Raw genomic sequence first — 72,089 nt, 5'->3', positions numbered from 1 at the left:
ACGCTGTCGCCCCAAAATTCGTCCATGAATGTGAAAACACTGTCGGTCCAAATGGGTCGGCTCGACGCGATGGAATTCCAACTGCACCGAGCCAATTGGCGTGGCGCGCTCGTGAATACAGAAAACCAACGGTCCGGTCGGTCTGAGCCATCGTGACATACGGCTCGCTCGTGAATGGTGATACTCGCGAGCTAAAGACGCCATTTTGATTTAAATATGCGTTTAGAACACGTCAGGTGCTGTCGACACCTACAATCAAAATGATCAAATGGAACGGCTCGCTGGCGTGTTCGTGAATGCCATGATAGGCTCGGAGCGACATCGAGTATTGAGCCAATGACGCGAGAGCCATAATATGGATCGCTCGTGAATGCCTACCTTTATTATCCTAATCACAAATATCTAGAAGATTATTATAGTTCGACCAGTTTTATTTAGAAAATCTTTTATTTTTGCTGCTCCGTCGCGGGCAAATTCCATGAACACTGTACTTGTTTGGACAAAAAATATCGTAAGTGTAAATTAATATACAGCCTGAACTATGTTATGCTTAATTTGATCAAAATTCGTTCAGTAGTTTATCAGTGCGAGCGAAGCGAGCCCTACTATATCCTACAACCTGGCTCTTTTTTGGTTCACTTTACGGAAAAACTATTGCGCCTTTTGCTGTGTGCAATAACTTATTAATATGAAAATGTGTTATCATCAGTCAGTCAAGGTTTGATTTATATTAAAAAAACTGCCTTAAAGATGATAAAACAACCCGAGCTCTCACAAGGCTTGACTTTTAGCTAGTGTGTAAAGAGCGACAAATAAACATACACAAACAACTTTCACCTATATTAGTGTAATGTAAATAAGTATTATAGCAACCACTTCTATTTACTCGAAAGGAATAACGTAATTGAGTGTAGACGTGAGTGGAAATATAATTAGGGTACCGCATTTATTTACCTTTTATCCGGAACCCAGACCCGTGGAATTCGATTACAAGTGTATAACAGTTATAATAGACACATCCGTACATTTAACACAATAAGCGACAACCCTAACAGGTAAAGGGATGGTGTGTCGATTTCATAACAAAAGAATTATTTTTTAAACTGAGTAGTTACTTATGTACGTTAATTAATATTATATTAAATTAGATGACATCCGCGACTCCTTTGCACCAAAATTCATGTATAGCGTGGGAGCCGTAAATTTTACGGGACAAAAAGTATTTTAATATTATGTCCTTCCTCGGAACAGTATCTCCATACCCACCAAAATCGGTTTAGTGGTTTGGACGTGAAGAGGAACTAGACAGACACACAGATTACAGTTTATAATTTTAAATAAATGAAATCAAAAACAACCCTCGATTCAAAACTAATAAAAGTCAGGAATTCAAAAATATTTATTGAACCGATCAAATCACTTATGAATCAGATAAACCCAAATTTAAATTTAGTTTGTTATTATTTTTAGCAATATTCCGCGAAAAACAATTTCCACCTTTAAGTAAATGAGTGAGTGTACGCATAGGCATGCGTACAGCACCTCCCTCCTAAGTACTTAACGGACGTTGTTCGTAGAGTCCACATCCTGAGGATGCTCCGGTGTTGGGGCGAAACGCGCGTCGAGGTTTTCAACCTGCATGGTGGTGAGGGGCCTTGCACGGATTTGCCAACATTATTGCTTGTGTGGTGGTGGTGTTTGCAAGTTCTTGCATGCGAATGTACGCATAGGCAGTGTGGGAGGAGGGAGATACTGTACGCATGCCTATGCGTATACTCACTCATTTACTTAAAGGTGGAAGTTGTTTTTCGCGGAATATTGCTAAAAATAATAACAAACTAAATTTAAACTATGGATTTCCGCAAAGTAACGCCTGATTCCATTAACTATTTAAACCCAAATTTTCTAGCCGAACTCCGAAAAGTTTTAAAAATTGTCCAACTGCAATAAAAACTTACCTAAACAGTAAACACATAAAATATATGTTTTTATTCTTTCTAGGTAATAACGTAATAACATTAATATAGAAATTTATTTCCATAAGCATTTTCGATCTCACTTAAGTCCTGCACATGCTTTTAATGAGTATTGCAACAAAATGTAAAAGGCGCTTATGATATTAAGTGCAAAAGCTCGGATGCGAGTATAGAGGAGCTTTCAGTAGGTTGACCAGCTTTTCCTATCCATTAACCCTCTTACTAATAAACAGACACTAATAATTATGATACAGACGTTATAATTATACATATTACGCCTCCGTGGTCCAGTGGCTTAGAGCATGGATCTTAAACCGGAGGTCGTGGGTTCGATTCCCCAGTTGGTAACATGTTATTTCCAAGTTTGATTAAGACAATGCAGGCAGACCTGATTGTCTGACAAGTAAGATGATCCATGCGTCGGATGGGCATGTTAAAAGTCGGTCCTGTACTAAAATCTGGCCAAACGGTTAAGGCAGATAATATCTTTTGTCAGCAACTGCAAACCATGATGGAAGAACTAGCTGCTAAACAACCAAAGCAGCGGCTGGTCAATCGCTCTAGGCCACTGCTGCTTCAGGACAACGCTAGACCACACACTGCACAACTTTTTTTTATGAAATAAGGGGGCAAACGCGCATGGTACATAATACTATGATTGTACACAAGTTTCGTGATAAATGATACAAAGTCTCTGTATAATTATTATTATTTTGTTTTTGCTGTCACTACCAGCTCAAAATATTGATTCATTTATCATATTCAAAAGTAATATCTAAATAATGTAATTTTGTAAAAAATTTGTAAACCTTCAAACAAAGTGCATATAAAAAGTCACTAAACGTATTAAAAGATTATTGCAAAGATAAAGTTTAAGTAATTAATGTCAGTCATCAAACTCATCAACGGCATACACTTTTTATTTGCCACAGTGTATTTTGCGTCAGCATCGGAGTTGAAACAATGGACACGTTTGAAACGACTAAACAGCTCAATGCAGTGCTAAGATTCGTGGGTCTCAGCTGTATTTATCGCGATGGAACTGTCTTGAAGCAGTCTTCGTCTTTGTGCAGAATCCTCTTTTTCATTATTACACTCACCTTTGGAAATATTTTGAGCCTCTACATTAAATTTTACATGAACGGTGGCCTAACTTCTTTCAGCTTCAAAGATGCGATTCATTTCGTCTACTTGCTTGGCTACTTCTTGTATGTCTGTGATATGTTTTTCGTGTATAAATACAGACATACATATTTGGAATATATCACCATGTATGATAACATCGACAGAATCCTCGGTGTCAACAATAACAGATTAATTAAATCTAAAGTCACCAAAATCAGTTTGTTGTTTGTTACCATCGACTTGTTTAGCAGTCTCTTTGAGTACTTTTCCTGGGTTTATTTCTACGGTTGGAGCCTTTCCACTATCTACTCTATCGAATTCGTTTACTACATTTTCAAGTCTTTGAGCTTAGCTGATATGACTGCGAGTCTCATTCATTTTGAGTACAGACTACGGGTGATTGGAGATTTGCTTGAGAATACTGGAAAAAATATCACTTTAATTAAGCCAATAAAACAAAAATTAACAGACATGCCTTTGGATAATGAAGTTTATAAAATAGATATGGCTGCTGCAAATCATGATAGATCAGAAACTATAAAGTTGATCACGAAATGTTACCTTTTCATTCTAGATCAAGCAGATGATATAAATACTATGTACGGTTTTAGGGTAAGTGCTAAGTGGTAGAATGGAAATTTTGCTTTACTATTTTAGTTTTTAATTTCATAAAATCATAATTAAAAAATGTGATATTTATTCATTGGACGAGATTTAATTTTATTTATAACCTTATTAAAAAAAAAACGCTTTTTAGATTCTGCTGACCAGTGTTGTAATATTAAAAACGTTAGTGATGTTGCTAAACATTTTAATACGTCTGTTTTTGGGCTCTTTGGTAAGTATATATGAAAGGAAACGAAATGAAAATATTTTACTTCCAAATTGTTTATTGACACTTTCAAAATATTCTGCGTGGTCCCCACCACCGAAAAGGAAAGTTGTTTTTTACAAAAAGTTAGTCTTCTGATGTAACCTGGAAAACCTTAAATAACCTTAAAATAAATTATATATTTGTGGTATTATAATCCTTGACTTTTTTAGTATACGGATAGTCAAGAACTGAAGTACTTCTTTATTACTTCTACCATGATTCGTGTGATTATCAGAAACTTTGTGGCCTTCAGCTCCACACACCGCATCGAGATGAGCTACAGACAGAATGAGAGAATCATAAAAATCATCGATCGCACCCTCATTCTTAGAAATGTTTGTAAGTACACTTCAAGTAATTAATATTATATCATAATATACCAATCAGTAACTATTAATCAATTAATCAATTATTATTAGTGATTAATGCAAACAAATCTGATGATAATAACATGGATTACAAAACTCCTAACATTTTTTTTCATTTGGTGTTTTACTTGCAAGCATTCTTGTAAGGTTATTTTGTACATTGCATTTATCTCTACTTGTCCCGTTTAACCCTCTATATAATCTTCTACTTACAGCACCACCTACGGCTCGTGCGCTCCGCGGTCTTCGGAAGCTGATCATCTCTAGGCCTCTGAGTTTTCACGCTTACAACTTCTTCCGATTGGACTACACCTTCCTAGTATCTCTCTACTCCACCACCGTCACTTACACGATCATACTGCTGCAGAATGTTCAGTGATATTATTTTAAGCCGCAACAACGATCTTGTCGAATTTTATTTTTTCTATAAGTATTTAATAATTAAACTATTTGCCGGTATTTGTTAACTTGGTCACCAACAAAACCTAATAACCTGTGTATGAGTTTTTTTGGTTCTTTTTTTTTAGTTGAAAAAAAAGTTGTATAAAACATATTTCCGTATATTTCATGTAAATATTATTTGTTAAGTAAGTAATTAGTAAATAGTTTTATTTTTTTACGTTTATACTACTGTAAAGGAAAAATTCGTTCTAAAGTCTTATGAATGGTTGGAAAACCTGTGTATTTTAAATTATCGGGTTTCATAAAGAGATTCATTTTAACAAGAATAATACCTCAATAGAGGAGCTCGGCATTGTGTCCAGACATCCAGTTCAGACGCTATTAGGAACTCATTATCTATTATTCTTATGCATCATGGTACCTGTTTTTTTAATGGACGCTTCACACCTCTTCATCAGCTGCTAAGGACCTGAATGAAATAGATAATTAAGAAAGAAGTATAATTTATATAATATGAAAATATAAAATGTTTCTAAATATATTATTATGGATGTCTCTGGAATATTGAAAACCTTTACTACTTTGGCGGGATTGAAGCTTGAAACCTTCTAGCTTTATGAGTTGTAAAACTGTGAAAGCCGCCTCTGCCTTAAATGTCAATGGTGTAATTTTTGTCTACTTTGCCTCTGCAGATGTACTATAAAGTAATATATTATACAGTGTGTGACAAAAGTAAGTGATAATACTTTAGGGTGTGTACGACGTACGTGTTCCTTGTAGAGAGTTCACTGGGAAAGTAGCAGCGCTGAAAGACGGATTTTTTTTTCACTTTTGTATGGGCAAGGGCCCGAGCGTCACGAGTTTCCCCATACAAAAGTGAAAAAAAATGGGTCTTTCAGTGCTGCTACTATCACAGTGAACTCTCTACAAGGAACACGTACACACCCTAAAGTATTATCACTTATTTTTGTTACACACTGTATAAGTTAACTTTAAATATAAATAAAAAGCGTGCAATACAATAGTATTGCACGCTTTTTAAGCTATTGCAAAGCTTTTATCGTGGGCTTTGAGTGCGGTGACTGAATCAAGTTTTAAAAAAAAATCCGTAACAAAAACTTAACAAACCCCCGCACACAAACACGTTGCCAGACTTCAGCACAGTGTTTGTGCGCGTGTGACTAGAGGTATGCGAATTAAAATTGTGTAAGTTGTTAAAAATCAGCCAAGTGCGAGTTGGACTCGTGCACGAAGGGTTCCGTACCATTGTTTGATATGTACCAAATGTATTTTTTGTATGGGAGCGCCCCCTTAATTATTAATTTTATTTAAATTTTATTAAAACATCAATTTAACTAAGTATTTTGTGAAAACTTCAAGTACCTCTATTGCCATTATTGATATCGAGCAAAAAATAGCAAAAAAATTACGCTTGTTGTATGGAAAAACAACATAAATGAAATATTTAAGGGGGGCCCCTTTTATTTAATTTATGTTGTTTTTAGTATTTGTTGTTATAGGGGCAACAGATATAGAAGGACAGACAGACATCGAAGTCTTAGTAATTTTGGGTACGGAACCCTAAAAATGCTATGCATTATAATTGTTACTAATAATTTGGGCCTTAGTAGCTCTCAATAAAGAATTTATTTATTTATTTATTATTATGCAAAATAGATTTACCAGGGCAGTCCCCGAGTGTTACACTATTTTTTTATTTCATTTACTAATGTAGTTGTAATAAATATTTATGTATTTATGTATTTGTGTAGTTATCATAATTCAATTTGCACTTCCAGGAAAAGTTTGCCTCAATAAGTCCAAATCACGCAAACTATAGGCCGTACTCGGGAAAGTTTAAGCGAATTGTTTAGGGGAACTGAGGAAAAACTCCTTAATAATTGGCCCCATTGTTGTAAGAATCTTTTTATTAATTACAAACATAAAAATGATTAATGTCCGGTATCTGGGAACAATGGGGGATCTCATATTTATTGGCGGGCCCCGGCATTTGTCATCTGGAAAAATAACATCGTGTTGCCCCTCTGACGGAGTGTTTATCATTGTATGGTTCTGTGGAATGAAACTGTAGATGTGTCCTGCCCCCGTAGACAAGTGGCAAAACGCTTACGCTAACGTTAACGCTAGCGCTACAAAATGTATGGATTTGACATTAGTATTCGCTAGCGAAGCGATGACTTATGTCAAATCGCATACATTTTGTAGCGCTAGCGTTAGCGTTAGCGCTTTGCCACTTGTCTACAGGCCCTGGTCAGAATTTGGCAGATAGCACGCGATTGCGAGCATTTGTGGATTCGACCACATTCTGTCCGATTTTGGTATGGAGATACTTTTCTAGCTAAAAGCCGAGCTTTGTGAGGGCTCGCGTCGTCATACCTTGACTGACTACACAAACACATCTACATGGAAATAAAAATTACTATGTTAAAGCACAAATCAATAGGTGTGATAGTTTTTCCGTAAAGTGTACCACAAAATGTTCAGATTGTGAGATAAATGGAAGGATAAAAGATATATTTTATAAAAGATGTAATAAACGAATTCCAATTTAACAATTTTGCCGGCAACATATGTCATAAAAAAAAAGTGTTTATTATTTTTATAACCGTTCCCCGTGAAAATAGAGCTCTAAAGCAGCCTCTACACGTTGGCCGTGTTTGCCGAACAGAAGGGGACGGCGCTATACCAGAAAGAAAGACGCAAATAATTCAATCTCTTTTTTTAGTATGGCGCCGTCCTATTCTGTTCGGCAAACACGGCCAACGTGTAGAGGCTGCTTTAGGTTCAGATCAGACCACAACGCGACGCGCAGGTTCAGTACTGAATTGATAGATTTTAATTACGTAAGACGAATCTTGCAAATCTGTCAAATCAACAAATTTAGAAATGCGATGCGTAGTGGGCTGAATTGACCTTAAGGGTCGGGATACATAAACACGACACGACGTCGTGTATTACCGCGACGCGGCGTATGACGTCGTACCGTGTTTATGTGTCCCGGCCCTTAGGGGCGATTTAACCAAAGAAATGGAACGCGTTCAATGCACACTGAACCGGTTCAAAACGTATAAACGCGATTATGACATCGAATTGCATTTCAACAACATATTTTATTAAACTGAACGCGTTCACAGCAAATCGGAGTTTTATCTTCTGAACGCCCAAAGTCCGAAGTTTAACGTCTTAAAACCTGTTCAAGCCCTGTAATGGCGGAACGAGAAACAAGACAAAAGAAATGTCAAGATGACAGTTTTGACACATGCGTTTAGTTAGTTTATGTATTGTTTCTTGCTACTTTGTAGTTAAATTAACGTGAAAAGGCTTCAAAATTACAAAAACATGTAAAATAATCGCATGACGTCACGTACACTTAGATTTATTAATCATGGTCAAAAGAAGTTTGTGAAATCCATTTAGAACGAGATTTACGTCGCCGCATGAATGCGTTCAATGGGAACTTATAGTTTTATAATACGAAGTTTTATGTGTGTTTGGTGAAATCCCACCTTAGTCGGTTTTTTGTATTAGGCGTATCTACAATTAAGAGGTCTATGGCAGAAACAAGAACGTATTTCTAATAATTATGACATTGCCTTTCTGTTAATGATTTCGGTCATTACGTATTTATTATTACTTTATCTACATAGCCATGTATTAATCAGATATGTGCTTAATCATACGTGTGTGTAAGTAGACTATTATAATAGCTTGAACACCTATCTGGGGGCACGGCAGTGCCCCCGCCAAGTCGAGCAAAAAAGCGGCGCGGCCGTACCATCCTTTTCTCGAACCAATTCAGGCTCTTTTTGATCCCCTATAACTTCATTGTGGATAAACCAACAAGCCTGAATTTTTAGTTAATACGGTATATTTAAAATTATATTCAATTTGTACCAGTAGTTTAAGAACTGTAACTTGTTAAAGTTTCTTAATTTCTTCTATTTCTTCACTCCTATTAGTATTAGTGTGATAAAATATAGCCTTCCTCGATAAATGGGCTATCTAACACTGAAGAATTTTTCAAATCGGACCAGTAGTTCCTGAGATTAGCGCGTTCAAACAAACAAACAAACAAACTCTTCCCAATTATAATATTAGTTTAGACTAAAGTGTACATTTCAATGCCTATAATAGCCAACATAATATCATTTTAATAACAAATTTTGACCATAAACGCGCCATTCTAACTATAAATTAGCCTTAAAATTAGAATATATAGGTTACACATATTATTTTGTGCCATTTCATAGTTAAATAAACGAATAGAATCAATTTCGGAACGTGAAAATTACTGGTCATTACTAAGAGTATATTTGAGTGTATTTAATGCGAAATTAGTATTTTGTATTACTGGAACTGGGTCTAATAACTAAATTTTAGTTTAGAATTTGTTGAAAATGTTCTATTATATGATTTCAAATAAATTTTGACAGTAATAAAACGAACGAACAGCAGTATTTCCGGACCTATACGACCTGCAAACCTTCAAGAAGAGAGCGTCCATGGGAGACGGTAGTTGCTTCCCATCAGGTGACCCGTTTACTCGTTTGCTCCCTTATTTCATAAAAAAAATTGTAGGTTTAACATAAATTCAATATCACACTTGTGCCATTGCCTACCTAGTAAAATATTTAATTTTTAAGGAGTGTACTTACAAAAGGTTTTATTTTTTCACTTCAACGTATTTTCACAAATATAAGCAAGTACATGAAAAATGTGCAAAGTAAAATTATTGCAACCTAAAAATTATTTATGAATTGTTATTATTATAATATTATTATTAATTATGGTTATAGGATATTTAATTGATTTGCTGATATATTTAATGTAATTATTATTGTTTTTAGTTTTTTTTTGGTAGAAAATATTGTAGAAAAAATTGTACTGAATGGTAGAAAAATTTTGTGATGCTGACAACCCATTTTTTGTTTAAATTTTTTTTTTTTAATTTAAAATTACCTGCAATACACCTGATGATGATTTTTTCGAAACCAGTCGTGTATTTAACAATTTTGTAATAAATATCTTAAAATTAAATTGGAATAAGTGCAAGGAAAGTGTATAATTATTAATTACCTAAAAATTAAAAATAATTACCTAAATTACGATTTAAGTGATTTTATATTTTGTTGTACTACTCGTATGTATTGTTCAACTTAAGGAATACTTCATTTCCTCAAAATCAGTTCAGAAGTTTTTAGATAGGGAATTTAAATTATTATTTACGTATAAATTTTTAAGTAGGTATCTTTTTAAAATACTATCATAGTGTATTAAATTTAATTCATTATTATCTGTACCATCATGTTCACTAGTTTTGGAACAAACAAATCTAACCTATATATAGATATCTAAATGATACAGGTTTGGAACGTAAATAAAAGATGAGGCTGAAATCTGACTCCTTAATATGCTATTCATCGACACCAGGGACGGGAGGTGTTTTCTTACGGCATTTGTTCCCTTCCAGAAGATGTATTTCAAATGCGAGAGTTTATCTTGAGAGGTTTGTGACACACGTCTGTGTAGAACATCAAGCAGATAGGTATATTTAAATTTCGAATCATTCAGCAATTCCTCTCAATCAATTGTTGGAATAGAGTTTTTGTAAGGCGTAAATAATTAATGCTTTGAATGTGGAATTCGTTATCCATAATATATTATTATAAATGCGAGAGTGTATCTGTGTGTCCTTCTGTCTCTCTGTCCGTCCGTTTGTCTGTCTGTCCGTCTTTCTGTCTGTATGTCTATTATCTCTTCACGATTATCCGCGAAACGATTTAGCTGAAATTGAGTATGGAGATAGTCCCGGAAATGGATATAAAATTAAAAATTTTATACCTCTAAAGAGGTTAACAAAGTTAACACTTTTAGAACGTCGCGTCTACATGAGGCGTACAAAATAAAACTTGTAAAAATGTACGGTTCCCGCGTGATAAACTAATTTTGGCGCAACGCGGGCGTTATCTAATCCATTTGTAATTTTCTACTTGCATATGCAAGTACCTAATTTCTATATCTATATATATAAAACTCAAAGGTGACTGACTGATTGACATAGTGATCTATCAACGCACAGCCCAAACCACTGGACGGATCGGGCTGAAATTTGGCATGCGGGTAGATGTTATGACGCATCCGCTAAGAAAGGATTTTGATAAATTGCAATCCCAAGGGGTTCAAATAGTGGATGAAAGTTTGTATATAATAATACTTTTTAACGCGAGCGAAGCCGCGGGCAAAAGCTCGTAAGTATATAAAACTCAAAGGTGACTGACTGACTGATTGACATAGTGATCTATCAACGCACAGCCCAAACCACTGGACGGATCGGGCTGAAATTTGCCATGCAGGTAGATGTTATGATGTAGGCATCCGCTAAGAAAGGATTTTGATAAATTACAACCCCAAGGGGTTCAAATAGGGGATGAAAGTTTGTATATAATAATACTTCTTAACGCGAGCGAAGCCGCGGGCAAAAGTTCGTATTATTATATTTCTTTCCAAATACGATTTTCCCAAAATCACTTTACATATTTAAAACACTTAATCTTAAAACATTATCAGAACATCCTTAAAACCTTTATGATCCAATGAATTATGAATATCCAGTAAAATTACTTAAATTCCATTCGAGAAAATGTATTCTTAAGTTGAATATGATAATAACATTTTATCCAGTACTAGTCTGAATAATCATTAATTTCGTCTGTTTTCAAAATACAATTTTCGTATTTACTGCCTATGATTCGGTATAATAATATTATTGCATCTTGTCGATACATAATTTCTTTCTTCTTACCTTAACCTTTTAACCTTACTTTTTTCGAAAGGTCGACAACGTACCTGTCGCTCTTCCGATGTTGTGAGTGTCTATGGGCGATGGTGGTTGTTTTCTATGAAAAAACCTTTGAAAACAACGTATAAAATCTATAATGTGATATAATTGTTCTGTTTATCCGTTGCCTCCGGCGTATATAGAGCTTTGATATGGGGGGGGGGGGGGGGGGGGGGGCTTTGATATCTCCCTAACGTAAGAAAGCGGCCAAGTGCAAGTTGGACTCGCCCACGAAAGGTTCTGCTGCAGCCAAAATACTTACTGTGCCTACGGACACGCTCCACAGTATAATAATTATTATTATATTGTAAATAGAAATAAAACATGTACCTTGCCGATGGAAATCGGTGGGTACATAATATTATATTGCCGATTGAACAAGTAAGATGGATAGTAATGGGGGGGGGGGGGGTCCGGACCCTTATATACGCCCATGTCCGTTGCTGTTGTTTCATTGTTCCTCTGCAGTTTGGTCAGGTATTAAAGTACGCTCTTTCTATCAATGTACCTACTTACTCTGCTAATTATAAAAAATATTAATATAATATGATCTATTCTATAGTACTTAAGTCTACGAATAATAAAAACTAAGGAAACGTAAACTCCCATACTTCACCCGTTTTGAATTTGGTTCCTTATCGTCGCACAGTAAAATATGGCAATAGCAACGAAACACACTGAAATTTACGAAATAAAGCCGTTGACATTAATTGTCACTTCTATATTTACACAAAATTGTGTACCGAATACATGCATAGAGTATGCATGTATTCGGGTCACATTTTGTAGACTCATGGACAATTTTTTTTGAAACAATTACTCTTCCTTAGGTTTTATTATTTGTAGACTTAAGTATACAATAATTGAAAAGCTGGTTTAATTGCGTGCGTCCGACCAAGTGGTTTAGCGGTTACATCGCGAGAATACAAGCAAATTTCTTGTGATCTCGCGGTATAGAGGCCAAACCGCTCGTTTGTGCGGACGCATATACGAGTATATGAAGCATTAAGGTACCGTTCCGATCTTTGCCGCGTCTAACCGCGAACGACAAAAATTCAAATAAATTGCCACTTAATGACAAAGGCTAAATTATAGGTTTAATTTTACTCTACGCCACTAGCTTTTACGCTACATGCGATTAGTCTCCACCCAAATGTCAGTAGAAAATTATACCTATAGTCTACGTGAAGTGGCATTTTATTTGATTTTTTGTCGGTCGCGGCTAGCGGCAAAGGTCGGAACAGTAGGTTTTTATGAAATAAGGGGGCAAACGAGCAAGCGTGTCACCTAATGTACAGCAACTTCCGTCGCCCATGGACACTCGCAGCATCAGAACAGCTGCAGATGCGTTGCCGGTTGAATAGGGTTTTAAGCCTCCGGTAAACTCACTCACTCGGCGGAACACAGCGCAAGCGCTGTTTAACGCCGCCGCCGAGCCGGCCATTCGTGCCGAAGCATGGCTCTCCCACGTACACTCATATTTCTCTTTACTTTGCTCGCCATCCCTCGCAGCCGTGTGTTCCATTTATGAATTGATGTCAGGCCCGGTAGTAATCTGTTTTTACTGTCGCTACACTAATGGCGTCATTTTTAAGCTGTATTATTATGTTTCTAATGAATATTAAACGTAATGACGTCATGTGTTTCGGAGAAATAAGGTGTGAAATGTCAAATTAAAATAAAGTCATGAACTTCGAAGGCAGCTTTTCAGTACATTTTCTCGTGACAAAAAGTTCCCTTTTTCCATCACCGTTGTTCAGTTTATAGTCAAGATAGTTAAACGTGGCACCTGCGTTCATTGAATTGAATTGATATTTTTAGTCTAGGAGCTTTGTGAAAAATGCTCGCACTGTATTCTGTTAACATAAGAAACATTTTTAACTCCTACACAAACTATTAAAGATTCATCGGAAAACCTCTTGGTAACGCCTAAAATGATAATCTTCAACTATTTATGACTTCGAACTGATTGCTTTATACTCAGTTCACATCGAGTATGCAAAATACGATATTGCTCTTACACTAGAATATAAACATTTCTGTCACTTCATTTGTAATCGCGGTTTGTATAGAAAATGATGAAAAATGAGTTTTTTGACAGGGGCAGGTAGGGTCTAGCAATTTGAGAATATGTGTATGCTAAAAAGAATTTAGAAGTTTTTGAGATAGGGAATTTTTAATTCGGTTCTATTTTTATATGTCTTGTAGTATTAGCATTGCACACATTTGAAGTCGAAGCAAGTTCCTAGTGCTTTTAAGGTACGTGTACGGTGTACATTATAAAGGTTAGCGGCTGCGTAGGCCACACTTTCTACCTAAGACAATATTGTGGACTGTATGATTTTTGTTGTTGTTTTGATGACTTTAAATTAAATAACTGTTACTCGTCACTTTGATTTATTAAATTGTAATTAAAATAAACTATGTGCACTGTACCAAGGCAACGGGCAGACTGATTAAACTCGTTACACCCGTAATTTGACCTATCGGAGCAATTTCTATCCCTCCGATAAGAGTGGTCTTCTCTGACCAAGATCTGTCAGATTTCCTAGAGTCGTAGTTGCCGTATAAGCCCGGGTGCGTACTAGCGGTCAAGCCGCGGCGGCCATTGAGATAGATACGAGTACCTTCGTATGAAACCGCCATAGACGACGTGCACCTGGCCGCAATGCGACCTGCGGCCACACCATTCTTTTGATGGCCGCCGCGGCCTGGCCGCTAGTGCCCGCCCGAGCTAAATCCTATTATAAACTTCTTGTTATAATGTTTGTGCGCAAACTCCTCCAAAACGGCTCAACCGATTTTAATGAAATTTTGTATGTCCATTCTGTAGGCCTGAGAATAGGTTTTTATCTATTTTTTATATTGATACTAGAAATAGTATAAACGGCAAAACAACGTTGCCGGGTCAGCTGGTACTTTATAAATGAGTGTGCGATAGGCCATGAAAAAGTATGGAAATGCACCCCAGCCTATAATAATTGCGCACCTTTGTAACATGAACGTACTCCTACGCCTCACTGATTTTAATAATTCTTTTGATTAGGATCATAACAATGATGGAATAAAACAAACACATGCCCGTCATAAAAACCATCGATTTATTTACATTATTTACAAACTATTTACATAATACAAATAATGGTTACATTTATAATTGATTTCCTATTTACAATTCAACTCGAAACACTTAAAAAAAGATATGTTAACTACTTTCGAAGCATTAAGCTAGAAATAAATACATTTTAGGCCTATTTAGTTATTACGAGTTAAAAAATGACAACATTAAATCAGCGTTTAAAATTCCAAATATAAAGGTTATTAATGTAACACACAGAGTAAGGAGCAATCTTCGCGGCAAGTAACCGCGACCGACAAAAATCAAATAAAAGGCAACTTTATGAAATAGGCTATAGGTTGCATTTTGCTATACGCCACTACAAAGCTGCGGCAACATGGATCGCTAGACCAATGTCGGTAGAAAATGAAACCTAAAACCTACATCATAAAGTGGCAGTAGAGGATCGGAAGGCCTCCATAAGAGTCATGTAACAAGTCAGAACGAGACCGATACTAATAAAAACACACGCGGTAGTGGCGTCATGCGTTTGAATCTTATATTACTTTCTGCATCGTCTCGTTGTATCCCGTTTCGGCTTAAAACGACCCTAAGCCCTTATGTCAAGCAAATACCGCAATCGTTCAATCGCTACAAACAAAGAAAATGTCATTCAACACCGGTTTTCCACGCGACCGCAGTACCTTCATTCGTGTCAAACCGCAATTAAGAAATTATTATTAAACTTTTTTATTAAACGGTTAATATCTTGTTTACGACTCGTTTTAATGATATCACGATTAAGTTCTATTATGTAATTTAGCGTAATGCTAAAAAATAAGTTTCAGCGACATTACCGGTATACCAGTATTACATCAATTATACATAGCGTGAGTACAATCGCTACGTCCATTCTCATTTAAACATTTTGAAATATTGCCCAGCGGTTGGATTGAATTGTACAAAATGTGGAAATTTAAAATCACGCAAGATTTATACTATTGTGAAACTAGTAATAAAAAATACTAAATGATGCATAGTTTCTAAGGCGTTTTGATTGGTGTTTAGTATTTATCTTTTCATTAGTGTTGTTGAATGATGAAATGTGATGTCAGACAATCAAAAGCAAGTCAAGAGCATAAAGTTAATATACTTAGCGGAATAGAGCAACAATATCGAGCTGTCAAACGAAACCGAAATTGGTTTCATCTTTGTGTAAAAATATGTGTACGTATACGTATACACAAGCATGATTGAACATGATTTCTATTAAATTAAATTGACAACGTGCGTCACGTGCCGACTGGACGTCAAAAAAAGAGTGCTGCTATCATGTATCACACGTCTCTTTTTACCACGCAGTGTTACTGATAGTGACATCTCTCTTGCTCAGGCCTTTGTTTCTCTATTCCGCTAGGTATATTAACTTTATGGTCAAGAGATAAAATTCTGTCAAAAAAACCTCTGAAACCAGTCACAAGTCATTCAACATTGTTCACTCATTTTATTTTTAATCTTCACATTATATTAATAGTAAATAATATTTCACTTAATAATAAATAGCTATTTGACCGAGCTTTGCTCGGTGTTAGATGAAACACGAATAAAATGACATTTTCTAAAAATGATTCCTAGCTAGATCGATTTATCGCCCCCGAAATCCCCTATATACTAAATTTCATGAATATCGTTGGAGCCGATTCCGAGATTCCAATTATATATTTATATATATACAAGCATTGCTCGTTTAAAGATATAAGATTACTAATTACAACTTATAAAGTGAAATGAGCGTTTATTTTTTTAAGTTCATAATATTATGAAATATTTAATGAGCTTGCACTACTAAAGAAACAGCTGTTTACACCACAGACATAGATAAAGATAGATACCGCATGTCCCTTCATTTGCATGAAAACGAGCGTGCCACTTTTTTCCTACCTACTGTGACGTATCGATAATAAGAAACGTGTCCATTATCTATAGGCCAACGTTTCTATTCGAATTTCTACTGCTCAATTCGGCACAATAAGCATTTAGGCATTTTTTAAATTCCGTCCGTCCGATTCCGATAGCAGACTTTCGAAAGACGAGCATTGCTCGTCGTTTGGGAACGCGTTATGGCACGCGAAGTACTATCAGAGAAGTTGATTCCTATGCAAATCGGGGACCTAAGTAGTTTGGTTGCGTTACGTCAAACCCAGCTGACAGACCACAATTAACATTGAATTGACATATTCGACCAAATAACGTTGGTCTGTCAATTGCATAGAAATCAACTTCCTCGATGGTACATACACATGCGGTATGTATCTTGATCTATATCTGTGGCTTACACCCATGTCCTGTATGTCATTCAAGAATCAAGTATCAATTTTCATACGGCCAAAACCCAAGTTCTCATGGCCGGAGACATTTTTACTGTCATATGCATCCCCGTCACCAATTTATCTACACAAAAACATCCTCGCAGGTCTGTGTGTATCATCAAACTCAATTACAATATTTATGATCACATTCAGGGTGACATATCAATAAAATCTTGATATTCTAGTGCCTTCATATTCAATTCTCAAGTCTGTTAGACTACGAACCTATGCCATATTGAATGGTTAATAAAATATAAGCAATGGATCGCTTCATATCATCGATAACAAAAAGTATTATTGACTATTACACACAGAAATATACCATGTAAAAGATACGCTATAATTGAATTAAACTACAGCAAAAATATATATTAATATCCCTAAATAGTTGTATTACAATAATATCAAACAATATTTAGTAGTCAGTACAATTCAAACATTCTTCAAATTAAGTGGCTTTCAATCGCCTAGGTATAGCTCAAACAATTAGTTTATAATTCTTGGTATTAATTATTCTATAAAAGAAGAGAAACAAATTCTCATAAGTCATTAACATTTTAGTCAAACTGCAGTTAATTTTTTCGAGTCTGCTTTTATAGCAAAGCCTTAAAAATATTGATAGAAAAGGAAATTGATTTATTGTATACACTTACATATTACCATGGCAACTAACCATGGTTACGATAAAGTATCCAAAACCTCTAAAAAGTTAAATAAATTGACAACGCAATGCAGAATAATTAATGGCGATTCCTTAAAACTGCGTAGAATGACTTGAAGTGCTCTAAACGCGAGTTTCATATTAAAAAACATCAGGTTTTTGTTTTTTTTTTTAATCTCCAATGAATATTTGAAGGCGAATTCAAATAATTTTGATTATACAGATTATCGAGATAATGAAATCGACAAGTCAAACGAAGCAAAATGCGACGTGGCAAAGTTATTGTTTCAACACCTCAAGCGTGAAATTCATTTATGATGAAAATTGCTACGATGAATAATGATTAATAAGGACGATAATCTTTTATCCAAAAAGCTCTTTGATTACAGACGTCATTACGACGAGTATATTAATATAATCAAAGGCAAAGTTGATTGGTTGACAGACGCCTAGAGCTAGAAATTTTGGAACACATGTATTTTTAAATGAGCGCTTCGCCCAAATAAATCATTTTTAAAACTCGACCTCTAAAGGGATGAAAAAGTGGTTTGAAATATGTGTATCGTTTCTTTTTTTTCATTCATACATAAAATAAACGTATGGTAATATCATACTTTTTAAAAACACTTAGACAATAGATTCATGTAAATCCAAAACGGAAGTATAGCAACTTTTACTATATAATTTTTTGAGCGATGGGAAAATCACAGTATTTAAAAATAAACATGCAGTTAGCTACCAAAAAGTCAAAGGAATTTTAATAAAAACATCCGTCTCATAAAGTGAGAACTATTAAGGAAAATTAAAGAGTACGAAAGCAGCGTAAAGTACTAAAGAGGTTAATCTTTGAAGTTTTTATTTTAATAAAAATTTACTGCCTCGTTTGCAGCCGTCTCGCGAAATTATTAAAACTTAATGGAAACGCTCTGGTTACTTTTACATAAATGGTAATTTACTATTTTGCTTGTAATATACTTTGCTTACTTCTTTATATAATAAGGGGGCAAACGAGCCGACGGGTCACCTGATAGAAAGCAACTACCGTCGCCCATGGACACTCGCAAGACTAGAAGAGCTGCAGGTGCATTGCCAGCCTTTTAAGCGGGAATATGCTCTATCTTTGGAGATTGGCAGGTTGGTCTGAAAATACTGCTGGTGACAGTTCGTTCCAGAGTTGCTTACTGTGTCTTATGTACTTACGTATTAAAAATAATTATACTATATCCACTATTAGTTACAAAAGTTTTGGATACTTTTTTCGTATTGTTATGTCACATACAACAATAAATTATGTATTTATTTAAAAAAATGTTATAAACAATTTTTATTAGCTAAAGTTTTAAAAAATTAAGTTAAAGTTCTAAAGAAAATCTGAACTTGAAGCTCCTAAAACAACTTTAATATCTACCTGGTTCATAGTGTACATTTTCTATATTATATAAATATTAGGAGTAACTTTTTAAATAACTTAAGTAACACGAGAAACTAAACAATATAATACAAATACATACAGTAGAGTAACTCAGCCGTGTAGTTGAATCAAATCCGCTCAGTGCGTAAGATTTACGCGCACAAAAGTGCATCATTTTGCTCTTTTACGTCCTCACTTACAGAAATAATAATATTTAATAACTTTAAATTAATGAAGAGCTTAGAAATAAAAAAGATTAAGTATGTCAAAATCTTCAATTAAAGTAAGTAATCATTAACACCTCCATCGTAGCTTTCGCAGACACAATAGATTTTCAATTGTTATGCGGCAGGCGGCTGCCGCTTGTGGATTGGTGCGTTAAGAGGAGTCCACACCGCCGTTTTTCCATTCAAACGTTGTCCCCTGTTTCCTCCCTGGATAATGCCGGTAGAGTTGTGATTTTTTTCCTGAATATCTATGGCCACTATTAACATGTCCCTATGTTTTCTTTTTTTTCATAATTTTATTATTAAAAAAGATAAGAACATCCAAAAACCCAAAAAAATGGCCAGATTTTCCTCTGTGTTCAAACACCCAGAAAATAAAAGCGGCTAGAATATATAAAAAAAAATAAAACATAGGAACACAGCTCAAGTCTTGCTTTAATTCGTAATGAAAAAAGTACTTAAATCGGTTAAGTTTTGGAGAAGGAATCAGCGGACAACGAATCAAAGATTTTCTGTTCTTTTATTAGAACTTTTGTCCTGTTGTCTCTATCGCGCTCTGCGGTGGGAGACTTGAGATCGGTAAGACAGCAATACATTTTCAAATACCTATTTCCAATTTCTCTCGCCCTTGGTGTATCCTCTTAAATAGCTCTGAGTGCAACCATTACTCACGTTTGGATATCTGATATCACGCTTATGTTAGCGTGCGCCGATTTAGTTGGTCTAATATGAAGTTGATCTACTGTATATATTTCTATTAGAGCAAGTTTATCAAAGCAATACTTAGGCCAATTTATCGTCAAAATAATAATGGCCTTTAAAAAACCATTATCTATTTACATAGGGCCTTTCAGACTGCTGATCCCAAAGCCGATGGAAAATTTGACCTTTTCTAACAACTTATACAGATGGTCTCGTGTTTATAAAGTTAATGGATGAGTGATAGAACTACAAATTTGCAAATCAATTCGTTTTGATCAGTATGAAACTTAGCTTAGCTTATAGTGATGAAAATGATGGTAAATAAATAACTTATTTATTAAACTTACCATTTTCCGTTTGAATACTAAGAAGACAAAAATACGACTTCCTCCTTTTTGGAAGTCGGTTATTTACTCTCAATAGTTCTTTTTTAATTTTATATCGAGCATTATTTAATAATATATCAAATAATAGTCAGGTAATGAAATAATAACAGCCCTTTGGCTGAATGGATGTAGCGTCAATTCATACCCCTAAGGTATCTTCTGTAACTACCGAAGCGAAGAAAATACATACATTTTTTACTGTCGCGTCGTCACTGATGCTATAGAACAGTGTTTCCCAACATTTTTCTGCCACGGACCACTACAAAATCATGTACAGTTTTTAGGGACCCCCTTAATATAATAAACAGCAAAAAAAAATCTGATTATGTATGGTCCAGATGACACCGCGGACCCCCATACGTATACTCGCGGACCCCCAGGGGTCCGCGGACCACAGGTTGGGAATCACTGCTATAGAAGCTCGCTTCGAAAGTTCACCTTTAATTGGCTTATCTGAGCTTTATGTAGCTATTAAATAAATATGTAATTTACATCGCCAAGCGATTGACTAGTATAACTAGTATTTACAAGACTAGTGCCCGGTTTTGAGGTTTAATAGGAGTTTATCTATTCAACTGTGTTGTTAAATGGTTTATATTTTGACTGATAAAGTGACGAAGGAATTGTGAAGGACTAAGGGTCATACCTCACCGGGACGCCATAGCGACGTGGCCAGCGGCGGCGTCGCTAACTAGTTCTATTGAGATGTATGACGGGTAACTCACCTCGCGACTGACTGGCGACGTTGTCAAGTAGCCAGCGTAGCCAGAGTCGACCGCTCCAGATGCGGCGACTGTTGACTTTGCCAGTTGTTTGCACGTCTTTGTGTGCTCCGTCACTCAATCAGTCGCTGATTTTAGTAGTATCCTCATTCCTCAGATAATTCAATATTTTTTCAAGGTATTTTCTTAAATATTCATAGAATTTAAGAAAAACACCGCTTTGCGGTGACGTAGAGACGCCAGACGTTGCCATGATCACGTCACTGGCCACGTCACCATGGCGTCTCTGTGACGTATGGTTTTAATGGATAGATATACTGTTAAAAACCTCAGGAATTGGGCCAAGATCCCTATAACACTTAAATATATTACCTGAAAATATATTTTGGACCTACATTTGGACATCCTAGACCCGGGATGAAACAGGGTCATAATTCGATTAGCAGAGGGACCAACAGTTTAAAAGCTAAAACTATATTGAAACACCTATATCAGTCTGCAGTGTAAATTAAATCTAGTTGTATCGACTTAAGGTTCAAATTGCTAGGTTGGTTCCTCGAGTTTATTAGAATTTAACGTGTCGCAGGGTATCGCTTTCAAAGACGTAACGGAGGACGTGAGAGCCCCGGTCAAGTCTTCCTCGAAAGAGGTCAGCTGTGAGTACACGGTCTTCGGGTACAAAGTGATATTACGCCTCTTTGTTCGGACCTGAAAGAGGAGGAGTTGGTTAATTTTAAAGACTTGATAAGGTATGCTTAAAAACCAATACAGATATTCGGGGAACATAATAGTATTTACTTATAGCCAGCTTACATTACCCAATCCAGCTTACTTTGCAAAATTGCATTCCAGTGCATTCCAGTGCCCGTTTACCAATAGTCTTTATCCAGCTCTAGATTAGATAACTGGATTGGAATAATGTTAACCTGCTATTATATTGTGTAGGCGCTACAAAAAAAAAATTGTCACACCCAAAGTTAAACATGATCTTGTGTGGGTTTCTCCGCTCAACCACAGAAAAGATAATAGTACCAAACTCGTCTAAAAATATATATATATATATATATATATTAAGATTTTCTTTCAAGTATTACACTTATATTTTTGGCTAAACATCTACAGTTTTAAGCAGTATATAGGTATATCTTGCCTAAAATGTCCGCATTTGATTTTACCACACCTTAAAATTTTTACCTGTGTTAAACACTGTGTGCTCGGTACATACAACATTAATACTTATAAAAGTATCTCAAATACTACTTTATATATATCAATCAATCAATTGATGTTTTATCAATTGATTGATTGATATTTTATAAAGGAAAATCAATCAATATTATACAGTACAGATAACTCTTTATAATCAAATTCATTTAACACAGAGTCTTACGCGCTACGTACCTAACTGTTTTTCTACTTTTTTGAAAGTCTTTTTGTATAGGTCCTATACTGCCTATGAAGATTGAAGATAGTCTACTATAATATATTATTGTTAATTGTGTTAATACCCACCAAATACGTGTAGTATTTGGTTTTATTTATATAGGTCACAGGGTAATTTTGTTTATTGTCCACGCAATGCAAATAAATGTTGTATTAATTAATAACAAGTAATACTTTTCACGGTGGTTTTGGCTACAAAATTCCATTGATCTGTGTGAATTAATGAAATACCGTAATTAATCAGATGTTAATGTGCTATAAAACTAGGCCTTTACATCCGTTGTGGATGATTTATACAGTATTTTTCAGAGCGAAGTAACCACTCCTCAAATATTGTAGTGCCTGGGACAAGATTTTTAAATGTCCGTATGGTTGCCCAAGCGCATACGGCATTCTCGCATCATAGTCGGCCTAGTCCAGAGGAAAGAACTAGTCAATACGTCTGGGACCAACTATGTGCGGGTTTCCTCACAATGTTTTTCCTTCACCGTACGAGCGTCCGTATTATGTACTTGAGATCAGAAAATATCTCATAGGTACACGCCTCCAACCGGGTTCGAACCTGCACTCTCTAGGAGTGCGAACCGAAGGTCTACCCATTAGGCCACGGACGCTCACTTGTATTACATGATTCGAGTGTGCTATAAGTATCAATAGTATCGTATGATACTAGGCGTAGTACTAGGCTAATCACGAAAGTTACAAATTGTCTAAACATATTATGATATCGGTAATTCTTTCTTTGTTGTGTTTTTATAATGTAGGAGATTTCCTAATAACCTTTTATTAGGAAAGCATATTACATGGAAGGAAATTCAATGATACTACTCCTTTGTGAAGAATTATTTTTATGACGTACCCTTATAGTCAGGGAGCCCTGGAACAATTTTTTTTTTATTACTATCAAGCTAATTTTTTGTGAGTAGCTTCATTTTGATAAGACAAACAACATTTTTATTTGCGAAAAATCTTGAAAGTGTTGCTAACAGAGATGTAAAGATTTCATACATTGATTTGATGGTCCTAAAATATGGATTGTTCTATATGTAGGACAATGTCACTCTTAAATTATATAACTAATAACCTACCAATACCTACACAAAAACTCGACTGGTTAGGGTTCCGTTTTAGGGTTCTGAAATCAACAAAATTTGGTTGCTTACGTTACCCTAAAACCGAACCCTAACCTGCTGATTTTTTGTATATTGGTAGGTTGATAGTTATATAATTTAAGAGTGACATTGTCCTACAACTAGAACAATCAATATTTTAGGACCATCAAATCAAAGTATGAAATCCTTTCTATCTCTGTTAGCTAACACTTTCAAGATTTTTCGCAAATAAAAATGTTGTTTGTCCTATCAAAATGAAGCTTTTTTTTTTGAATACTTTAACTTTAACTTTATTTAACTTACATAACATCATAAGTACAAGAGTTCATAATATTTAGGTTGCTTACAATACATTACATGATTCGAGTGTACACTTATTTAAAATTATGTTAGAAATTGCAATATTATTATTTAACCAGGGGACCCCAAACTAGGCAAAGCCTGTATCTTGGTGGTCCGTCCGTCCGTCCGTACTCACAAAAAATTAGCTTGATAGTAATAAAAAAAAATGTTCTAGGGCTCCCTGACTATTATTGCTCTTTACAATTCAAGCTTCGTAGTTCATATTTTGACAACGTCGGTCGGACCCGCTAATTTAAAATCAAGTTTTGCAACTCACTTACTCAGATACTTACTTACTTACTCCTGGCTTAGAAAGTAACCCATTTCTTTTATTGTAAAAGTGAAGTAATCATAAAATGTAAACTTTTTTTTTAATGACAATAATATGTACTTAGTCATAAATTTTTATCACTTAAAAAGATTTTTAAGGCTTACCCTCACAAAAACTGCTATCCCCACTATCAGGACTCCTGCCCCGGCTCCGGACCAGATTAATAAATCATGGTCAAAAAAACTCGGAGGGTCCTTGGAGCCGTCGACAAAAAAGGATGCAGTCACGTGGGCACTGACATTTTCCGCAATGCGTCGCTTGCCCGCTGATGAGCCGTTTAAGCAGCCACCTAAAATAATTACGCTCTTTAGAACAATAGCCTTCAGGGTTCCGTAGCCAAATGGCAAAAAACGGGGTAAAAAAACATTGCCCATTTATTCCTTGATGTCAATAAAAGGTATGGGACCATTCGTGCGAGAGTCCGCGCGCTTTGTCGATTATTTGTTTGAAAGTGTTGAGGGATGTCTTTCGTGTAAGAACTTGCTTTTTAGAGATAAAGGAAGATCTTCCGACCCAGCGAGGTGGTATACTAGGCTAGGCCAAAGCCCATTAGCTGGATTTCAGCTGCCGTCATACTCGTATACAAAACAAAGCGTTCATATTTTAGTGTGTGTATGTGTAACGGCGCTAAATTAGTTTTTTTTTAATTCTTGTTAACGTTGGAGCATTTCTTCAATTTTGATACTGCTACTTTCACAATTAACTCTATATAAAGGACACATACAAACAATAAAGTATTATAAGTGTTTTGTTACAATCTACCACGTAAGCGTAAAATATGTAATTTTTTAAGAATCTAAATATATAAAACTCAAAGGTGACTGACTGACATGGTGATCTATCAACGCACAGCCCAAACCACTGGACGGATCGGGCTGAAATTTGGCATGCAGGTAGCTGTTAAGACGTAGGCATCCGCTAAGAAAGGATTTTGATCAATTCTACCCCAAGAGGTTAAAATAGGGGATGAAAGTTTGTATATAATAATACTGCTTAACGCGAGCGAAGCCGCGGGCAAAAGCTCGTTCTTAATAAGATTAGGGAAACATAATTCGCTTGGATGCATTCCACATTAAACTCGTGCGGATAAACCAAGTAATTAAAATTTACACTCACCCACATCTTTGTCACAATGGCAACAGTCATTCGTTTCGTTAACGTTCAAATAAAAAGATACGCTATTCTCTGTACAACAAGGCAGACATTTGTAATTCACTCTGCAAAAAGAAATAAACTTTATAAAGAAACCTTTGTGGACTTACATATAAAATTAAAAACTTTCCTTTATAAGTAGGGAACTCTTAATTTGTTGGCTGCAAAAGTACGTGATGATGTTTTTGTCGGAAAGAACTTGGAAGGAAAATTCCTTTACTCGATGATAAACAAATTATTTTCTGTCCCTAAAATAGGCTAAAGACCGCACAGAGACATTTAATGATTTTTTAAACTTTAATTTAATGATATTTTGACACATTTTCTACTAAAGTGCTAATTAAATTTTAGTTAAATATAATCTTTGAATGTCTATGAGCGCGACCGTAAGAGCAGACATGGAAACGTTTCGAGTAACTTACCTATCTAGACGGAGAGGATGAGCACACGTTACGCAACTAGTAGGACCAGGTCCCGAGCAGGACCTGCAGGAATCGTGGCACGGACGGCAGGACCGTGTTCTCGGCTCGTAGTACTGGGAGCTAAGGCACTCGACGCACAGTCCACTCTCCAGCGAGAAGTGAGGCGGGCAAGACGTGCACCGCTGCGGTCCAGCGCCATGGCAGTCCTGGCAGTAGTGGTGGCAGCGCTTGCAACTGTCCCTCCACGGGAAGAAGTTCTGGGGACACTCCGGTCTACACTCGCCCGCCGCGAGCCTCCAATCCGGAGGACAGGACGCGCACTGATCGCGCCTCGGACCCGTGCACGTTTGGCACGATAAGTAACATTTGGAGCAGGTGCCCTCGTCCGGGTAGTAACCAGGCGCGCAGGTGGCTCTACAGGTCCCCGATTGCAATCGCAAGGCGCCGACACACGAAGTGCAGTTGAGGCGCGACACGCAAGTCTTACAGTTATGTGGACACTGCGAGCAGCTGCCCGTCGTCTGATAATATCCCTGTCCGCACTCCGCGATACACCTACAAAGGAATATCCGCTAGTTAAACACCCGACAAGGGTTAAGGAAGGTCTAGCGTAATAAAGAGGCCTCACCTCGATCCCTGTAATAATAATGGGCTGGAACACGATAAACAGTCCCACTCGTTCGGTCCGCTACATTTCTCGCAAGTGGAATGACAATTTTTACACCGCCCTCCCTCGTAATATTCATCTGTAAATAAAAATATTTTTCAACAAAGGGCCCTCTCGGAATTGTGTAGACGCTTCAGTATTTGTTAAATTGACATTTTTCAGCTCTCGTCAGTGTAAGCATACAAATGCTTCGGAGTTTATGTGTGACGTTTTGTTTATGACAAAGCGAAAAGATGTAAAAATATACAGCGGTAAAACACAACACATCAGAGGCGTAATAAAATCGTATACAATGAGGACATGATGTTAAAATTGTAATTTTATGAATATAGGCAATAAAATGAGTACAATGAGGCTTTACTAACTTTTCTATTACAAAATTTGTGATGGGCAAAATTAATTACTTACTGATATCACATTTATTGTTGCCTTCCGGTTGACAAGTCCCCTCTTTTGTGAGAAACCATTTAGTCTGACAAACGGAACAAACAGAGTGAGTACACTTCCAACAGCCGATCGGACACCTAAAATAACATTGAGCGTTGATTTAAACGGGCACGGTTACAAAAATAACAGGAGTAAACTATTCGCAATCACACTTACGGAATACATTCTCTCCTTTGAATGTCTGCGTAATTTTCGATAGGACATTTAGTGACACATCGACCTTTGTAAGCGAATTCTCCGATTCGACACGAAATACATTCGGTTTCGCTCGGTCCGGTGCAAGATTCGCACGATTCGTGACATTCCACGCAGCCGAAGTCATCTTTTCTGAACGTGCCTGACGGGCAGGAGGCTAGACATGAGCCATTGTATAGTACATAGCTGTGGGCACAAGAAGAGCACATATCCGCCTTTTCTGAGCAAGTATCGCAATGTTCCGCACATGGAAAACAAGCATTCGCATCGGGGTCTTCATAGTAGCCATCGGGGCATTGCTGCAAGCAAACCGCTAAATCTACAACTAACAAGTGAGCCGGAGCGCAAGTCAAACAGGAATCCTGCCCGGCACCGGCGCAAGTTTCGCAAGATTCATGACACGGCCAACACACTCCACCTTGATTAACAAAACTCCTCGGCGGACATCTTGACACGCACGAGTTATCTAAACGATAATGTTTACACGCGACACATTGAGTTGGCCCCTTGCCATAGCATCCCTGGGAATCGCACTCCGGATCGCACATTCTCTGAACTTGTTTATCGTTCGCGTCCGCTAATACGTTTTTTCTCTGAGCCGACGGAATATTTTTCTGGTAGTTACGCCGATCCGACATGCCTAATTCGATCTCGTTAAGAAACTGGGAGTACTCGGATATATCGTAAACATCGTTTATATGATAAGTTTTTTCTTCTTGTTGAACGTTATCGGAGTTGAAATAACTTTTATTTCGTAATCGTATCGGATTGGAGGCGGTGCCGTAAAATATTATTTGCCATTTTTTCAGTATTCCCGGTTGGGTGACGTGGTTATTGCCGGCGTTTATTATTTGCAGAGTCCAACGACCCTCGGCGTTCTCGCCCCAAAAGTGCACACTAAGAAACGGCCAATCGTCGAAGTTGGAACTCGTCGAGTCGTGCGTCCTCTCGAACAATAAGGTGGACGTAGTCCCCATTGGTGACGTAAGCAGAATCCGTAAATTTCCTCTTGGAAAAAAGCTTAGCGAAATTTTACATTGAACGTGTTCCAAAAACCTAACTTCATTCATTGTGCCGCTACAGCCATTTACGTCCATGTGAACTGAAATCGTGTAGCCAAAAGACGTTTCGATTGACCTATCTTCGTTTATTTCCTGCGACTTACAGATATGTTGGGGCGGGACGTTCACCCATTGTTCCGCTAATGATACTATTTGACCGGCGTCCATGAGACCGTATCCGAATTTATGGCTTACTTTTCTCTTTACCCCATTAACTATCCACCCCTCTTCCCGTTCTAGTGGCTGCGATCTCGAGGTCATAACTATCAAGTGTTGGACGTCCCTCCAGGTGAGGAGCGTGTTAGCTTCGAGTGCTAGGGCGCATATACCTGCCGCTAAAGGCGCGGAAGCCGACGTGCCCGTATGATCAACTGTACACAAATGGTCAGGCCGAAGTTGGACATCCATGTCTACTGTAGCGACACTCTTGTCCCTGCCAGGTGTTCCTGAACTATACGTGGAAGCTAAAGTCGACGAGCATTCCTCGAGATACCAGGGCTTAAAGCCACCCTGGGTCGCGCTAGAAATGGATATTGTGAAAATACTATTCGCGTAGCCGTCGCAATTACACGAATCGGTGTGCCTCCCCCCGTTGCCGGAGGCCCATATAAAAATGGATCCTTTTCCTCCTCTACCGTTAGTGACACCGTTTATGAACGCTCTGAAACAAATATAACGTTTTTAATGAGCTCGCCGCCAGCTATCTCCTTGCAATTACATTAGACAATACCTTCTCGCTAGGGGGCCGGGTCCGTCGACGGTTTTTCCGTCGTCCTCGGGTCCCCAGGACGCGCTATAGATGTCTATGTGGTGGCTATTGAAGCCGAGCGCTTTGGCTTCCACAGCATCGTTAACTAAGCCGTCTAGCATTCTCACTCCTCCGATGCTCGCATTGTAAGCTATCCCGACGCCGCAGTATCTATTGTAGGCGACCGCGGCGACTTCGCCCGCGCATCTGGTGCCATGTTTATTGTCGCCGTTATCCTGCGGCGTAGGATCGGTGTCGTTTCCATTAATGTCTGTGGACGCAGCCGGATCCTGAACATTTAATTAAATTTAAGATTGAGTCCTAAGATCGTTATCCTATTAAAACTAAATCCAATAAAATATAGCAAAATTAACTTCAGGCGCACAAAGATATTATCAGCATTATTTTAATTTCTAATTTTATATTAAACGGTTATTTGTTCCTAAGAAATCTAAAGCACTTAACGTAATAATAAATAACACACAAAACTTATAGCTATTCAAACTTACATAGTTCTGCAGCAAATCCGGATGATTGGGTTGTATGCCGTCATCAAGTATGGTAATTACTATCCCTTTACCTGTATACCCCTTTTGCCAGGCGTACCCAACATTCATATCCAAGCCATCTGCCGCCCCGCCATTCTGGGAAATGACATCAGTTTGAGTTCCATTTTCGAATACAAGTTGATTACATTTTAGTACCCAAATGTTCCACAGTAACACATAAACATAATTTATAAATTTTAATTCATGTTTCTGTTCTTGGTATACACTATACATCCTACATCTATACCAAGAACAGAAATACATTATATTTTCTAGTATACTCAAAATTAGGTTTGACTACGTCTATCGTACAACAAAGGGAACTTTGTTGTACGATTTCAAGGAAAATGATTTCAATGAATTAAGCGTCCTTGTACAATAAATAGAAAATTACTGTCAGTTATTACTAACAGGTAAATAGCTTGATTAAGTCTCAAATCCATTCCATTCAAATCCCAAATACTTTAAGTTTATTGAATATAAAATTATATAACATGAATTCTATTCAATGATCATAATATTTTGTCATATAACGGTGGTATAAACTTTCTACATTAGGTATTAGCGGAAACATTTTATACGTTGACTATAAAATATCAAAAGCGAAAATAAAACAGCACGAATATATGACTTCTCATCGCAATATCTTTACTTTTCCACGCAAAATCTTCGGCTAGTCGCCAGGATTTTATGAGCCTCAAGCATAAGTGTAGGAATCAGCTTTATTTCAACTAAATTGTGGCAATGCTTGAAATCCGTTCTCATTTTATGATAACTAGAACTTCACGCGGCTTCACCTGCGTAAATAAAGCCACAGGAACCTAAGGTTTTCCCGCAAAAATGTAGTCTTTATCGTTCGACGTGGTTTGCTTTGTATACATTTGTGACAAATTACATAAAAGTCGGTCCAGTATTTTGCGAGATTGCGTTCAAACAAATGAAATTTTTGGCCTTACAATATTATTAAACTTAAAAGTTCTAAAAGCTATTATTCGTTTTAATTTATTTACATCATCAGGGTTAGATATATTTTTAAAAGCGTAAGCCAATATATTTTTAAAGTGGTTTTCGTGTAATCTAAGCTGGGTCAAAACTCAAAAGGAAATAAAATCCGAAACCCTCTCGTATCCTTTGTTTTCTTAAATAAACTTTCTAGAAGTTGGCTTAGCAACCCTTTTAGATAAATAAATTATTAGACCAAGAGATTTTCCAGAATCGAACGAATAAACAGTTGATTATTACAGTTGACTAGCTTTTCAAGCTAGGTAAAACACAATATTGTATCTGGTGAAGGAGCATTATTATTTGCTTTAACCTAAATTGAAAACCCAGGAAAACCCGTGTCCCGTACAGACTTTAGGATAATATTAGGTATCAACATTCAACAGGTTATTAAAACATAATAATATTGTTAAAGTGCTTTTTAAAAATGTAGGCTGTACAAGGTTCGCGCTACAAAAATTTTATATAAGTTTCATGATGATAATACTGAAACTCAATTTTAAATAAAAACAATGTAAAATTGGTAAACGTAATTAATTATCGAATAATCTAAATATAATCCTACCTGGACGTAACATACAAAGGCTTTTAATTTTCTTGTACAAAACCTCTGAATACTTAACTAAGGGACATGAATAGCTCAGAAAAGGCCGACAGTTCGAATGACAAACGAATTGAGCGCCTTTCAATAGATTTTATGCCGTGAATTGGGTCGAGAAATCTTTACCCTGACATTTTCTTTGAAGAAACATTCGTAAGTTCGGCAAAAGGAAAACAATTTAGTATTAATCCCCCTCAAATCTATATTAAAATGGTAAATAAGGTTTTCAGACAAATTAATTATTAATCCTAGTTTGTCTATCGTAATCATAATTATTAGTAAAAGATGGCTGACGAGTTTTTTGCGCTGATTCTCTCCGGGGAGTTCTCAAACCATGCATCATTCTAAATTCGACTTTCAAAGAGTGTATTTTGAAACAGCTATTTAGAATTAATAATTTAAATTTCGAATTATGTTCACTACTAGCTTAAAAACAAACCAAAGCCAGCAATGTAAGTAAGGTAAAAGCACTAATGGTAGACTCGGAACTAATAGATGACACTTACGACAAAAATACCATAAAAATAAGAATTAGTCTAATTTTTTCTCAACACTATATAAGCTTCTCAAGCTATCTGTTGACGTGAAAAAATATATTAGGGACGCCTTCGGGAACAAAATTTTAAAATGGGATCAGTTTTCGTTTGTGACCGCGTCAACACGCGCTCGGCAGTTTCTTAGCAAATAGGTTAAGGAAGGCGAAATTTTGCACGTAAGTTTTCAATACATTTATTTGATTTTTTGTAATTTCTATTGATTTCATTGGATTAAGGTTATGTTGTTTACACCAATTAATGTTTATTTATGATTTTTTATCCATTTTCCCTAACAATATAAAGGGTGTCTACTATTAGTTCTTGAAAATGTAAAAAACCTAATAGATGACATGGAACTCATATCATCATTTTGCAATACATACTAAAGTTATTTTGTAGTTTATTCTACTGCAAATATCATCAATATTCTCTGAAAATATAATTCTATTAACAAGCTAACAAATTAGAAGTACTGTACCTAAGAATTGACATATTAGACCTTGTCTGATCTAAAAATCGATTGCTTTAGTTTTTTAGCAGTAAAAAGAAGAAAAAGGAGAGCTGAGAAAAGAAAGAAGAAAAAAGAAGAGGCAAGAGAAGCATGGAGACTAAAGACATACGTGGGAGAGCCATGCTTCGGCACAAATGGGCTGGCTCGACCGGAGAAATACCACGTTCTCACAAAAAACCGGCGTGAAACAGCGCTTGCGCTGTGTTTCGCCGAGTGAGTGAGTTTACCGGAGGCCCAATCCCCTACCCCATTCCCTTCCCTACCCTCCCCTATTCCCTTTCCTTCCCTACCCTCCTCTACCTATTCCCTCTTAAAAGGCCGGCAACGCACTTGCAACTCTTCTGATGCTGCGAGTGTCCATGGGCGACGGAAGTTGCTTTCCATCAGGTGACCCGTTTGCTCGTTTGGCCCCTTATTTCATAAAAAAAAAGACTGAAAATAAATTTACTAGGAAAAATATATGAAAAATAAAAATAAAAGGAAAGATAGTTTTAGCATGGAAGAAGAGAGACAACGTGGATAATATTTCATATGCATGTAGTTACTATGATGAGGTAAATGAAATCTTTTGAAAAAACGGCAAATAAAGACCTAATAAAAATGTTAAATGTAATGTAATGTTCTATGTCAACTATTAGTTCATATTGGTGTCTACTATTAGTGATGTTCGTTTACTGTGATGTCATCTATTAGTTGTTATGACTAAGTTTACAAAAAGACCAATAATTTATTTTTTTATTGATTTGTCAGTGAATAATCATAATAGTTTTATTTTGTAAGAGTTACTGAAGACATGGAAGAAGTTATCAATCCTTTATTTTAATAAATATATATTTTACAACATTCAAATGTTCCATGTTTCCTTAAAGCGTCTGCCATTAGTGCTTTTACCTTAAATACATTTATAACGTTGATTGTAAATACTGCAAAATCTTATTTTCATTTTATTTGGAATAAGTGCACAGCAATATAGACGTTATTGCGAATGTAATAAATTCTATACATACCAGGTACCATTGCTCCTTGAACAGTGGATCGGGGAAGGACGGTGCGGACTGCCTCATCACATGCCGCTGCTGGTAGTCCCTTTTCGTCCTCTTCAGCTCTCTCTGTTGCATCACCCATCTCACCTAAAAAAAAATTCTATATTACTCATAATATAATTTACGGCATCATCGGCATTAAAATCATCAGCATCAAACATATTATCATCATAATCATCATCATCATCATCATAAACATAAAAATTATCATCATAACCATCATCAGCATTATCAAAATAATTATCAAATATTTCGTACATAGGTCTTATTAAGGTTACCTTTAGTACAGATGTTTAGTATAGGACCGTCAATTTTATAGCTATTTATTACAAACATGTAGGTGTCTGGTGTCGTCATGTCGTTTTCTGATACTATATTACCGTTCATAATTATTTAATAGAACCAGTTAACACATAAGATATTAAATTTCTTGAATTCAATTGAAATTCTTGTCTACAATAATAATAATTTATTATTTGACGACAAAGCAATGAACATCTGATTTCTTCGTTTGCCTCGCATATTCTTCAGAACTTTGTGTCAAAACAGATTTGTTTGTTTAACAGACTACTTTAGAAAGCTTTAGTAATAGCGGTAAAAAATATTTATTTCCAAAAAAATTACATCAATAATGTCATATTAACTAATTTAAAATCAGCTCCTATACAAAATTCTAAAATTATTATGGCTTGTCAAGAATCAGAATTCAAAATATCGAACCAATCAAATCACTAAAGTTGATAAATATAATTAATATTTTGTAGATTTTAACAAACACTCTCGATCAAGTTCATAAAACTAAATCGATGCCACACACACAAAATATACAGACAGACAGACATGTCAAACTTATAAACACCCCTCATTTTTCGTCGGGAATTAAAAATATACCAGAATGTTTAACCCGTTTAGGTTCTTTATAGGGAATTAATGTAACACTCGTACCACCCCTTGGCAAATATAATAATGTGGGTTCTATAATTAATAATTGTATTCCGGGAAAATACTTGTTACAAGTAAACTGATGGCATAATGATGTGTAATCCTAAAATATACATCAATGATATTAATAATACATTGTTACATTATTATGTTATGTTATATTTTACGGGAGTTGAATGGAGTTACAGGTAAAAGCTAGTATAGCTTTTACCCGTAACTGGAATAAAACCTATACAGTGTTCCCTCCTAGGATACAATTACCTTAAGTAAGCGTGAAGATATAACAGACAGACAAACTTTGGCACTTATAATAATACTAGATGACGCCCGTTTATCGGGAACCGTACATTTTTCTGGGACAAAAAGTACCCTATATCCTTTTCCGGAACTCAAAGTATCTCCATGCCAAATTTCAGTGAAATCGGTTCAGCCGCTTAAGCGTGAAGAGGTAACAGACAGATAGGCACACTTTCGCATTTATAGTATCGAAGTATGGATAGTATAGATTAGTATAAAATAATTAAACAATACTCTTGTGATATAAATAAAACCCTTTTTCTATTCAGTAAAGCGCAAGCTATGTAAAAACGCGACGATCCATAAACAATTTGAAAAATATACTACCGCAATATTCCAAATGAAAAAGAAACGTGCATAGTTGATACTTAATGCAGAATAAATTCAGCACGAATATACAGAACTAGTTTCTGGAGCGTTCCACATAAATATTCGATAGGTATTGAATCAATAAACATAAAGTTGGAAGTTGCGCCACTTGCGATTCGCAAATCCGACGGTTTATCTTGTTTATTAAAATTAATATATTGCTACTGGAATCTGGAAAACTATGGAACTTTAAACTAACTTGGAATATCAAGTATAGTTTCGATTCGATAGAATCGATTGTTACAATATAAGACTACTCTAGTTATATTATGCCTTTTTCTTTATCATAGTATTGTCTTAATTTCAAGTAAGATGGTGGTTTTTCTTCTTTTATCAAAATTAATAATATATTGCTTTTGAAATCTAGAATAAAACTTTATACTTACTGTATAATGGAACTTGAAACCACGGACAAAGGAAACCAACTTGAAATATCGACAACACAAGTTATTAAGATTAAGGTCGGCAATGCACTTGCAGCTCTTCTGATGCTGCGAGTGTCCATGGGCGACGGAAGTTGCTTTCCATCAGGTGATCCGTTTGCTCGTTTGAACCCTTATTTCATAAAAAAAAAATTATATATATATATATATATATATATATATATATATATATATATATATATATATATATATATATATATATATATATATATATATATATATATATATATATATATATATATATAAATTTTTTAATATACAAGAATTGCTCGTTTAAAGATATAAGATAAACCTTTATTTTTTGAAAATTTTAAATGTTCCTACAAGCTTACCGTACCCTTAAATCATATGTGCTTTATGTGTTAGCTTCTTTAGGATATACTTAACATCCCCTATCTTAATCTGACAGATCTGATGACATTTTAATGCTTAAGAATAACTTTTTTTGGGCCCTCCAACCATGAATCAAGGAATCTGATTTTCTTATCGTGATAACTAGAGACATGTGAGAAACCTATACTAGCCTTATCTGACATGCTCGATCATGTCACAAAATCCCCTTTTGGGCTTCCCTATAACTATTATCTGGTACTGCAATTTGGAATAGACAATGGAACTTTAATCCAACTTGGAATATCCTTGGTTCTTAAGATTGTTAATTAAGTATTTCTCTAAATTCTATGCAATTTGCTTTATATGCTAAATAGTAACTATTATCATCATCTTTTGCAATAAGATGGTTAATCTAGTTTATTAAAATAAATATATTGTGTATGCCTGCCTGGACCTCAAAGCTCCTGAACGGATGAAGCAGCTTCAATATAGTCTCTTCATCACATTTTTTTTATCTTCATTATGAAGATTATCTAGTATATCAAGAAAGTCATCGTCAGGCAATCTAAATAAATGGATTCATATTTCTTAGCAAGTAGTCTGTTCTGAATAAAAAATATGCAGCGTCTTAGCCTTATTATCTTTAAAACTATTATAAAAAGAAAGAAATCTGATTGAAAGCTTTTGTAATTAATTGAAAGTGAAACAGACGAAGACTGGAAAAGAGCTCTTTTATTCCACAATTATTTAACCGAAGCTAAACCCTTGTTTATTTTTATGCTGGCATTATCGAGTGCAGACTCAATATCTTAAAAGCATCGCAATTCCTCCAGTATTAGCCCTGATAGTTCAACTTTGTTATTTATAGCGTATGTCTATAAAAATATTATTCAGGTTTGGTTAATAGCTTACATTCTGTAACTACGAGTACCTCAAAAATCACAATTATCCGTTCTAATCACATAAACGAATACCTAGGTCATTTAATGACAAACTCAGCAAACTTATCAACCTGATGTTACCCGACGAAATAATGTAGATCAGTTAACAAAATAATAAATTAATTATTTGATGATACATTATCGTATGCATTTTTTACGTAACTTTCTGCCGCGCACTGTAAAAGCTGGAACGAACTGTCGCCAGCAGTATGTCTGGACCTATACGACCTGTAAACCTTCAAGAAGAGAGCGTATTCCCTCTTAAATGGCCGACACCTGCAGCTTTTCTGATGTTGCGAGTGTCCATGGGCGACGGTAGTTGCTTTCCTTCAGGTAACCCGTTTGCTTGTTGGCCTCGTATTAAAGAAAAACGAGCTTCTCATCACTTGAATATCAACAAAGCAACATCGAAGTCGTCAATTCCTCATTCGTACAATGTAATATATATATTTCCCGTACACAAAAAGGTGGATTCCAATCGAATGCGATCAAAGATTACTGTCATGAATGTTAGCGGAGATGAGTGGAGCCGTGTCCCATTGAATTACACGCACAATTTTTCGCGAGGCCTTTACGAGCTCTTTATAAGAAGTTCCTTGGTTGTTGGTTGTTTGGTTGGTTGGTTGGTTGGTTGGTTGAATGAAAGTAAACAGTACTAAATAATGCAGTGATGGTTGAGATAGCTTTGATAGCTACTGTTATAGATTTTTTTATTATTTAGAAACGAGAAGCAGCAGTTTTAAATTTGAAAGCGTCATAGGCAACCAAGTTTAATAATACCAGATGCATATTAAGCAGTAAGTAAGTTTTGTAAGTTTCAATAATAAAAATGGTGACCAAAAAGGAAATTCTTACATCACCTTAACTCTACACAAAGACTTATAAAGAACTAGCTGACGCCCGCAACTCCGTTGCGCCACAATTCGTTTATCGCGCGGGAACCGTACATTTTTCTGGGATAAAAAGTCCTTTCCCGGGGCTCAAAGTATCTCCGTGCCTAACAAAATCGGTTCAGCGGTTTGGTGAAGAGGTCACAGACAGACAGACAGACAGGCAGACGGACAGACAGACAGAAACACTTTTATAATATGGCTGGCATTTATAACATGGCTGGCCTCACACAGCCGGAATTTCATAATCGGAAATTCATATTCTTACAAATCGATCTATGAAGTTCATAATCTGAAAAAATCTGAATGTGTGTCGAGCGTAATGATATTGTATGGTATTCCGGTCTTTCTGAATTAATAATATGAATTTCCGATTATGAAATTCTGGCTGTGTGAGGCCAGCCTATTAAGTATTAGTATGAATTTGAGCTTATTTAATGCAAACATACAAAGGTATTTTAACAAAGGTATTTTAATAAACTTTTTTGACAATCATAAGAAGGACTATACAAAATTACCTGAGGATCATTTTTTAGCCGGTGCATGTACTCCTTACTCGCGTTAACTGATCGCTTACTCAAGTGCGGGTGCGAGAACAGGTAAAAATGTTTCAGGTCCCCAATCTGGAAAAGAAGAAAAAATATTAAATAGGAGTTAAATTTTCTATTGAACATTGCTTCATTCAAAAGGTTTAAATAAAATAGACATATATTAGCGTAAATCAGTTTAAACTATTATTGTTATTTTCCACCTTTTTGGTAAAACGGTGGAAAATAACAACGGCGCCACCGTGCGAGTTTCTTACACCGGTTCTTCTCGGCGGTGTAGCTCCCGAACCGGTGGTAGGCCTCATGTTGACACGACGTTCTAAAAGTGTTAACTTTGTTAACCTATTTGGAAATAAATATTTTTTTAATTTGTTTTTTTTTATAAATTGGTGGTAGTTCTATATATTATATAACATGCGTGTAATCTACTTGTGATATTATTCCTTAGGTCGTTGACAGCTGTTTACTGGCTCTCCATAATATGAGTCATTAGTAATAATAATATAATAATATCTATGGACGCTTCACACCACGCCAGTCTGGCCCCGTGCTAAGTACCTAAAGGACTTGTGTTACAGGTACCAGACAACGGAAATATATTTAATACTTTTATACCATACATATATTTAAGATTTTTATTATATCATACACATATTTAATAGGTACACATCCAGACCCGGGAACATTGAAAACTCTTTGTTCCGTCGGCGGGATTCGAACCCGCGACCCCCGGCTTGAGCTACCAACGCGCTCACCACTGAGCCACAGAGGTCGTCAATAATCACGAGATAAGCCCATTCAAATAATTTCCCCCGTTTTTTCCACACTTTCCTCTATTTCTTCGCTCTTATTAGTCTTAGCGTGATAAAATATAGCCTATAGCCTTTCTCGATAAATTGGCTATCTAACATTGAAAGAATTTTTCAAATCGGACCAATAGTTTCTGAGATTAGCGCGTTCAAACAAACAAACAAACAAACTAACAAACTCTTCCGCTTGCACGGATTTGTCAACATTATTGCTTGTGTGGTGGTGGTGTTTGCAGGTTCTTGCATGCGAGTGTACGCATAGGCAGTGTGGGAGGAGGGAGGTGCTGTACGCATGCCTTTAATTTAATTTCATGGAAGTTTATTTCGCGGAATATTGCTAAAAATAATAACAAACTAAATTTCAAACATTTATAACTGTAATTGTAGTACTAACGTAACTGTTGTTACTTAAAATTATACAACGTCATGTCTGTATACTTCATACACCACGATTGCAAGTTGTTCGAATTTGACTTACTGTATATATTTATACTGTGCCAGTCCGGTCGAACACGGGGACAGATTTAGGGATTTGCATGCAAATTACTATCAATTAGGGAAACTCAAAACCAGAATCTGATATCTGAGACACGGCTCTACGTGCGCTATACTTAAATTGGCAATTACGTCTTGTGTAGTGTTACGTGATTCAAATTAATTATTTTGGGTTGTTAAAATTAAAAATTTTGACGCCGTTTTTTACTCTTTAGGGATAGGTAGCTTACGATACGTGACCTGATTGAAAATTTGTAATACAAGATAATCTGGAAATATATTATAGAGATAATCTTGCTTGAACTGCTATTCCGTGACTTTTGCCGAAGAGGAACCCGATTTTTTCTCATGAAGGCCTTAATTTGAATTTAACTCTTCCTTTAACCAATGCATTGAGAGTATATTAAGATAACTTTGAATTTTTTGTTAAACTTGTCAATAGCTTCGAAGTTAAATTTATAAGTTTTAATCGATCTCTGTGGCTCACTTGGTGGGCGAGTTGGTAGCTCAAGCCGGGGTTCGAATCCCGCCGACGGAACAAAACTTTTTCAATGTTCCTGGGCCTTGTTTGTCTATTCAATATATTATAATGTATATTATAATAAAAATCTTATATAAGTATATTACGTATAGTATAAAAGTATTAAATATATTTCCGTTGTCTGGTACCCGTGACACAAGTCCTTTAGGTACTTATCATGGGGCTAGACTGGCGTGGTGTGAAGCGTCCATAGGTATTTAAAAAAAACATTTTTATTCGAAGTGTAAACATTTTTGCTGAGCTATCTGCTGTCGCTCCTGCTCGTTTATTGGTATTTCACAAAGGCAATACAATGGTAGACTTTGGCAGAGCGTCCTTTTTGGCTCGGCTATTGAGTACATCAATACGCTGCAGTTGGCTAAATTGCGAGCGACAATCAACATAATACGACTATTTATAAATAACGAGACAATTTCGAGCAAAAGTGCTGTGCAGTTGTTTGCGAACGGAATTTTCTGGTTAAGGCTGCGTTTCCATATCTTAGCCTGATTTTCCAGTCACGCTGACTGCGCGCGCACCGTCGGCGCTGATGGCCCGAGATGTATAACGCGTAGCGGTCTGCGCTGTTTTTTTTTTTATTATAAAATTGTGGCCATCTATGGACTGTTCGTCCATATCCTTTTTTTGTTATTTTATTATTTAGATTTTTCGCACCAAGGATAATTGAAATAATATTATGAATTTTAATTAATTGTGGTCCATCACGCCATGGACACATTTTTTTTTAAAGTATTATATATATACTTAGTAGAATAGACTATAATATATTATACATACAATAAATAAATAAATATTTATTGTTTTATAAATTACATAATAATAATATTAATGTTTTGAACGGTGAGGTCCCAGTCGGTGTGGCGGCCAGTAGGTCCGACATTTTCCGATTTCCTTAGATTTTATGCTGCTCCACCCTTTGCCTTTAGATGTTGTGACATTGGCTTGGTGGAGAGGGGTCACTCAAGCTGGGTGGAGTTTCTAGGGTGTTAAAGAGATATCGTTCTGTGTCGAATCTACGGCTTAGGACTTTATCGTTCCTGTCTTTTATAGCCATTTTTATGTTATAATCTTTTATGTGTTTGGTTGACACCTCCGTGGCTCTTTTTATGAAGCTTGCCACAGCGTCTCCATCAGTGTCAGTGTAATAGACACAGGTGTTAGTGTGCCGGGATATGGCTACAACTGCATAAGGAACGCTGTCATGGATTGCCAGCTTTCGGGACTTGGTCTGTATGATGATCACCGAGGGACTCGTTAATCCCTGAGCTTCATGGATTGTGAGGACGCGAGAGTCCGTTCCCGATCCATAGCCTGTATTAGTGAGGGCTGTTTTCTCCTCTTGTGTGTGGACAAGATACAAGGTATTTAGATGGGTTTTAGGTATTCTCGCTCCTGTATACTTCATTAGCTTTAGGGACCGCACAATTTCCTTCGATGAATAGATGTTATTATAGACCATGCTTAAGGCGTATGCCACATCCATAGGCCTCCTGTGTGTGCAAGACAACTCCTGGGTGATGCTCGTTACCAGGTTGGTTTGGAGGAGTGTAATTAAGTTTAAACAGGTTTTCACGCTCTATAAACGAGAGTTGGTTAATATCTCCAATGAGGATGACATCGTTGGAGCCTGTTAACTGATTCGCCATGACGATTGAGCCGAAATGGTTCATGAGGGCCTCGTCAACTATCAACCTTTTGTAGGTTTCTTTTGTCCCATTTACCAGCAAAGAGGCCATGGTACGATCTTTATCTTTAACTTTGTTGCCAGTTCGTAGCGATAGCCTTTGCTTTAGATCCTCGGCTGCTTCGATTGTCGTTGTTATTATAACGTCTGTTTCCTCATTGAAGTTATTAATGATCCAAGTTGTCTTCCCACATCCAGGAACCCCATTGACCCACGAGTAGTTGATAGGTTTCGCGAATATATCCTAGTCCATGCTGGATTCGGAAGGTAGTTGTTGGGAGAGCTAAATATTTGCTCATTTTCATGTTCGTCTTTGATGTACTTCCGTTTAGGATTGCTGCTAGTCCCGGTGAGATGTTGACTTGGTTGGGAGTGCTAAGACGGTTGTATGTTATACCCAATGTTTCGGTTGGATTTGACATAAAGAGAGGGATCGGCCTTAGTTTAATTTTCGGTTCCCCGTTTTATCCGCGGGCTAGTAATTGTTGGGTTTGCTCTAGGGTTGGCTGTGTTACAATTTCGGTTGAAACTGTCCGTTGTATTTCTGTGTGTGCCTATGATTGTGTTGGCGCATGTATTTCTCCTGGCCTGTGGGTTGATGTGAAGTGTGTCTGTATGGACGTTGGGGTTTGTGATCGTGTGCGTTGTGTTTGATTTCGTGTGTGTTGTGTTGATGTGTTTGTTATTACTCGCCTTGGTGTATAGTTTAATTTGTTGTAGCCTGTGTATAACGTTGAGCCATTTGCTGTGGCTGCACTGGAGACAACTTTGCTAATGAATACCATCAACGGTTCTCTGGTGGCTTTTTCCTCCATGATGGTAGGGAGGGTTGCCTGACTTAGCTCCATTTCCAGTTATATTTCTAAGTCAGACCTGTTACTACCAAACCTTGGGCATTCAATGAGCAGGTGGAATATTGTCTCGTCCTTTGCGGAGTCACAAATGCAGGAGGGGCTGTCTTTAAGGTGGAAACGATACAAGTATGCTGCGAATCCTCCATGACCGGTCATGGCTCGCACGTGTGTAGGCGTTATTGTAACGTGCCTTAGTATTTCTCACGCCTTTTTAACAGTGGGGAAAAAAACTTTTGTGACCGATCCGGTTGAGGAGGATTGGTATCTTTCCTGCCACTTAACTGTTGTCCCCTCCCTTATTTTTCTCCGTATATAGGACATTGGCACTCTGTTGTAATCTGAGGCCGTGTTTATGGTAAGTGCAGCCTTTTTTGCCAGTTCATCCGCTCTTTCGTTTCCTGGAGTACCCACGTGCGCTTTTAGCCAGAATAGCCGCACTTTTCTGCCTTCCTCTGTTATAGCTCTTAGGTCTTTCTTCATATGCGCTGATATTTCATACATTTCGGTATCGGTGCCGACGGTCAGCGAGCGGTCAGCGTGACAGGAAAATCAGCCTAGCACTAATACGAATCCTAAATACTTTAAAACGTTTGGACGCTATTAAGCATTCGTGTACTAACCCACAGAAAATACGTATTGAGTTATTTTAGTTACACATAATATGTAACAAATACTGCATTTAAAATTTAACAAAAATGTTTGTGAATGTGGTGGAAATGCTTAACATTTTACAGTGACCATTCATTATTTAAATATATTTAGGTATTATATTTCGATGCTTAAGCATCATGACCAATAACTGTCTAGTGTCAGATGTTCTATCTGACACTAGACAGTTATTGGCATTTCGGTGGAATAAAAGAAAACGTTGGTTCAACGTGACTAGTCTGTTCAGAATTATTCTACCTCAGTATTAGGAAAATGCTTCTTATTCCGTCGGCATAGAGGTCCTGCCAGTAGTGAAATATCTCCGGACAGACTGTAGATAAAGATCTTGACAGAGATGTATGGTAGCAGGCGCTGCGCCCGCTGAATATAATGTGATGACTAGGATTCATTTCTGTTTATATTCTGTGTGTTATTCGAGGAATAAATACTCCAAGATTCAGGGAGAGAGAGAAAGGATATAATTTATTAACTAATATTATAAATGCGAAAATCCGTTCGTTTGTTACCTTCACACGCTTCAACCACTGAATCGATTTTGCGATATTTTGTGTGCCCGGAAACATAATATAGGATATTTTTTATCCCAGAAAAATTTACGGTTCCCGTTCGATTTACGAATTTCCATTCGCGAAGGAGTTGCGGGCGTCAACTACTATAATAAGAAACAAGTTTATTGTATGTACTGGAGAAAAAGTTTGTTATGGAATAGACTCTGACATCACTTTTCACTCGATTTATTATAAATTTTCACACAAATATGGGAAAGTATAATGCATATTATCTAACAATTATATTTTCTTAAAATAATGTAGGTACAGCCAGGATTATGCAATTACAAAGCAGCGGGATCTTTCAGTATGTAAATAAATTGAACACTATTTTTGAAAGGTACACAAATACTATGAGTCCTAAGAAGGGTCAAAGCACAGTTTTACCTCGGAGATTGTCAAATTAAAAAAAAAGTATATAGAAGCAATTATGTTGCTTGCAACACGTATAATAACAAACAACAATCATAGTGTTTCTCCACAGAGCCACTAAAGTAATGAAGATAATGGATGAAAATTTTATCCAAGAGATTTTCCAGAAGACAATATTATCAGAGAATATGTGCGAAAGACTCTCACAAGACGCCTCAAATCCCCCGACTCATCCACTCAGGGATAATGTAATTAAAAAAATGTTAAAATACTTTCAGTTGATTATGTTCGGTAAGACTTTTGTGCTAAAAGACGGATTAGAGGATTACACGAAGCTGAAGTAAGAGGTCAATTACATTAATAGTAATAATAATATCCCCCACACAGGTTAGGGTGACGGTGGCCGGAAACTAGGCCAGGTACGCAGGAGTAATTTTATTTTAATTTGCCCAAGTGTGTGCGCTAATGCTCATGCACACAACTTGGGCACTGGGGCTTTAGGGCTTTGTATTCAACCAAGTTTTGTTAATTACAGAACCCTAAAACGGAACCCTAATCAGCAGATTTTTTGTATATTCGTAGGTTAATAGTTATATTATAATTTAAGAGTAACATTGCCCTACAAATAGAACAATCCATATTTTAGAACCATCAAATCAAAGTTTGAAATCCTTTCTATGTCTGTTAGCTACCAGTTTCGAGATTTCTTGCAAATAAAAATATTGTTCGTTTTATCAAACTGAAGCTGCTCACAAAAAATTAGCTTGATAGTTTAAAAAAAATGTTCTAGGGCTTCCGTACCTACTATCAAAGTTGCTCCAATATTTTAAGCCCGTCACAAACTTAGCTATAATATATATATTAATATACCGTACTATAATATATATTATAGTAGCTACCAGAAATATACATTATAGCTGAGTGTGCGGTCACGCGAAAATTTGTATAGAAAATATATAGTAATATGCCTAGCTATAAAAATATTAATATATATCTAAGTCTCTGACGGGCTTGGAGCTTAGTGACTGAAATGAACTTCTTGTCCAGATAAATTGTAGTTTTTGCGGCAAGATTTCTTGTATTTTGTAATATTATTGTATACAGTATTGAACAAAATAAATAAATAAAATAAACACTTCCTCATTATAATAGTTCTATATTTTGTTATTGTAATATATGTAGTTATAGAAGATGCAACGTGTGATAGAATTTTAATCGTGATAGACAGACAGTAGTACAGTTTAACGCCTTTTGTTCGCAAAACAAATATGCAGTCGAAACTCATACTCAATGTTCTTGCAAAGCCGCAAACATAAAAATATTTTATTTTCTTTCTTTTAATAAAATAATATAATAGTATATTTTCAAACATTTAGGTTTCCGTGCTTAATAATTGAAAACGGAAACCTATCAGACTTCGCTTTCTATATGTCGTCCGCCCGTCTATCACCAAGCTTCATCTCAAGAACCGCAATAGTAGAAATTTACACAAATTACGTTTTTTTGTTGGCGCTATAAGAAATTAATTAGAATAAAAATAAAATTTATTGATTATTGCGGATCTCAAATAACAAACGCGATTTTTTGCTCTATATCCATAACAGTAAAGCACTGATGGTTGTTCTTGATGAAAAGAAGCCTCAGCCTCCGTTGCAGCAATTATTTCACATCGCTGATTATTTATAACACTTAAATACTCATATTGGTTTGAATTCGATTGAATGTGTGGCACCAGACCCAATAAAAACGAACAAAAATCTCATAATAGCTGAACGTAAATGATAACAAGTCTAAAAATAATTCGCTACCTTAGAGGTAGAAACGGATATGTACGACATGACGCGGGACAGCGCGTAATTTTCAACGCGGTACAGGACGGTAAGTATACATGTCCGCATTTACCACACTAAAATCTAATACAACCTCCGACTTGTCGTCATTTACGTCTTTTTATCTTTGGAATTACTTGTGATAGAAAAATAATAATAATGTAAGAATATGCGTCTCATTATATGGAAGGGCATGATGCAATAAAAAAATTGCTATTTTGGACATGACCTTTTATACGTAGGGACCGTCGATTTGTTCTGAGACGACAGAATGGAAATATTTTCATTCGAAATATTGATGTTGAAATATATTCTATAAATTGCCAGTTTTTTGTTATTTATGTGTAAATGTACACAAATTGCTACGATACAAAAGTTTTGCCCTATCCGTGTTGCGAGAATTTTTTTATATTAACAACTACAAAATTGCAGGCCAACTAGGTATATTGTAATTCTTTTCTCGATATTAAGAGCGTATTTCATACCAAGCAGGAAAGAAAATAGAAATCCTCTCTTATTTTCGGCCATCGACATAATCATAAAATGTCATAATATGATGGATGAAATGATATTAAATAACTAAGGGATCGGTGCAAATGAGCTAAAAAGAATACGGTCACGGTCACGGTCGGCCTTCTGAATCTAACATAATCAAACAAAACAAAGGAACATTATTCAATATTCCACAATTTAACAAAAAAAAACATAAGAACGATAAGCTTCCTATTCTCATAATTTCAAAAATAGGAAGTATGGGTTTAGGTTAAGTTCACACGGCACAATCCGGCACGTCTTTTGCAGTATACGTCATAGTGATGCATACAATATATTATAATAATGACATTAATTCTTCAAGCCCCATAAGAGCACCGGTGATCGCGACAACAATAGAATACAATAGCATTACCTGGAAACTGTGATCGAAGTATTGACACAACAAATCGTCGTGCAGTACAATCGACGTGTGAATGGTTCTAAATACATTGTATGCGCCACTGTTTATTCGTTAAGAGGATACACCAGGGGCTAGAGAAATGAAAAAAAAAGTACGTGTAATATCTATAGCTGTCTCCTAAGGGAGACTCCTCAAGCCTATACCGCAGAACGCGATAGAGACAACTGCAGAAAATCAACGATTCGTTGTCTCCTGATTCCTTCTCCAAAACTTAACCGATTTAAGTACTTTTATTCATTAAAGATTAAAGAAAGACTTGAGCTGTATTCCTATGTTTTAATTTTTTTGTATAATCTAGCCAAATCTGTTTTCTGGATGTTTGAACACAGCGGAAAATCTGGCCATTATTTTTTTTGGGTTTTGGAACGTTCATATCTTATTTAATAATTATATTATGGAAAAAAAGAAAACATAGGGACATTGTATTAGTGGCCGTAGATATTCAGGAAAAAAATTATAACTCTACTAGCATAGGAAACAGGGGACAACGTTTGTATGGAAAAAAGGGCGGTGTGGACTCTTCTTAAGACGTATACTGCAAAAAAAAAACGTGCAGGAAACGTGCAGGACAATGTCGTGTGAACCTAACCTTACTTTTAAATTAGATACTGCAAATTGAACAGGTCTGATCGACGCTTAACACAAAGCGTCCATTTTCTATCGTGACAAATATGCAAGTTTAGCTGCCAAAAGAGGTTTTTGGGGCGAGCCGACCGCGGTTACTTTTGGACCGCATAATGTTGTTAGTCTAAAGTAGTTTTCGCTTAAAACATGATTAAAGCGAGCATTGCCGAAAGGGAATTTTAGCGCTTAGAATAAATTTGAGGGTTTTACACAGAAATTGTGAAATTGGAAAGAAGAAATCTATATCTATACAATTATACATACTATAAAACAAAGTCGCTTTTTTCCCTCATGTCCATTTGTTCCCTTTAATCTTTAAAACTACGCAACGGATTTTGTTGCGGTTTTCTTTAATAGATAGATTGATTTAAGAGGAAGGTTATAGAGTATAATAACATTCATTAAATAGTGGAGAAATACTGTTATTGTTGGGGTTTCTATTGTGATGTCGTAAATAATTACATTTTTTCCGCTTATATTGCAAACGCAGGCTTAACCCTACGACATTCATCCAAATAATGTACCAAGTATTGTACACAATGAAAAGGTCTACAGAAAACTTCGCGATGGTATTATCTTATGGATATCCCACCATAACAGTTTTTTGTCATTTACTTTTTACGATAAATAAAAACACTATGATGACACTTTCCAAATTCAATTTGACACAAAAACAAATATTTTTTTATCAAATACCCACATTTTCTAACAAGTATGCTATAATAATCGTAACTATGGCGTACAGCTTTGTCATAGCAAATATTTTTCCTGTAGATTTTTACGGATAAGTCATTCATTTTTTAATACTCTCAACTCCATTAACTGTAGCCTTAACAAAAGAAAAAAACGCAAATTCAGACATCTTTCAAATTCTGTGGTCAAAGTTAAGGTAAAAGTTAAGTTAGCCATAACTGTAAATATAACCACGCCTCTGGTGCAACCCACTCTTAAATTTTTTTTCGACTTTATTAATTCATGTTTTTTTTAACTGCCGATTCTGGCTATTACAAAGTGAGGTCATTTGAAAAAAAAAGTTAAATACCCACGAAAAAAATATTACCTCATTCTACTCCTATCTATTTACAATGGCGAGCGGGAAATGAAATAACAACGGTCGTCGAAGCCGATCCCAATATTGTGATGTGCGACGAGCTACCTCACGCGTTAACCACACTGATGACCAGCGATAGGCTATTTTTTTTAAATTTGCGTTCTGAACGAGTTCGGGCGGATCAGTAATTAAAAGGGACCAGAAACAATATGAGGATGAATAATATAATAACGAAGTCGTTCTAATTTAACCTACACATTTGTTACTTTTCGAACGTTTAATTTTGACGGAGGGTGCTTTGCTCTCCGATATCTTCTTTTTTAAGAGTGATAAGTTATTTAAGTGAAAATAATAGTGAAATTATTTTAACCGCTACACGTTTAGTTTTCGAGTAATATTTGTATTCTATGCGTGGGCTTGGGCCTCCGAGCCCTCCTTTCCTGAAAATAGTTGCTTAAAACTAAATTGCGTCGCGTCGGAAGTGTTGCGTTTTGCCCCCCCCCCCGTGCTTAAAAAACGGCTTCGCGTCGTTAGTGTTAAGTTTTTTTTCACAACACATTTAGTTTTTGTGTGAGGTTTGATTACTATGCGGGGGGCTTCGCCCCCCAAACCCCCCTACTTGGAGGCCGCAGCCCCCCCTTCCCCCCGCTCCAAGAATCGGTTGCTTAAAACAAAACGGCTTTGCGTCGTTAGTGTTGCGTTTTTTTCTCATGTTTTAAGAAAATACTAAGTTACTTATTTGATGTGAATATCTCAAGGAAAACAACATATTCAGTTTTTGTGTAAGGTTTAAATACTATGCAGGGGGCTTCGCCCCCCGAACCCCCCTACTTAGGGGGCTCCGCCCCCCCTTCCCCCCGCTCCAAGAATCGGTTGCTTAAAACAAAACGGCTTCGCGTCGTTAGTGTTGCGTTTTAGTATCATGTTTTAAGAAAATACTAAGTTATTGATTTGATGTGAATATCTCAAGAAAAACAATACATTCAGTTCTCGCGTGAGGTTTGATGCGGGGGGATTCGCCCAAAACAAAATGGCGTCGTATGTTGCATTACAATTATTCTCATTTTTGAGAAACGGTCATTGTCTGATGATGATTCTAATCGAAAAAAAGTCAAATCTGATGAATATTTATATCAAAACTGGTCACCCTATTTGTTAAAACTCACATAATTAGTAAAAATACTAAAATGCAGAATATTATTGTTTAGTGAAACAAAGTTCACCGGGTCATGTAGTAATGAATATAAATCAAAACTGCTGAATCGATTTTAATCATTTTTTCAGTGGCTATATTATATTTTATACCTACCTGTGCGAAGCCGGGGCGGGTCAACAGTATTATAACATAACGAAGTTCCTAAATTACATTCTACAAATAAACATTAAACAGAAATGCCTTTAAAATTTAATATCAAAAGCATTCATTATAAAAATGTCAGCGCAATCCTTTCTTCATTAGAATCCGATACTTTACTGTCACCGTGGAGGGCCTAAGGAGGTCAATTGTGCTCGAGACCTCTCGATCTTTTAGGTCAGACGATACACTGTAGTCTGTATCCATACTAATATTATGAATGCAAAAGTGTTTCTGTCCGTCACCTCCTCACTCCCAAACCGCTGAACCGATTTGGTATGGAGATACTTTAAGAGGATACATCAGGGGCTATGAATAAAAAGTACGTGTAATATCTATAGCTGTCTCCCTTACCTCAAGCCTATACCGCAGAACGCGATAGAGACAACTGCAGAAAATCCAGAAAATCAACGATTCGTTGTCCCATGATTCCTTCTCCAAAACTTAACCGATTTAAGTACTTTTTGTCATTAAAGATTAAAAAAAGGCTTGAGCTGTGTTCCTATGTTTTTTTTTTGTATAATCTAGCCAAATCTGTTTTCTGCATGTTTGAACACAGCGGAAAATCTGGCAATTTTTTTGGGTTTTTGAACGTTCATATCTTATTTAATAATTAAATTATGAAAAAAAAGAAAACATAGGGACATTGTATTAGTGGCCGTAGATATTCAGGAAAAAAATTATAATTCTACTTGCATTATCCAGGGAGGAAACAGGGGACAACGCTTGTATGGAAAGAAGGGCGGTGTGGACTCCTCTTAAGTCCCGGGAAAGGTATAGGATACTTTTTATCACGGAAATTTTACAGTTGCGAGAAATGAATTTTTGCGAAACGGAGCCGCGGGCGTTTCATAGTTTGAATATCCACAATGGCGTTTGATTTCAATGCAATTTTTATCCATCACGATCCAATTACACGCGTCCGGTTCGCAGGAATAGGTAACGTATGAAAATAATTGTATTGTAAAATATAATATTATGTATTCTAATGGCTATAGTAATATTGCAAAAATAAAGAGGTCATATCCAGTATTTTATAGTCTCCTGCTCGCCTCAGGAGCTCTTGAGTTCGATTTCTGCATTAAAAAAATGTTGGTTCCAAGCTTCATTGGGTAATAGGACAGTGTAAGCTGATCTCTTGATAATAAAAGAAAAATGATCCATGCGTTGGATGGGCATGTCAAAGGTGGGTCCTGTGCATCCTGCGACATCATTTTGTCAGTCGTGTCGGCATTGCGTAGGATATAAAAGCAAAAGTAGGAACTAGGGGTGCTATGTGCACTATAAAATCAGCTTGCATTCAATAAAACTGAAACTGGTGTAATTATAAATGTAATATAGCCCGTAAAAATGGTAATTTTACTAAAGTTACTAGGCTTGGCCACAAAACCTTTGTTGCCTATAAACCTGGTATAATTAGGGGCAGAATTATATTTATAAATTACGACCGAGTTCCGCCATTATGTATTCGCGGTCTACGTTTCGTAAATCCACTCCATTACATTAACATAAACCGTAATATGCTTCCGTAACTGTAAATGTATGATTGCTGAATTCTGCAATATTAGAGCTATAGATCTAAAGAAAAAAATAAAATATATTTTACTAGATGACATCCGCGACTCCGTTGCGCCAAAATTCATATATTGCGCGGGAATCGTACATTTTTCGGGGATAAAAAGTATCCTATATCCTTTTCCGGGACTCAAAGTATCTCCATACCAAACAGTAAAAGAGCCTATACAAGTGGCAAGCGATTATCGTAAACGCCAAAAAAATGTATGGGATTTGACATTAGTATTCACTAGCGAAGCGATGACTTATGTCAAATCGCATACATTTTGTTGGCGTTTACGATAATCGTTTGCAACTAGTCTAGTAGAGCTGTTCGGCGGTTAACGGTTAAAATTATAAATGCGGAAGACAGACACACCTTCACATTTATAATATTAGCACGGATATTGGTTTTAGTGTCAGCTGACATTTTTTAATGAAATAAGGGGGCAAACGAGCAAATGGGTCACCTGATGGAAAGCAACTTCGTCGCCCATGGACACTCGCAGCATCAGAAGAGCTGCAGGTACGTCGCCGGCCTTATCAGAGGGATGGAATAGGGTAATAGGGGAGGGTAAGGAAGGAAATAGGAGAGGGTAGGGAAGGGAAAAGGGTATGGGATGGGGCCTCCGGTAAACTCACTCACTCGGCGAAACACAGCGCAAGCGCTGTTTCGCGCCGGTTTTCTATGAGCCCGTGGTATCTCTCCGGTCGAGCCAGCCCATTCGTGCCGAAGCATGGCTCTCCCACGTCCCTTAAGATATATTTCAGCAACAACAAAATCAATGAGCAAATAAAAAACACAGAAAGTTTCAGCAATAAAGTTCAGCAATGACTCGTGTCTTCGGAACTTCGGAAGTTCCAAGTTCCATGCGACCGCGATTCCAGATACAAATCACTACAAAAACTTCTGATAGGTTTTTTATTGAGTTATCTCTTGTTCTGATGTTATATGTCCCGTTGGTATGTACGAAATGTAAGTTTAAAAACCTATAACCCAACTACGTAAAAGTGACAAATTTTGAAAATACGAGTATATAGCAGTACTAGCTGTCCCGGCAAACGTTTTGCCATATAAATATTTTTTGGTATGAAAAATAGATGTTGGCCGATTCTCAGACCTACTCAATATGCTCACAAAATTTCATGAGAATCGGTCAAGCCGTTTCGGAGGAGTATGGCAACGAAAACTGTGACACGAGAATTTTATATATTAGATATAGCCTATGTCACCCGCGGCATCGTTACTAATAATAATCTATTGACACTACATTCGTTAAAACCAGACCAACAACTTAGCGCTATGAGGGTTCATATTATTATAACAAACATACCCTATATTAGGGATGGCAAACTAATGGCACGTGACATAAAGTTAGGAGCACGCTACTGGTCACAAAAACTAGTATCGAAATAATTATTTTACCAACAATAAAGGTCTTAGTGAGCACTAAATCAGGTCAAATCAGGTCAAATTTTGAAATACGCACCGAATCACAAAAAATATTGAATGGCACGTTTATGACTTCTTCAGAAAGATTTTTTCAGAAAAGGGCATGGATATGAAAAGGTTCGCCATCCTTGCCCTACTTAGCAGACGTAGACTGTCAAATACCCTTCCTTTTGGTTACGTTTACGGGTTATTATTACAATAATATATTAAGGACCAGCCACATACACCCTTTTTCCATATTATCCGATTTCCGTATTCGGAATTTAAATGCACAGAATCAGTAGAAAATATATAAACTGTCGCACACGTTCGTTTTTCTTCGTACGGAACGAGTTCCGCACCTACGTTTCAAGTGCAAGCCAGCGCGTTCACGTGTGAAAAAACGAAACATTTGCGCTTGTCTCACAGAATTCCGAATACGGAATACGAATTTGAAAATCGAATACGAAAAACTTGCGTGTGCGGCCACCCTAAAGCATTATTTCAAAAGTAAACTCCTATATCAAAACCAATTTTAATAAAACCTCGCTCTTTCTTATAAAAATATCTTTATTACATTAATTCGCGTTATATAAACAAATAAATGTTGACTTTTATAATATTGGATTATCTTCGGCCTGTAGCGTTGTTGGAATTTAGTCCGAAAATAAACGCATTTAAGTCTCGTAGCCCGAAGGAGTTAACTAAATTAATATCATTTATTTTTGGTTACTCTCCATTATTCTATACTTATAATATTTTAAAGCTGCTTGTTTGAGAGTAGTAGTGTAGTGTTGTTTGGAAGCCCTAATCACGCGAACTACTAAACCGATTTCTGTTCAATTTGGCACGGATATAAACAAGATCATGGGAAAGGATATAGGATACTTCTTGTGGTAAAATGTATGAACTACTGAACCGATTTTCATGTGATTTGGCATGGATTTATAGCAATCCTCCTCGACGACCTCTGTGGCCCAGTTGGTGGGCTGTTAGTAGCTTAAGCCGAGGGTCGCGGGTTCGAATCCCGCCGACGGATCAAAAAGTTTTCAAAGTTCGGTCATGGATGTGTATTAAATAATATGTGTAAATAATAAAAAATATGAAATATATTTATAGTATAAAAGTATTAAATATATTTCCGTTGTCTGGTACCCGTAACACAAGTCCTTCAGGTACTTAGCACGGGGCCAGACTGATGTGGTTTGAAGCGTCCATAGATATTATTATAATATAATAATAAGAATAATCCACGAGTAAGAATACCTTTATCTGGGAGCACGGCAGTGCTCCAGCCAAGCTTTTTAGCAAAGGCACGGCCGTACCATACTTTTCTCGAAGCGGTTCGCGGCTTTATCACACCCCCTTTATCTTCGATGTTAACAAAGCTAGGGATTTAGAATTTCATTGACTAGGAGCAAGTATTAAAACTAGCTTAACCTCCAAATTACATAACATTTTGATAAATAGTTTAATAATTACGGATAATCAAAGTTACTACATTTTGTCACTCACTGACTGACAGATCATCAAAATTCTAAGGTACTTCTAGCAGACTTAGAACCTTGAAATTTGGCAACAAGGTAGGTCGTTATTCACAATGAAAGGAAAAATTATGAAACTGGCCAAGTGCGAGTCGGACTGGCGTACATAGGGTTTTGTACCGTAAATTTGTATGGGAGCCCCCCTTAAATCACAAGTTAATGTACTTTTTATTAAAGTTGAAATACAATTTAGTATTTTCTGAAATTTAAAAAAATCTTACTTTTACCATTATGGATATAGAGCAAAAAAGGGCAAAAAAAACGTGTTTGTTGTATAAGACCCCCCATTAATCATTTATTTTATTTTAGTTGGATCGAGTTTTATAGCGACAACAAAAGTACATAACTTGTAAAAAAATTAAATATCTAGCTATTGCGGTTCTCGAGATCTAGCCTCGTGACACACGGACGGACGACAGACAGACAGCGAAGTCTGGACTCATTAGGAATAGGCTCCCGTTTTCATCCTTTGGGCAAGGAAACCTAAAAACTGAAAAGTATAATATAACTTTATTAAATAAAAGAAAAGATTTTTATGTTTGTGGCTTTGCAAGAACATTAAAAATGAGTTTCAACTTCATAATAATTATTTTACGTACAAAAGGAAAAATAGTGTTAACAATTAAACTATGATAATTAATTTCGATTAAAATATAAATGAAATCAGAACTGCGAATTACGATGTACACTCCATACTCGCTCGACAGATGGTGTAGCACTCCCTTTATATCGCGGTATCGCTTGTTTGCGGAGTATAATTATTATGGTTTAAAAAAATCCGGAATAGGTCATAATCCTCAATCGAAAGTACCATCGGTGCACGAATAACCTCCTGAAAGTTCAAAACTTGTTGGGCTATCGTCATAGAATTTGTACTTTGTAGAAGTACCTACCTGTTATTATCAATTAATTTTACGACCTAGAATATATACCTAGAGATAGAGAATGGGTGCTAAGCTAAGTACAGAAAAGTTTTAACGTGACCTGAAAAGAAAAAACCTTAAAAAAAGAAATGAAATGCCACCAAAACATTAAATGTAAAAAGGATCCAAGCAAAATATTGCAAAGCCATGCAATATATCTATCGTAAAAAGTTTTCAGATCACATTCAAGCCAAGCCTTCAAATTATTTTGTAATTTAAATCAACATTCAGTGAATTTATCAATAGTTTTCTTTATTTTATAATTATTATAGTGGCTTGGCAAAGAGCACTAGAGAAATAATCAGCGACTGATTGGATTTATTGGGTACCATCGTCTAAATGCGTCGTTACATACTAAAAACACTTTACGCTTGCCGTTAGTGTAAGTATGAATAATGAACTACCCCAAATATGAAGTTTTATATTTGTTTTTCTTGTGCTCATTGCCGAGCCACTATAATAATTATAAAATAAAGAAAACTATTGATAAATTCACTAAATGTTGATTTAAATTACAAAATAATTTGAAGGCTTGGCTTGAATGTGATCTGAAAACTTTTTACGATAGATATATTGCATGGCTTTGCAATATTTTGCTTGGCTCCTATTTACATTTAATGTTTTGGTGGCATTTTATTATTAATATATATTTAGAGTATTATTATATTACAATAATATTTATTTACGTCTTAAGTACCTATCTATAATATAAAAATGAGTCGCTGGATGTGTTGCTAAGCGCAAAACTCGAGAACGGCTAGACGGATTGGGCTAATTTTAGTCTTAAATTATTCGTAGAAGTCCAGGGAAGGTTTTTAAGTGACACGAAGTTCACCGGGACAGCTAGTTTATAATATATTTATAAAATACTGCGTGTTGTCTGTCAATCGCCTGACAACTATCGGATCCACAGAAAAGCAGGGATCGCGGTGCCTATACACCGTGATCACAACCTGAGTTTTCGACAATCTTTTTGCATCGCACAGTTACAACAGGGTACCTGGTCCATCTTTAATTATAAGTCTTTTATGTTGTTATTATTTTTTTGTCTTTTTTTTTTAGTTTCCCTGGTTTTTTTTTTGTTTTTTTTTGTACCTTGTATCAGCTGTGTAACATGTGTATTTAAGTGTAGTGTGATGTGAATGTGTGTTGAATAAATGTTAATTATTTATTTATTTATACAGGCTGCCTTTTTGCGGCAAAATTTATGCGTTATATAACGTACTAAAGATTTTAGTGGCTGATTTCTGTAATTTCTCGAGCGTGTCAATACCCTTTTCTTTCCTTATGTGTTGTGACTTGTCCATCTTTCCTTATTTGTTTCCGCTTATCCCGGTTGAGATAGACTTTTCGACCACAAATCAAAGGATTGATTTGAAAAGGATTGAAATATCTATTATTGTCGGTTTTACCAATAAATATGCCAATATGCTGTCGATTTTACCAAATAAGAAATTTTGGCAGTAAGCTTGCTTGTATGGAAAAATATCACAAGCTAAAACAGGTTTGATATCCGAATATATATATAATTCGATATATCGAATCAACAAAACTTGGTTGACTGCTGAACCCTAAAACGGAACCCTAATAAGCTGAGTTTTATGTTGTATTGAGTATAAGTTGATAGGATATTAGTTATATAGTTTAACTTTTAAGAGTGACATTGTCTTACAAATAAAACAGTCCATATTTTAGGATGTCCATCAATTCAAAGTATGAAATCCTTTCTCCTTCCTCCCAAAATCCTTTGAAATATCTCTGTTAGCTACCACTTTCGAGATTTTTCGCAAATAAAAATTGTTCGTCTTATCAAAATGAAGCTACTCACAAAAAATTAGCTTGATAGTAATAAAAAAAAATGTTATCAAGATTGTAGCTCTAATAAATTGCAACCAAAACTTGACATCTACACTTTGACACACACACGCATTTGTGCATTACAAATGCGTGTGTCTGTCTGTTATCATGTTTAAAATGCTTAACCGATTTTGCTGAAATTTGGTATAAAGATACTTTGAGTCCCGGGAAAGGACATAGGATAGTTTTCATCCCGGAAAAATGTACGGTTCCGCGCGATAACCGAATTTTGGCGCAACGGATTCTCAAGCGTTATCTAGTTGAAAATCCTGGACATTTTCACCTAAACGCCATAAGACTAGCTTAAAAAAGCAAGCCTCCATTCAAACCAACAGCTCGAACAGCGCAACTGACCCGAAAAGGTAAGCCAGCAGTCACCGCTCATAATATAACTCGAAAATATTTCAGACAGACAGAAGCTCAAAAGAATTGCTCCAAAGCGGACAATAGGCTTATGTATTTGTTGTAAAGAGCCGAATTCCTTTTTTACACTGGCCTAATTACAAAGTAAACAAGCTATTGTTCCCGTGAGGATAAATAAAGCCTTTAGGAGGAACATTTTAATGTTTTTAACATATTTTAAATGGTACTCAATTAGGGACTTCTTAAATTCCCTGAAAGGGTTTCGCTTCGGAGGGCTTAGCATGAAATTGACAACGTACTTTAGTTGCGGAATGAAAATTGTATAAATGTGCTCCCTCACCGTGAGCATTCGCTTGTAATGTAACGTTACAAAGTCGAGCGTTACATCAGTGAGGGAGGAGAGCTGAGCATTACAATGCGCACTTTGTTATGATATCTTGATACAACTTGTAACATCAACTAGCTATGTAATGTTCTAATTCGAATGTTACATTACACGCGAATGCTCTTCAGTCAGGGAGGTGGTATTGTAATGTAATGCACAAAGTCGAATCTTTAGTTATATTACACGTGAATGCTCGTCGGTCACGGAGGTATTTTTGTAATGTAATGCTCAAAAACGAATCTAAAATGTTACGTTACATGTGAATGCTCGTGGTGAGGGAGCACCTTAAGTTTCATCGTAAATATACAATAATTGTCGTTCGACAACTCCCCTTTCGGTCGATTACAAGTATACGAACAAGAACAGAACAAAATCAATTTTATAATGACGTGTCTAAAAACGTTATGTTTTCCTATAGACGATACAGTGCACGCAGTGAAAAGGCTCAAGGAGTATCTTTTATGAATAGATACTTATTTTTCAGCGGCAAAAAATATGTGTTTTTTAAGATCCAATAGCATCGCCGCGCTGAGCGATGTCATAGCAAGCTCACGTCAATGAAGCAATTCTATTGGTTCTCAAAAACACATCTCTGGTGGAAACTCAGCCTAAAGCTATTGCATAGCTTTTATCGCGGCGAACGAAATAAAAAATTAAGTTACGAAAAGCCTAACACCAGGGGACGTTGCCAGACTTCGGCATGGTGTTTGTGCGCGTGCGACTAGACGTATGCGAATTACAATTGCATAATGCTAATAAAAATACTATGAATAACTTAACCGCGGCAGTCTCCGAGTGCCACAAATGTTTTTTTCTTTCAAAATAAGTTACTAAGTTACTTTAACGCACCTCATCGACTTGTATATTATTTAAAACCACATACGCCCACAATACGTCAATACATTTAATATTCAAACCCAAAGGAAGGGGTGAAAAATTGGCCCAACTTCGGAAGCAATATAAACTCACGAATATAAGATGTTTTTTATTTTTTTCCTATTTCGTTTCGTATGGGAATATCGCTTTTAGTTTTTCATGCGAGATAACGGTATTAGTTTTCTTTGGCGATTTATTTCGCTTTTGTAGTAGAATGATGTCCATTATGAATATAAGAGTTTGTGACGGTGAATTGATGGATTTCATTCAATGGTTTATGCCCCGAACAATGAGACAATAACCACTGAACGTATTTTAACTAATTTTGAAGGGCATTTTTGGCTTTATGGCATAAGGACAAATTTTTATCCTAAAAATACATCACCTCTATTTTATGAAATATTTTTATCAAAAAACCTTTCCTGTACAAAAAAACTGTACTAATCTGTCTATTCGATTTTTACCCAAAAAATTGCCCTTTTTTTCTTTCACAGTGAACTCTATTGAAGAAACACTTACACTCCCTAAGGTATTATCATTTAGTTTTGTTACACCTTGTATATTATGTGATGGCATGTGTAAATATGCTTGTTGTTATGCAATGACATTAACACCTCACATACAGATAATTCGTGACACAAAGTAATATTTTATATTTGTATCACAGACTAAAAATATTAACATACAGACGTAATATTTTTAGTCTTACGTCACACAATACGCCTGCGGTTATAACTTATATCCAACAATAATCCTTGGGGACAGGAAAAGCGTGTACAAGGAAGTTACCAGATGATTATTATAATTAATAGCGGTTTACCATATCAATATCAATTTCAATATAAAATTATTAATGAGATCAAGTATATCATATTTTTTCCGAAGCGAATTTCACTCACGTAAAGTTGCTCGATAAATATTATTTCTGGTACTTTTTCATATTTTATTACGTAAAAATTAATACATTTTGTGTGTGAACTCGCACTGTTATAACATTAAGCGAATATTATGATATTATAAAATACTTATAGTATCCTGTAGTAGTAGTTAATTTTTTTACTTATAGATAGTGTTTATATAATATTAATTAATTAAGAGTTGTATTTTTATTGTAACTAAAATATATAAATTATACTTTATAGTATTAAATTCTAACCTGCATACTTTTGGTGCTAAGAAGAAACCTAAATACAAACACAATATACCCTTTTTTAAGTCGAGTTAAGTTTATTTTCTAAACTGTAAAATGATAAATCGGTGTTCTCGGCGTACGTCGCTAGCAGTGCCCGCTAGCATGTATTTCTATGACACAAAACAGAAGTATGAGAATTCAGAGACGATTTTTCAATGCTTTTCTGCAATGTTATTGGTAACCTATGTACAAGATGTAAGAAAACTAAGTGAGAATACTTTAGGGTGTGAATGAGTCCCATTTATAGAGTTAACTATTAAAGTAGCAGCGCTGAAAGAGCAATTTCTTTAAAATTTTGTATGGGGAAACTCGTGGCGCTGAGGTTCTTGCCCTTACAAAGTATAAGAAAATATTTGATTTTTCAGCGCTGCCACTTTCACAGCGAACTTTCTATAACGAATATCATACATACATCCTTAAGTATTATCACTTAATTTTGTTACACTCTGGGGGAGGGGGAGAGGCGTGGTAGGAGTAGAACTAATAGCTACTGCAATTATTAATACTGTTAATGCTAAATTATATACAGTCCACTATATATATATAATATCTGTGGACGCTTTACACCACGTCAGTCTGGCCCCGTGCTAAGTACCTGAAGGACTTGTGCTACGGGTACCAGACAACGGAAATAATTTAAATAATTTTATACTATACATAATACATTCAAGATTGTTATTATATCATACACACATTTAATACGGACATACATGGAGTATGGAGTATCTGTCAGATAAGTTGTGGATAGCCTATCCGGAACTTATCAGGGAGTGGTGAAACAGGCCCTTAGTCTAGCAGTATAATACAAAACATAAGATTCATAAGACTCCGAGTGACGTCACGAAGGGATTACCTGTGGATTGGAGGCTTATGTCCCGTAGGACTCGGATATAGCTATTCATTTAGCTTAAGATTGGTACAGCTTAAAGGCCAAATCCACCTTTGGCTATGCTGGAATCATGATTACCAATGATCGATTGTCAAGCAGGAGTAATCATAGACGAATATTACTCAAAAGCTGATAGCAAATATTTTGTCAGCACCGTACGCGCCGCATAGTTCATAAAATGCGGCGCTGTAATTATTGTCCTTATGGGCCAGGGTGAAAAGGCTGTAAGACTACATCTAATAGTAATTTTAATAGCTCCCACACCGGTTTCGGTGACGGTGGCTGATTTAACTGAAACCAGGCCAGCTACGCAGGAGTAATTTTATAGTGCCCAAGTGTGTGCGCAGTACACAAGAGCACTCTCTATTCCTTTACTCTCATAACCCACTGGGACGGAAGACCGACACGACCGGCGAGAGATGAGGTGCAGGACCGATTTTTACATGCCCATCCGATGCATGGATCATCTTACTTGTCAGACAATCAAGTGATCAGCCTGCACTGTCCTAACCAAACTTGGAAATAACATGTTTCCAACGCGGGAATCAAACCAACGACCTCCGAGTCAAGAGCCGCGCTCTATACCACTAGACCACGGAGCCGAAAAAGACTACTTCTATATAAAAGGTAAAGGAAAGTTTTAAGGTTCAAAATAACTTTTACCCTATCCGCATATCCAAAGGATAAATTATAATGGTGGATAAAATATATTCTAATCAATCGATTCCATATTTCGCCTAATATCCATACCACTATCTATACTAATATTTTAAATGCGAAAGTGTATCTGTCTGTCTGTCTGTCTGTCCTCTTCACGCTTAAACCGCTGAACCGATTTTGCTGAAATTAGGTATGGAGATAGTTTGAGTCCTGGGAAAGGAGTATATAGAAATTGAATACTTTTTATCCCGAAAAACGTACGGTTCCCACGCGATAAACGAATTTTAGTGCAATGGAGTTGCGGGCGTCGTCTAGTATATCATAATTAAGAAAATGCCTCTATCTGTCCTTTTACAATTTCTCGCTCCAAACACTCAACAAATAATGATACTTGCAGTATTCCCTAAGTTGAATAATAACTATTACAAAAAAACCAACCACTTAAATTGGACTTGTATTTCTAGTTGTAGAACACAAACGTAAAAACATACATACAAACATACATACAATTATGTTTGGCACATTTGTTCAGACGCTGATATGGACTAACATATTCGAAAACTGGACAGTTCTGGAATTATATACATACGCGTTCAATTAATAACTTCCTTTTTTAGGGTTGCCTTTTTTAGGGTTGCGTAGCCAAATGGCAAAAATTGGAACCCTTATAGATTCGTCAAGTCTGTCTGTCTGTCCGTCCGTATGTCACAGCCACTTTTCTCCAAAACTATAAGAGCTATACTATTGAAACTTGGTAAGTAATGTAGTCTATGAACCGCTTTAAGATTTTGATACAAAAATGGAAAAATTATCAAAAATTTTAGGGGTCCCCAAAGATACAACTGAAATAGAATTTTTTTTTTCATCTAACCTATGCGTGTGGAATATTTATGGATAGGTCTTCAAAATTCATATTGAGGTTTCTAAAATCATTTTTTTCTAACCTGAATAGTTTCCGAGAGACACTCTTCCAAAGTGGTAAAATGTACCTACCCCCTAAACCCCCTGAAACTTCTAAAGTATGAACTTATAAAACTCTAACATGATAAGTCAAAAAAATATATATGATGTACATTACTACAAAAACTACCAACGAAAATTAGTTCGGACGAGATCTAGCCAGTAGTTTTTTTTATACCGTACGTCTAATAGTGGTAGTAAAGTATAAATGGTAAACCTTAATTTAACTTTCATTGAATCAACTGATTTCATATTTATGAAAATAAATCAAAAACCTCTTAATTTCATAAAAATAAATCTTATTGCTGCTGCGGAACCCTTCATGGGCGAGTCCAACTCGCACTTGGCCGGTTTTAGAAGTTTTACATTGAGTTTCTCTCTGAGCTTTGCGGGTAGCATTATTTTATATTAAAACCACTCATTTGTAAAGCAAAAACCAATAATTACGCAAAATTAAAACAAATATATATTCATCAGCCAAAACGGCGGCCTACATGAGGGAACATTATTCTATTTTTATCCACAAATATTTTAGTTATTTTTCCGCGCCCTAACGCGCGTATTTTTCCGTTACATTTATTCCTAACGCTTATTTTTCATGAATTTATTTTTATACGTTACGTTGTAATATATTCATTGTTATTTCATAATTCATTTTACTGTATGGCTGGAATTACATAATTCTTGGGTATTTTTATGGTATTTTCCCGAATGGTTGAGTTTTTATGTGGTATTTTTATTGGGAAATGTGATTATGAACCACAACACATTTTAACACTACTAAATAATTTTAGATTTTTAACAATAATATTATAATAAATTTTATATCATATACTTATAATATTATGTTCAATGAAAGTGAAATAATTTTTCTAGATGTTGCTCACACTTATTCGATGTTTGGCAGCGCCGAAATAAGTTTATCGCAATGAACCTTACATTTTAGTGCAATAGATGCTTTTTTTTCCTTTTTGAATACTCATAGTGACTATATTTCCCATCACATCTCTCTCCGTAGGACTGCTGGAAGATATTTCCATTAGAGATAAGCAGTACCTGTTATGTCGTTTTTCTTCTGTGTATATTTCATATAAAAATTTGTGTGTGCAATAAAAAGTTAAATAAAAATATATCAAATGCTATTATTAAATTTATTTGATTTATTATTTGATTAAAGATTTTGGATTGAATGTTTCTGAGTAATAGAAAAACCTGTCCACCCTCACAAGCTTTCTGAACTTTATCCTTCTGTTGAGGGTTGATGTTTGCTAAAACAGACGAACAACATTATTCGCTACTTTAAAACTTAAATTTCATTATAATTCACAAAGCAATTAAACTTAAGGCAGGCTTAAACACTCGCGTCTTGACTTTGCCGGCAACTTCACTGAAAACAGGCACAAGACCCAAACTAAATAATACTACTAATTATAATAGTTAATGCTCCCTTAAATCCCATGAAGCAAGAAAATGTTGTTTGCAAAACTGTTATACTAATTTTGATGCGATTTCGCTTATACATTAGAAACAGTTTATAAGCAATAGTAAAAATAATAATTATATAATAACTCCGGTTTCGGTGACGGTGGCCGGTTTCACTGAAACCAGGCCAGGTACACAGGAGTAATTTTATAGTTCCCAAATGTGTGCGCAGTACACAAGAGCACTCTCTATTCCTTTTACTCTCATAACCCAGTGGGACGGAAGACTGACACGACTGGCGAGAGGTTAGACGCAGGCCCGACTTTTTACATGCCCATCCGACGCATGGATCATCTTACTTGTCAGACAATCAGGTGATCAGCCTGCATTGTCCTAACCAAACTTGTAAATAACATATTTCCAACGCGGGATTCGAATCCACGACCGAGTCAAGAGCCATGCTCTGAACCACTGGACCACGGAGGCGAATCGTAACAATATGTATTGTTCCTGTAGTATTACTATGTATAAAATGGGCTATATCCATCAACAAACAAGTTCTAAGCAGAAAAAAACTGATTAGTAATTTTTTCCCAAGTTTGACTGGTAAAACTTGGTAAAGTTTATTCATATAGAAACTCTGTAGCGTTCAGATAAATATTTTTAAACCACATACGTTTTATATCAATTCAAAAACGACCTCTGTGGCTCAGTGGTGAGCGCGTTGGTAGCTCAGGCCGGGAGTCGCGGGTTCGAATCCCGCCGACGGAACAAAAAGTTTTCAAAGTCATGGACGTGTATTAAATATATGTATCATATAATAAAAATCTTAAATATATGTATAGTATAAAAGTATTAAATATATTTCCGTTGTCTGGTATCTGTAACACAAGTCCTTTAGGTACTTATCACGGGGCCAGACTGAAGTGGTGTGGAAAAAAATATCTTTGTTACATTATATTTGAATTTAGCATGCGCATATAGTTTTGTTTGCAAAAAAATGGTTTACGCTTTTTATGAATGAAAATGGTTTTTCTTTTTTGGGAAGCACGAAAAAACTATTTAGCTCATTTAATAGCGTAAAAGAACTGTTTTGTTGTAAAAGCCACGAGTAACAAATGCTACGGCATCGCAGACTATGCTTTGGTGTCGTAGACAAGTGCTACGGTGTCGTAGACAAGTGCTACGGCGTCGTAGACAAGTGCTACGGTGTCGTAGACAAGTGCTACGGTGTCGTAGACAAGTGCTACGGCGTCGTAGACAAGTGCTACGGCGTCGTAGACAAGTGCTACGGTGTCGTAGCGGAAGTGCTACGACCTCGTAGCACTTCTACGAAATTTTATTCTAATTGAAATGTTTAAAGGAACCCTCTATGTTTATGGCAACAATAATTTATTTGTTATATTATAATTTTTAAAAGATATTTAATCCTTTTTTGTTACATTACAACAACAAGCAGCAACAAGTAGCAAGTTAAGATACTTACTGTATTAAATAGGAAAATTTGTGAATAGCTTTCTTGTCTTGATATTATAAGATTCTTTCCCATTATAGAATTTTGTATATAACTCATTATGGCCTAGCAAAGAAAAGATTCAGATAGATATATTTATCGAAGAAATTTCGTCATTATATATAAATATAGCATGGTCCCAGAACCGTACATTTTTCCGCGTTTAAAAGTAGAATGAGTATATTCCTGCAATATTTTTGACAACTTTCATAGAAATTGAACATCGAGTAGTTTCAGATGATTTTCGATGATTATTTTGATTAAATCGAACCCTACTATTTTAAAATCCTTTTAAAAATAAATATTATGTTTTATGTTGAGGTATAGTAAAAAAAAATATCTCGTTCATATAACACAATATAATAGTATTTTGATATTAACGTTTTTAATACTTACTAGAACAATATTTAATGACGCTTTAACTCCGTTGCGCCAAAATTAGTTTATCGCGCGGGAACTGTACATTTTTCCGGGATAAAAACTATCCTATGTCCGTTCTCGGGACTCACGGTATCTTCATGCCAAATTTCAGCAAAATTGGTTCAGCGGTTTGAGCGTGAAGAGGTAACAGACAGACAGACAGACAGACGGACAGACAGGCACACTTTCGCATTTATAATATTAGTATGGATTTAAAAGCTTTAATGAAAACTTACAATTGTGTATTCATGTTGTATAGATTAAATTATTTATATTGTAAATTTTATTTTTTTAAAGACAAATTTTCCACTTTTTTAATAAAAAGTGGCCCCGTGCGAGTTTCTTACGCCGGTTCTTCTCGCCGGGTTAGTTCCCGAACCGGTGGTAGGCAACATGTAGTTCAACGTTCTGAAAACATTTGATTCAAATTTATTCAGAAATAAAACAATTTTTATTTTATTTTTATTTTAACTTTCAAGTATTCACTCAAGTGTTCTGTTAAATTTTACGTTAACTTAAGTTTTCTTGATGTGGCAAACATCAAGACTGTTTTGCTATACCCAATTACTTAAAAGGAAGGGTAATGTTTATTATTACGTAAGTTTGTTTCAACTTGCGTCAAAAACCACGATTTTTATGAATGAAGTGTCATTAGATAGTACAAGGGCTGGGTAATACAATACAATATAATAAAAATATACAATATAAATATAAAATATACTGTATACAATCTTTCATGGTTTATTTGGTACAACTCCAATTTTTCAACCCCAAATTAGGTAGTTATTTCGTATAGCACCGTCCAAATTCGTTAACTTTCTCCTCATCATACTTTTGACTCAAACAACTTTTCTTAACCTCAACTTAGTTTTTTGAATAATATTGTCCCTGGATCAATTTTTTTTAATCCCAACTTAGTTCTTTCGCATAACACCATCTCAATAAAGGGACAGTGTCATGCGAAAGAACTAAATTGAGATTGAAAAAATTAGCAGATAGGACGATGCTATTAAAAAAAACTAAGTTGAGGTAGAAAAAAGTTGGTAATATAACTGAGTCAAGGGTCTCATTCTCCTTTTTCTTACCTGTCCATGATTGATGAAGCCGTGTCTGTGCGCCAGCTCATCCGCTTTCCCGTCAGGGACATGCAGCGCGAACTGATCATGGTACAGCGGCACACACAAGTCCAGCACTGTCAACAGAACCACCAACGCGAGCATACCGGCATAGCGGTACACCGGACTCAAACCGGACTTAAACCGGACTCGAACCGGACATACTACGTCGCTTGATGGATTTAAACACTGTGGGATATGCGAGATCTACGCGAACTGGAATCAAACCGGACCTAAATCGGACTCGAACCGGACATACTTTAAAAGATAACAATGATACAAACACTGGAAAAATCGCGAGTAGCTAATAATTTTAAGCGAACGTTTTCTAACTTGTATCTAGCTAACCGATCGTACCACGAGATCGCAACAAGAATCGTTACGTTACGTAATTTCGTGTGCTGAGGCGTGCGGCCCCAAGCTCGCTCGCGGCCCGACTGATTCGCGTGATCACCACTGACTTTGTTAGCGCATGCGCCCTCCTTCCCGCCCTTTTAATTGGAGAGGCCTCTACCTGTCTATTGTTAGGCAAATTGATGATCGAGAGTTTCTTATGTCTCTTGACATTGTGTGTCGAGAATGGAATGTATGTACCGCGATTATTCTTCAGCTTTTTATGAACGAAACAAAAGAATACAATGATAGAATTATGTACCAGCAGAGAAATGTTACCCACGTTACTTTTTCGGGCTAACAAGCTCAGCCGATTGGTAATGACTAATGAGATATGACTGACATAGGCTCGACTTAAGCCGAACCAATATTATAGATCCACTTATAAATATGTTAGCAAGTTTCTCTGATAGTGAATACTGACCGCGTTTAAATGTTAACTCTCATGGTCAGTTAACAGTGCAATGCGACGAGAAAAATTATATTTTTAAAGAGCTATTCAAAATCAAATATTATTCACCACACAAGAAGATATTGAATTAACATTGCGTTTTTGGGCTGCCTAATTGTGCCTATATCGACTATTCTGAGATCAACAAGACTGCCTGAAGCCTGAAGAGTCTGAAGCAGCTCCACATCATAGACAAAATAATTCTAAAACTGATGTTCAGTCAATTGTTAGGTGGCTTTTTAATTTTAATGAAATTTTCTATTCCGGATCGTCTTTGGCTTAACAGCCGATATGTTTATTTAATGCAAGATATTATGTATATGGATACGTATTATGTAAGCGGTATATACCCATGATTGATCACAGGCATTTATTACAGAAATCATAATATATAAGTAGCCTATGTGTATATAAGCTACTTTATATATATATACATAATTATACTTTATCAATATTTAAAGTAAGATTTTAGTGCACAAAAATAACATTTATAAAAAACTTGCTAAGTTTACGAAACTAAATTGCAAAACTTAACATTTTAAACTCAACATTTTGAGCCAAATGGAGTTCAAATATCAGTTAAAACACTCTGAAAGCTCATGAAATATAAATACCCTTTTTCACGAGACTCAAAATTTGTTGCGAACACTTTAAATAAGTAATACTCAACAACTAACTGACTGTGTGCGCCATCTATGTGGTGGAAACTGAATCTACGATTGTAGACCTTCGCTGGTATTTTTACACTGTTACATTTCTTTTTGCTCTCTGTTATTATATTAATTCTAAATGTTGGCTACAATTATTTTCTTCACAAACAATAATTTTGTTACTTATCACACCAGCTTATCGTAAATTTTTTCGAGATATAAACTATCTGTGGTCGTATTCCGAGACTCAAAGAATAATTATTTAACTATCTAAATCGTTTTAACGTTTGAGGCGTTAAGGTTTTACAGATGGACATACTTTTTGATGGATGGATTAATTCTAATATTCGTAATCATTTAAAAGTTATTTTTAACTTAATCTTTAATGCTTGCGTTTGTTTATTTAAATTTTAGCAAAGCTTTAATCCTTCGATCGCGGATTCTTGGAAATCTATTATTTACACAGGGGTTGATAGGTTAAAAAATTGAAATATTTTATAATGTGTTGAGAATAACATCATGTTATCATCAACTATACTCTAACATAAATAATAAACTTTGGACTTGAAATGCAATGCGTATACTACGTTTTGCTAAACTGTGTTTAAATTATGTTACAATTTCCGTCACTCGATTACGTTCAGTCCTTTTTATTATATTAAAAAAGGTTATGTAAGTAATTGGTTTCAAACACTATGCATATTATACAATTATGTTTAAACTATGTTAAAATTATGTTGTAAGTTTTATCACTTGAGTGACATCGCTGTTACGTGACTGGGATAATTAACGGCAGTTTGATAGTTCACTCAACACTAATAGCTCAATTACTTTAAACTTTGCCGTTAAAATTTATAGTTAAATTATGTGACGGGGAAAAGATTTTTTGTGTTAAGTTTACGATCTATTTAACCGACTTCAAACAAAAGGAGGTCGCGCGCTATATTTCCAGAATTGCGCAATTTTCGTATATGTAAGTCTTAGATATCAGTCTCTGAACAAATATGCCAAGTTTCAAGTGTATGTATGTAAGTATGTATGCATGTATGTTTTTTATGTTTGTGTTCGGATATCTCTGGAATTACAATTTCGATTTTAATAATTATTTTTTTCTTGTACTAGGTATTGTTTAATTTAGGGAATTGTGCAAGTTTCATCAAAATCGGTTCAGCAGTTTTGGAGATAGGAAGTTTTAATTCTCAATTACGTACAATTATTTTGAAGTCGGTTTTACCTTTTTAAAATACAGTTCTTTTTATCAATAAGTAGATGAAGCTCGCAACTCCCTTGCTCAAAAATGTGTTTATCGCGCGAGAACCGTACATTTTTCCGGTATGAAAAGTATCCTATGTCGTATCATACTTGAGTTCCAGCTCAAGTACCGCCACACCAAATTTCATAAAAATCGATCCAGCGTCTTAAGCGTGGTGAGGTAACAGACAGACACACTTTCAGATTTATATAATTAGTATGGATAATCCGTATGAATCCGAGGAGGTGACAGACAGACTAATAGACACACTTTCACATTACTTTTTGATTTCTGAACCGGCAAACGTTGTGGTATTTGGTTTGCTACAACGTTATTTCGCGTGTATCAAATAGATTAAGCACACACCATTTCAATAAAATAGGTCCAGCCGTTTTAAAGGAGTTTGGCAAGATTTAAAGGAGTTTATACGTGGGAGAGCCATGCTTCGGCACGAATGGACCGGCTCGACCGCAGAAATACCACGTTCTCACAGAAAACCGGCGTGAAACAGCGCTTGCGCTGTGTTTTGCCGAGTGAGTGAGTTTACCGGAGACCCAATCCCCTACCCTGTTCCCTTCCCTACCCTCCCCTATTCCCTTCCCATCCCATCTTTACCCTCCCCTATTACCCTGTTCCCTCTTAAAAGGCCGGCAACGCACCTGCAGCTCTTCTGATGCTGCGAGTGTCCATGGGCGACGGAAGTTGCTTTCCATCAGGTGACCCGTTTCATAAAAAAAAAAGAAAAAAGAATTATACTGAGATCCGAGAGTTAAGAATATAAGAATACAAGTAAGAATATAATAATACTAGATAACACCCGCACTGGTAGAGTTGTGGTAGGTTCTATCGTACCTGCAACTCTGCCTTAAGCGAGGAGTGGAGCACCATGGGGTTTTAGTGGGTAGCGGGAGTCCCACATAGCCCGACTGATATCCCCGATTTGCCGGGGATGCGTAAAGCATTTCCCAATGTTAAAAAAAAACACCCGCAACTCTGTTGCGCCAAAATTAATTTGTTACTCAAGAACACATAAATTTTCCGGGATAAAAGTATCATATTATATCCTTTCGCGGGATTTACTCGTAAAGTATCTCCATACCAAATTTCAACAAAATCGGTTCAGCGGTTTAGGCGTGAAGATGTAACAGACAGACAAACAGACGGACAAACATATTTGAGCATTTATTAAATTATTATGGATTCTACTCACATTTCCAAGAATTAATTAACAATAGAAAGTTATCTTTATAAATGGTAGGATCTTCGAGCTATTTCCAAGAATTACTTGCTCCAAGAAATAAATAGGCTCACGATGTATCTAAAAGTCTTTTAACACCGTCCTTTGATAGTATAATAACTAGCTATTTGACCGAGATTTTTTTTTATGAAATAAGGGGGCAAACGAGCAAACGGGTCACCTGATGGAAAGCAACTTCCGTCGCCCACGCAGCATCAGAAGAGTTGCAAGTTGCCGGCCTTTTAAGAGGGAATAGGGTAGGGGAGGGGAGGGTAGGGAAGGGAAGGGAATAGGGGATAGGGGGTAGGGGATTGGGCCTCCGGAAACTCACTCACTCGGCGAAACACAGCGCAAGCGCTGTTTCACGCCGGTTTTCTGTGAGAACGTGGTATTTCTCCGGTCGAGGAAGCCCATTTGTGCCGAAGCATGGCTCTCCCACGTATTTGCTCGGTTTTCGATAAAACACGAATAAAATGTCATTTCCTAAAAATGATTCCTAGCTAGATCGATTTATCGCCCCCGAAACCCCCTATATACTAAATTTCATGATAATCGTTGGAGCCGATTCCAAGATTCCAATTATATATATAATTTATATATAAGTATTGCTCTTTTAAACATATAGGATAATATAATATCTATGGACGCTTCACACCACGTCAGTCCGGCCCCGTGCTAAGTACTTGAAGGACTTGTGTTACGGGTACCAGACAACGGAAATATATTTAATACTTTTATACTACTATATAAATATATTAAAGTTTTATATTATATTTATTATACATATATTTAATACACTTCCAAGACCCAGAAACATTGAAAACTTTTTTTGTTCCGTCGGCGGGATTCGAATCCGCGAACCCCGGCTACCAACTCGCTCACCAACTGAGCGACAGTGTTCGTCATGTTTGATAGTTCAAACTTTTCTTGAATGTTAAAAGTCACCGAAACATTCTATGAATATATAATAATTCATATTTTGTCTGATACTTTGTAAAGTAAAAGTAATCACTGAAGTTTGTTGATAGTAATAAAGTATTCATCGTAGTTGAATTATAAATATATACGTATATTTAAAGCTGAAAAGTTTTGAACATGCTAATCTCACAAACTACTGGACCGATTATATTGGATATTAAACCAAGGAAAAGG

At 36.0% G+C, this 72,089-nt stretch overlaps 1 protein-coding gene across 1 annotated transcript; it reads right to left on the bottom strand.

Annotated features, from left to right (window-relative positions):
- Positions 1–21,347: 21,347 nt before the first annotated feature.
- Positions 21,348–67,374, bottom strand: LOC121734273 (furin-like protease 2). Its single transcript, XM_042124766.1, has 12 exons — positions 66,925–67,374; positions 38,035–38,139; positions 33,266–33,388; positions 29,570–29,704; positions 29,043–29,350; positions 27,213–28,973; positions 27,018–27,133; positions 26,571–26,688; positions 25,943–26,497; positions 25,485–25,585; positions 24,473–24,657; positions 21,348–21,848 (listed from the first exon to the last, which is right to left on the bottom strand). The coding sequence occupies exons 1-12, from the start codon at positions 67,057–67,059 to the stop codon at positions 21,684–21,686; spliced, it is 3,807 nt and encodes a 1,268-aa protein (XP_041980700.1). The 5' UTR covers positions 67,060–67,374; the 3' UTR covers positions 21,348–21,683.
- Positions 67,375–72,089: the final 4,715 nt, after the last annotated feature.

The sequence above is a fragment of the Aricia agestis genome, chromosome 15 (assembly GCF_905147365.1).
Source record: "Aricia agestis chromosome 15, ilAriAges1.1, whole genome shotgun sequence".
In the NCBI taxonomy this organism is placed as follows: Eukaryota; Metazoa; Arthropoda; class Insecta; order Lepidoptera; family Lycaenidae; genus Aricia; species Aricia agestis.
The sequence above is the reverse complement of the archived record's forward strand: the minus strand, read 5'-3'. Positions and strand labels throughout refer to the sequence as shown.

Bases quoted from the DNA above. Each gene is read 5' to 3' on its own strand.
- LOC121734273 (XM_042124766.1), bottom strand. From the start codon at position 67,059: ATGCTCGCGTTGGTGGTTCTGTTGACAGTGCTGGACTTGTGTGTGCCG. The intron at 33,389-38,034 runs GTAATTTTGTAT...ATTTTTTTTTAG, and splicing joins GGCTAAAAAATGATCCTCAG to GTGAGATGGGTGATGCAACA. The intron at 21,849-24,472 runs GTAAGCCTTAAA...CTCCTCTTTCAG, and splicing joins GGATAGCAGTTTTTGTGAGG to GTCCGAACAAAGAGGCGTAA.